The 61,781-nt window shown below is 39.5% G+C and overlaps 1 protein-coding gene across 4 annotated transcripts; it reads left to right on the plus strand.

The window, feature by feature from the left end:
* Positions 1-9,697: 9,697 nt before the first annotated feature.
* Positions 9,698-56,044, plus strand: LOC146657785 (transducin-like enhancer protein 4). Of its 4 annotated transcripts, none has more exons than XM_085426111.1 (21): positions 9,698-10,382; positions 10,713-10,810; positions 12,944-13,007; positions 13,186-13,230; positions 26,289-26,351; positions 31,109-31,183; positions 31,689-31,890; positions 37,316-37,332; positions 42,042-42,164; positions 43,999-44,052; positions 44,142-44,294; positions 45,202-45,334; positions 45,576-45,763; positions 47,102-47,178; positions 47,324-47,573; positions 47,685-47,932; positions 48,139-48,286; positions 50,597-50,747; positions 50,963-51,039; positions 51,841-51,936; positions 52,034-56,044. In XM_085426111.1, the coding sequence occupies exons 1-21, from the start codon at positions 10,338-10,340 to the stop codon at positions 52,178-52,180; spliced, it is 2,454 nt and encodes an 817-aa protein (XP_085282237.1). In that variant the 5' UTR covers positions 9,698-10,337; the 3' UTR covers positions 52,181-56,044. The 4 variants fall into 4 exon arrangements, with proteins under 4 accessions (XP_085282237.1, XP_085282234.1, XP_085282233.1 ...); XM_085426108.1 differs by having other exon boundaries at positions 9,698-9,991; positions 10,189-10,382; positions 51,841-56,044; XM_085426107.1 differs by having other exon boundaries at positions 51,841-56,044.
* The last annotated feature ends 5,737 nt before the right edge of the window (positions 56,045-61,781 follow it).

A 61,781-nucleotide genomic window follows, 5' to 3' on the forward strand; every position in this document is an offset into this window, starting at 1 on the left:
AGGCTAACAAGAATCACATGCCAAAGAGCAGTGCATCATCCATCCCGTGGAAGGAGACCCGCATTGGCCAAAAATGCCCCTCACGATCTACCGTTGCAAAGAACAAACTTCCCAAATTGGCTCAATTTCGACCTTTTCCACTTTTCTGTCTAATTTCCTGTAAACAAGACGGGTTGAATTTTTTATCCTCTCCAAAATAAACATTGACACTACATTCTCATCCTCTGCTCTTCACCACATTTTGTGATTTCCATTTGCCCGCCCTCTTGATTGATTTGCATTCCAATCACTTCTCATTGGGTGAGGCAGAACCCTGACTGAGTGGGACTAATTTGCCATGCTAATGAGATGGCTCCGACAAACAGAGCCAGCTGGAGACCAGAGTAAATGATCCTGTCATCAGTCAAGAACACAAACATGGCTAACAGCTAATTAGCTCACGGCAGTTTGTAGAGGTGACATTCTATCTGATCTGTGCCTCGGTGGAAGAGAGGAAGAAAAAAAGAGGCGGTACAATAATGAAGCGAGGAAAGTGGGGATGGGGAGGTTTGGCTTGCTTGTGAGTTTAGCTTTTTGTGTTCCCAAAAACAACTGTGGGGCATGCAGTGCATAACATACACAAGCACATGCTCAACACCATCTATAACCTCCCTGATTCCTTTGCGATGCACTGTGCAATGAGGATAAGAGCTGGTATATGCCATCAGAATGAAGGGAGAAAATATGCTAAGCAGACAATCAGAGGTGTACCCCCTGGTGCTAAACAGCCAATCATGGCTGTCCCAGTGTGTGTCACCAGCCAGCAGGAGGCAGAATTAGTCCTGGTTAGCAGCCAGAGCCCTGCCGAGTGGCTGATTAGTCTTTTAGACTGAAGAGGAGACAGAATGTTAAACGTTAAACGTCCAACTGCCTATCTGAGACTCCCCTGCACAGCAGACAAAGGCAAGGACTTTTTTTATTGAAAAGAAAAGTTACCAGCTGCCCTGTTGTTTTATGAATGTGATACATCAAACTGGACAATTAGCGCTTTTTAATGTGTATTTAGAGAATTGATTCATTATAATGGAGCAAACATGGATGAAGGAGGTGAACTAATTTCTTACAGATAAAATATCCATAAAAGTATCATCTTTTTCATTGAGTTCACTGTATGTTCAAATATATTAATTCACTGTGGTATAAAGCATTGAGAAGAAGTTCCTGAAAATTAAACAAATGGCCTTTAATATTTTATAGTTTTTGCTAGATTGCTAATGTAATTTCATCTATGGTAATTGGAGGCTGGTGTTTAAAAGTAGATTTTGTATTAGACTAAAACATTGAAATAAAACATCCCCTCAAATGGATTGAAGTTCTTGACAAGCAGGGATCTTTGATACGCCTTTTAAATGTCCTTATAGCTTATATATATATATATATATATATATATATATATATATATATATATATATATATATATATATATATATATATATATATATATATATATATATATATATATATATCGGCTAAGATGAACAGGCACATGGGTCAATACATGAGCGGGACACAGAAAGGAATTGGCAAGAATACCAGAGGTGCAAAACACCAGCTACTGGTAGACAGAACAATCAGCCGAGACTGCAAGACCAGACTGACCAACCTGTGCACTGCCTGGATTGATTACAAGAAGGCCTATGACTCAATGCCCCACAGCTGGATACTGGAATGCCTAGAATTGTACAAGATCAATGGGACCCTAAGAGCCTTCATCAGGAACTCAATGGGGATGTGGCGTACAACACTAGAGGCCAACTCCAAGCCCATAGCACAAGTTACCATCAAGTGCGGGATCTACCAAGGAGATGCTCTGTCCCCACTGCTGTTCTGCATAGGCCTGAACCCCCTCAGTGAGATCATTAACAAGACTGGCTACGGATACAGACTACGGAACGGAGCAGTTGTCAGCCACCTCCTGTACATGGATGACATCAAGCTGTATGCCAAGAGTGAACGAGACATCGATTCACTGATCCACACTACCAGGCTATACAGCAATGACATTGGAATGTCGTTCGGACTGGAGAAGTGTAGTCGGATGGTAACAAAGAGAGGGAAGGTAGTCAGAACTGAGGGGATTGAACTACCAGAAGGCAACATTGCAGACATAGAGGACAGTTACAAGTACCTGGGGATCCCGCAGGCAAATGGGAACCATGAAGAGGCCGCTAGAAAGGCTGCAACCACCAAGTACCTGCAGAGGGTCAGGCAAGTCCTGAGGAGTCAGCTGAATGGTAAGAACAAGATCCGGGCCATCAACACATACGCCCTGCCCGTGATCAGGTACCCTGCTGGGGTAATAGGCTGGCCAAAGGAGGAGATAGAAGCCACTGACATAAAGACAAGAAAGCTCCTGACCATGCATGGAGGGTTTCACCCCAAGTCCAGCACCCTGAGGCTGTACGCTAAGCGGAAGGAAGGGGGCCGGGGACTGGTGAGTGTCAGCACCACAGTCCAGGATGAGACAAGGAACATCCAAGAATACATTGGGAAGATGGCCCCAACTGACCGAGTGCTCAGTGAATACCTCAGGCAGCAGAAACCCAAGAAAGAGGAGGGAGACGAGGAACCATCATGGAAGGACAGGCCCCTGCACGGTATGTACCACCGGCAGATAGAGGAGGTGGCTGATATCCAGAAATCCTACCAGTGGCTGGACAAAGCTGGACTGAAAGACAGCACAGAGGCACTAATCATGGCAGCACAAGAACAAGCTCTGAGTACAAGATCCATAGAGGCTGGGGTCTATCACACCAGGCAAGACCCCAGGTGCAGGCTGTGTAAAGATGCCCCAGAGACAATCCAGCACATAACAGCAGGGTGCAAGATGCTAGCAGGCAAGGCATACATGGAACGCCATAACCAAGTGGCCGGCATAGTGTACAGGAACATCTGTGCCGAGTATAACCTGGAAGTCCCGAGGTCAAAATGGGAGATGCCCCCAAGGGTGGTGGAGAATGACCGAGCTAAGATCCTGTGGGACTTCCAGATACAGACGGACAAAATGGTGGTGGCTAACCAACCGGACATAGTGGTGTTAGACAAACAGAAGAAGACGGCCGTAGTGATCGATGTAGCGGTTCCGAATGACAGCAATATCAGGAAGAAGGAACACGAGAAGCTGGAGAAATACCAAGGGCTCAGAGAAGAGCTCGAGAGGATGTGGAGGGTGAAGGTAACGGTGGTCCCCGTGGTAATCGGAGCACTAGGTGCGGTGACTCCCAAGCTAGGCGAGTGGCTCCAGCAGATCCCGGGAACAACATCGGAGATCTCTGTCCAGAAGAGCGCAGTCCTGGGAACAGCTAAGATACTGCGCAGGACCCTCAAGCTCCCAGGCCTCTGGTAGAGGACCCGAGCTTGAAGGATAAACCGCCCGCAGGGGCGTGCTGGGTGTTGTTATATATATATATATATATATATATATATATGTGTATATATATATATATATATATATATATATATATATATATATATATGTGTATATATATATATATATATATGTATATATATATATATATATATATACACATATACACCCACACACTTGTTTACAGTTACTATGCTGCATGTAAATACTAAATGGTTATCCACTCCTACAATGTCTGCCACAATCTACTGTTATGCACGTTTTGGGATGCTGTAGCTCTGATGAGCCCTGTGCATTGTCTGGACCCTCAGGATTTCTGCTTCAGATGTTCTCGATGTCACCACTTCCCAGTAATTAATTATTCTTCATCTACGTCTGCCTCTTTTTTTTTTCCTGCTTTCACTGTCTTGGTCTGTTTGTCATCTGGTCGCTCCGTGCCATTTCAGTTTTTATCAGCACAAACACTTGCATCCATCCATTTGTAATCTAATAAAGAAATGGCAGCAATCTGTATGATACTTTCGGGGGACTGGATGACTTTGAGCACCAGATGCTGATGTTCCCCCAGAGTCGTTACCGAGATGGAGCCGATCTTTAACTGTCTCCAATAAAGACACGCACACACACATACAGACACACTCACACACACTGCCTCCAGTCACTCACTCAGCGTGGAGGCAGGATTAACCTGCTGGTAGCAGAGTAAATCCAGCTCCGCGTTGCCTCTGCCTTGTTCTCTCTCTGTCTGAGGAGGCCTGGTTATCCCTCCCTGTTCAAAGGGGCGGCCGCCGGGGATTAATGACGTGTTAAAGGGGCAACCATGGGGGATTTAGACACGGCTTGTTGTAAGGACAGGAGATTTGAGAACACGGACCAGTGGTTAGTGCTTATTGAAGTATGATTAGTTAGACTCTGGAACCCCAACGTACACATACACCAATGAGAAGCGAGATACCATATTAACCTTCTATAGACCTAGAGGATGCCATTGTGGTGGCGAGACAATGTGCTTGTCTAATAGTAAATATACCTAGATAGCCCCGATGACCTGTGGGATAAGAGCAGGTTATTGTTAGAGGCATGGCCACAATTAAAAGTCAGCCGTGAATGTATAAGATTAATTTTTTAGTTTTATGATTAGATAAAAATTATTACCATGCTATTTATTACCAGGTGAAGAGCTTTTAATTCCCTTGTCATGAGCTTTATAAACATCTTCCCTTGTTGTCTGTCTGTGAAATCAATTCCTTGGATATTTGAAGTGTTTCAAACTTTAACTGGCACGTCATGATGTAAGCGACATTACCGCCTGCCTGGACTCACTTCTTCACCTCTCTTCTGCACTGTCTGTTGCTTTGGATGGTTGTAATGTTGACCCCTGGTATTTATTTAAATTCATCCACCTCTATCTCTGCTCTTTGGATCTTCACGAGTAAACTTGCCGTCCTCTCATTCACATACATTCACACGCTGTCTTTCTTCTGCTGATTTTCATTCCTCTTCTCTCCATCAGATTCCTCCACCTGCCATTGCTCCCATCTTCCATCTGCTCCCTACTCTCACTACAGATCACAATGTCAGCTGCCAACATCATACTCCACAGACCCCTGCCTGACCTTTATCAGCCAATTTGTCCATCATCACAGCCAACAAGAAGTGGCTCAGAGCAGATCCCTGATGTAATCCCACCCCCATCTTGAATACATCTGTCACTTCTATCACACACATCACCACTGTCTGGCTGTCCTGATACATGTACTGCACCAGCCTCACATACTTTTCTGCTCTCTTGACATCCTCATGCAGTACCACAGTTCTTCTCTTGGCACTCTATCATGTGCGCGCTCTCGATCCACAGAGAGACAGAGCAACTCCTTCTGACCTTCTCTGTACTTCTCCATCAACACTCTCCAAGCAGACATCGTTTCTGTAGTGCTTTTTATCACCTCTCTTCTCAGCCTAACTTCAACAACTCTTTACCATATATTCATGTCATGGCTCATCAGCTTTATCCCTCTGTAGTTACTGATGAGTGATAAAGCTTGTTTTTGAAAATTGGTACCAGTACTCTTCCTCCTCAGACATCCTGTCACTCTCCAAGATTGCATTAAACAATCTGGTCAAAAACTCCTCTCTCCTAGACATCTCCATATCTCCACAGGTATGTCATCTTGACCAACTTCCTTTCTACTCTTTAGCCTCTTCACAACTGCCTTCACTTACTCCTTACAAATATTCTGCTCTTCCTGATTCATTTTCTATTTGCATATCCACAATGTTAACCAAACAAGTTAGGAATAAAAGTATAACTAAAAGCGAACAAATTCAGCTGACCATTGAACACACCCGGAGGCTTTGTGACAGCTATTTCAGTTTAAAAAACAAATAAAATTGCAAAAAAAAAGTAACAAACAGGACATCAGAATCAGAATCAGAATCAGAATACTTTATTGATCCCTGGGGGAAATTATTTTTTGTTACAGTGCTCCATTTTAAACCAACATTAAGACAAGACAGACAATACGCTAACTAAGAATAGTACAATATATACATATATATACATACATACATACATAAGTCACTTATAAATAAATAGTTGGAATGAGAATAAAAAACAAAGTACAAATATAATAGAAAGACATGAAGATAAATCAAAACTGGAACAGCTCCATACATCTTTGTTCTTCTTGGGGGAACATTTAGAGACCAAAATTACAAGTTCTTGCAAATCTAGAACTAATGAACAAACCAGATAAATAGTTAGGAGATAGTCCATTAGGCTTTTGTATATGAGCACTAAAATAAGCCCACATTTCCTTAGCACCAATGACGAGTATACATCGTTTTCTTCTCTGCTGAGCTACAAAATATTTTGTGACTTTTACTTGTTAATTTCATTGATGCAACAAAACACTATTAGTCGTATATAACATTAAATCATTAGCTCGGGTATGAAAATCTGTGTTGTTTGTGTTTTAATTTGCAGTTGCACAAAACTTTGGTGTCCAGAGAAACACACTGAAGCAGCTATCATAATGAGCCCATGCTGGTGCTGCCATGTTATGTGGAGTTTACAGCAATCGATGTAGCCTGACTGATAATTAGTTTTTAATGCGCTTGCTGAGGAGTCTCGCCTAAACGACACCTTCTGCACCATTTAAAGTTGATGTGGCACACATTATTAAACGTAAATAGCAGTAAAGTGAAAACCAATTTCTGTCCCTATGGGAAGATTTTCCTGTTTCTTTAAGTTAAATTAAAAGCATTCAATAAATTCTTACATTTGCCATTCTGTATCTTTCTTGTATCTTGTATTGAGCTTTGTTCTATTTGTGCCTGTTTAGTTTTCTCTGGCTTCCTCACACAGGCAACCACCTTAATTAGCGATTATTTGTCTACAATAACTTCATGGACAACCGTGTCAGGGTTATTGATGGATCAGCCCGAGGACGTATAAAATTAAAGATGCACCCTTTTTAAACGTTCCGTTTTTGTACCCTGATATAAAAGATTGGTTTCCTTAAGGTACAAACTACAAGCTTACAATGGCAGTACTTTAAAGGGTAAAGCTATGGTGATCAGCTGGTATATTCCCAAATGTAGTGGAAGATACTTTATTTTCTGAGTGTACACAAAGATCTCATCTAGTCTTTATATGCTGCATGGAAAGCTAAACAAGGATATGCTATCCTCGGCCAGTGGTCTGTGTTTGTAAGAGCACGATGTTGAAAAGTAATAGTGAGGGAGTATAATATTAAAGATAAGCAGAAGCAGTAGGCAGTGATGTGTGTGCATCTGCGTGTGTGCAACAGTGAGAAGGAGGGAGGGACATATGTACAGGTACTGATAGTTGGGATCAGTGCACTGAGCAAGATGTTAAGGTCGGGTTTCCTCGCCACCCACTCCCCACCACAGACCATGTCAAGCCTCCCCCTTAATCCCCCCTCCCTGTATAAGCCACTCTCCATACACACACAGACATCCAGCATCCAGCTTGCTACCCATCTACGCTCAAAATCCGTTCCTGTGCAATCTCCTGTGAATCAGCTGCCAAATGAAGTTCCTCTTTAGAAAAAAAAAAAGAGAGAGCCTTGGCTGTCGAATCGTCTGAGGCATCGTGCCTGGCGGCATAGGCAGCCCTTGTGTTGAAGCCAATAATCCGGCGTCAGAGCTTCAGGTGCGCAGAGGGTCGTGATTGACAGGACTCGATATGAGGCCCTCGCCTCACTTGACATTTGGGTTTCATAAGGTCTGGAACAAAAGGCAGGGGCAAAATAATCAGAGAGGGGCACAGGCAAATAAATCTGTTTATTCCTCCTCACCCGCTCCCCTCCCTCACCTCTGCATCTCCTCTGCTCATCCACATCATGGCTCAACCCTTGGAGGAGAAAAGAGGGAGGGCATGATATTACCTTTTCACAGCCTTGGTGGATTCACGCACCGTGACAGCAGGTCACTTTAGGCTCTGTGCTTACCTGAGATATTAGTTTGTATGTGTGGTAGATAGAGATGTGTATTTGAATGGCTGAGGCGATGTGTGTGTGTCTCTGTGCGCACAATCCCATGTATGTTTGAGGGAGGGGCAGAGACAACAGACAAGACAGAAGCAGACAGACTGACAAGGAAAGTGGATTGATGTGGTGTCACATTGTGGATAGTAATTCATACACCTGTTAGTATGTTTGAGCAAATATTATTATTATTAATCATAGAAGTAACATTACAACATATACTACTGAAGCACTGAAATGTATTTTATTGTGTCGTGTGAAGCAGACACACAGATTATAACAAACGTGATCCTAAATAGCTTTAATGGGTAATGATAAATTCAGAGAAAGGGACATGAAATATAAAGTGTAATGCAGCACAAAATGATTAAGATTTCTGGACACAGTCAGTTAGTTCTGCTAAATGACCGAAGGCAGCAGTGAAGAGAGCTGCTGACCCAGCAACAGTGTGTTTCATCTACCCACACTGAACATCTTCTCACAGCCACAAATGCAGGCTGACAGACTATATGCACTTGTTCGCTCAAAATGAATGGTGTCAACTCTGTGTGTGTGTGTGTGTGTGTGTGTGTGTGTGTGTGTGTGTGTGTGTGAGAAAGAGAGTCTTAGTCATAATATTTCAATTTACTTAGCAAGAGGTGTTCCATTTGGGTTGTACTACGTAAAGGGCAGAGAAATTAGGCAAATGATTCAAGCTCTTTTAGGCGGCATTTATCTGAGCAGTGCACACGTATGGAATACATAAAATGCATTCACCCTGCTTGTACTTATAAAAAAAGGATAATGTCACATGTGTGCTGTATGTTAGAGTGTATGCTGAAATATGAACAGCAGGATTAGCATTTAGGATTAGGAATTTGTCTGAGACATGAGATCACAAAAAAGAGACTGAGAAAACGAAAGAATGGTGGGAGCCTAAATGTGTATTAGCAGCATTTTCCAGCCATAATCAGAAGCCAAAGACAACTTAAGTACATAAAGTACTGACATCATAATTTCACTTCACCAGATTTCGTTTGCCTGCGGTATATTTTAGCTGGCAGTCACAGATGCTACTCACTTTTCAAGTTGAGATCTGAGGGATTTCTAAAATTTGTTAAATGTTTAAATGCAGAAGAAGTTAAAAACAGCCCGACCATAACCAACCAGATTGTTATTATGTCGTTAAAAACTTAATTTAAAAGAAAAAAACATAAAATTAGAAATTTGTGTAAATGTTTTTCCAACTAGACATGAATAAATAGAACTGGCTGAATCGCTAATTGACATCCAGCCTGATATTGATGCCACCTTTGTGGCTCTAACATAATCAGTTTTTTATTTGTCCACCCTCTGTATGATTTACATAATGTGAAGTGAGAGATGAGGGGGCTGCATGAGAATTTAATTGCAGGGTTATAGGTGCAATCTGCGGACATGATAGCAGACTGTTTAATAGGTGATTCAATTAGGAAACAGGAGAAAAACATGAGACCAAGGGGCCATATGTTCACTTCTGCCCCAAAGTCTCTGGAAAAAAAGAAAGAAAAAAAAGAACACATAAGTCAACAGATAGTTTTCAGATTAATCCCTGTGACATCCTTTTGTACCAGAGCAGCCCCCACGTGGGGGTCTGCATAAATCGCGTCTTGCTGGATGTGATTGGATAGTTTATAGATGATTGGCAGGGGGGTGCAACGGAGCGTGTATACTTTTCTGTCGCTATTGGCTGGCTTTAATGGCCGCTCCTCCCTCGGACCACACACCATTGGCTTTGGGGGTTTCGCGAAGGAGCTGGGAAGTTGTAGTTCTTTACAGCAGACGCACATCTGTAGGGCTTATTATCGACTAATATGAATTAAACTACACGTCCCGACGTCGTGCTACGGGTCCTTGTAATTGTAGTGAATATGTAATTGAGCTCGTACGACTGGTTGCTTCTAAATTTGGCGTCGCGGAGGCAGGCTGCTGTAGTCGGAGAGGTGGTCGGTCGGCGGGTGCTGAATGAGGATGCAAACCTTTAACGGAGACTGTAGGAAATAAACCAATGAACGCGTGACAACGGGACGCTGTGGAGAAGCGTACTCGCAGACAAGTAGGGTCATGGTGTGCGAGATTTTAATGTTTTCTGTGAGAAATCTGAGAAGATAGAGGATTTGTTGTTAGTTCAGAAGGAGAGCGTTAAGCGCTTAGAATAAGGTGCTGAAGATTTTGGAAAAGACTGAGAAAATTTTTGCTTTTATTATTACGCTGAATGGACTTTTGAATTACTGTCTTGCTGTCTCTGGTCAGCCAAAGGTCCGAGGATGTCTCCACTCTTCGCGGAACCTGCATTTAGCCCGCAAACCAGCCACTGACTGACTTTTTACGCACGGAGAAAGCTCGGTTCTCACACACTTTGTTTTCGTGTTTTTCTGGATGAACATTGCAATACATTTTCAATGATTCGAGATCTGAGCAAGATGTACCCCCCGGCGCGGCATCCGGTAAGTACAGAACAGTAGCGGTAAGAGCAGTGTGTCAAAACAGCGCAGATTAACAGTCGCGCCTGATGCGTAATCAGTTTAGATCAAGTTTCCGTGCCACTGCGCGCTCTCACGGACAATTGCGCTCATTGTCAAACTGCCACAGCTGCATGTGTGTCTCTGAGTGTGCGTGAGTTAACGTGTAAGGAGACTGAGTGAAACCAAAAAGGCCATCCTTATCACAGAGGCCTATTGTCAGCTACAGTCCTGCCTGTGTGTGTGTCGTGACGCTGAACTTTGGTGGCTCAGTTCTTCCTTTCTTCCTTCGCACGCTGTTTGCTTTGGATTGAGGTCCCTCATCAGCCGGGACAGCCGTTCAAGTTCACTGTCACCGAGTCCTGCGACCGGATCAAGGAGGAGTTCCAGTTCCTGCAGGCGCAGTATCACAGGTAGGATTTCGGATACGAGCATGACATTTGGGCTGCACTGAAACATCAGCTCGTCAGCCAGAACGGCAGTAAACTTACGAACCGTTCTGCATTCCCCACAATAGAAGCGATTGCGAATTTGATCCCTGTTGTTCTGAGTGCGCATTAGAAGTAATTAGTGGGTTAATTAATCACTTTAATAGCTGGAATTAAAAAAATTAAATGTTAAAAAATGTTTACATGTAAAATGCACAATTAATAATTAATACATACGTTTGGTTTTAGATTATTAAATGTTACCTATAATATTTTTTTTCTTCGTAATTACCTTTTGGTTCTTGCACTTTTGGTCAGTTGAAACCAGTTTTCCTAAGTCACCTTGGATATCAGGAGCTTATACTAGTGACCCCCCCCCCCCCCCCCCCCCATCCACACACAGAAAATGCTAACCAAAGAAATAATAAATCTAAAAGAATTAATTGATTGATTGACTGTGGATTGACTCACTGTAAAACGAAAAACCCGAGATAGTGTTAAAGAAATGGTCGAGTTCTGTGCTGCTGTGTACTAGTCATGTATGAGTCACGAAGTATGACCAAATTATTAGGGAAATGTGTGATGCAAGAACATGAAATACAAGACAGAAATGTATTTTTTTAATTTAAGTTTCTATTAAGAAATACAGTATGTTGAGTTTGACATTTATATTCAGGGATGTTATATTGCTATTCCTCTCAAATGCACCATATGCAGCTAAAACAGTGGTAGCCTCTATTTGTCCAAGGTCCATCTATTACTAGTGACTAACCACGGGTAAACCCCCATCAACCTTTGCATGCATGCACATCTCTCTCTCTCTCTCTCTCTCTCTCTCTCTCTGCAAGTGCAAGTGGTGTGAAATACTTTTTTACCTGACATGATGAAGTGTGAAATACATTGCTCAGGGCTGAACCACAGGCACAATACCAATGCATAATAATCACCCACTTCTGGCCACCTCATAATTATTACCCAATCACCTGGTGAGATGAACCAGTGGTCCAGTTTGTTGGCCAGTCCTGAGGCTGAACTGGCTGAATGGTGCGCTGCATGCTTAATGCTACAGCCGCACAGATCAAACTCTTTCGTTCCACTGAAATCCAAAACGAGGGTGGCGCTGATCAGATTTTATTTATTCATTTTTTAAAATAGCAGTGAGTCAGACATACTCTGGGAATACGCTACAATAAGAATTACTGTGGTCCCACATGTTTCATGTTTTTTAAGGATGAATTTATTAGTATTTATTATTACGGTAGTTCTTATTTAGAAGAAATGTAAACATGTTATGGACCTTACTAAAACAATGAATCTCTTTGAGAATATTCCCCAACCTTAGAGTACAAATAAAGAAGAGGACACCGTCATCATCAAACTTAAATAAAGTTGAGGTATTAAACATTTAAAGTCTGGCAATGCCCCAGATTTTCAGCTGATTTCAGCATTTATATTTAAGCAAATGTTGAAATTTCTCATTTCTTTTCATGTTTTACATTGCTGTGATTGACGTGTACACGCAAAGGTTTTGATGATGATATAAACCCGATGAGTTCCTTCTTAAAAGATGCACAAAAACTTCATGAGGAGCGACACACTGGCAGACACAAAAGAGTTAAGCTTTTCCGCAAAATGGATCCTAATGTTATGGTTGCTTTTTTTGTTGATGTTGCAGTTTAGGCTTTTACTCGCACTATAAGAATATATGATGAGGTTTGTGTGGTTGTCCATCGATCCATTAATTACTGCACTACACCTGCTGAGTAAGTGCCTGTGTCTGCAGAGGAAATTGCTGCATTCCAAACAACTTATTTGTCTTTCTTTTGTAGCTCTCATATTTAGAAATGCAAATTTAAAGTGGCAGGATGCAGTGACTTGCCTGCGCAGTATAGTGCAAGTATCATCACTGCTTTCAGTTTTCTAAAGTCTTGTTTCATTCTCGCTCATCCTCTTTTATCCACTCCCTACAAAATAAGTCAGTTAGAAGTCAGAAGTCAGAAAAGATTTTTGGTCTTTTGGTTTTACTTTTGATCATGTGTTTGCGTGTGGCATGGATGCAGCTTGCTGTGTGTTTGATGGTGACACGTGCTAACAAAACATTTTCTATCTGTCTCGCAGTCTGAAATTGGAATGTGAGAAACTGGCCAGTGAGAAAACTGAGATGCAGAGGCACTATGTCATGGTGAGACAGCTTACTTCATGTGTTGCCATTAGTATTTTATTAGTGTGTGTGTGTGTGTGTGTGTGTGTGTGTCTGTGTGTGTGTGTCTGTGTGTGTGTGTGTGTCTGTGTGTGTGTGTGAGAGAGAAAAAAGAGGAACAGAGAAGACATGTTTGATCGACCTTGCTTTTATCTTTCAGTACTACGAAATGTCATACGGGCTGAACATCGAGATGCACAAGCAGGTAAGAGATGTTTTTACTCAAATGATGAAAAGGAAAAAAAAAACCCAACAAAACAAAACATCTGACGTAAACCACGCTGTACTGTGTGACAAAAGGAATGCAAATGGAAATGGGACTTTTATTCCAATTTGTAAGTGCTTTTAAATTCTAAATATCTCACTGGGCAAAGTCCAGGAAACTTGGAGGCACTTTAATTTATTCACGCCATTACATAGGACGGCTTGCAAGGGACTGACATATCTCAGTTTTCAAAATGTCCCAGCATGCTGGTAATATTCTGGAAGAATATTTTTGAGGTCTTTACCTTTTCTCTTTCACCATTTTCTTTGACAGCGAAGGGTCATGTGCTTCCATAATACAGATAACGCAGCTGATTTTCCGAAGTATAGTTATTGCTTTTTCTGGATGTCAAAGACTGCTATCAGTTTGCAAAGTGCTCTGAAAAAGTGGCATTTCCAACATAAAACAAGTTACATTATCAATATGTTGATATTTACACACAAAATGATGTTATTCTTATTGCTTGGGATTTTCTAAAATAGGATTAGAATTCCCAACTTGAGAAATGAGTTACACATTAAAAAAAACTCCCTTCACGGCACACATTTAGCAACTTTCTGAATCATTGTAAAGAGTCATAGTGAAACGGGAGCAGCCCAGGATGAGGCCAGAACATCAGCCACCAACATTTAAGAATTTGATCCATTTGTCCCCTGTTCTATTTTCGAGCGGTCGGTTGCCTCGTGAGGTTGAATAGTCATTTCACATGCGAATAATAATTTCATCAGTTTAATTGAACAAGAAAATGGGCTGAAAAATGACTCAAGCGAACGAGGATTTGGCCTTTAACGAGCCTTTACATTATTGCTGCCTTTTTTAAACACGGAAGGTCATTAGCATAAATGTCTCTGTTAACCACACATCAGCTGCCAGGATAAATGAACCACAGCTAACCAGCTACACATTCATTTCCAGACAAATGGTGTGTGTAGTGTGTGTGGCTGTGTGTGCGTGCGTATGTGTGTGTGTGAGAGAGAATGGAAGTGATAAATTGTTGGCCTTTGTCTTTCTGTGTGTGTGTGTGTGTGTTTTCTGTATCTATACCATGTGTTTGCTTTGCTGTGTGTGTGCATGCGCGCGTGTGTGTGTATGTTTAACAGCCTGTACATACTGTACATGTTTACTCTGTGTGTGTGTGTGTGTGTGTGTGTGTGTGTGTGTGTGTGTGTGTGTGTGTGTGTGTGTGTGTGTGTGCACACGTGTGTGATTGTGTGTGTTGGTCTGTGTTTGTCTGTAGGCACACTTTCGTTGTTTATTTAGTTTTGTGTGCACTATTTGTGTATTTGTTCACATTGTGCGTGTGCTCCTACAATGTAGACATTTACTTGTGTGTGCTCTAGTGTTTGTTTCTGTCAGTACGCGTGTGTATTTCTGCGTGCAAATGTTGGACACACGTGCAGCTTTTTACTGCCACACTAATCAGACTCGTCTGATAAAATATGGGATCCCTACTATAAATTCCTGCTGGCTGCTGCTGTTTGTGTGTGCGTGTGCTGTGTTTATATGGGCAAGGCAGGCAAAATAAAAATCGGTTAAATGTGGCCTGTAGCTCCGTGTGGTGCCCAATGATTTCTCTCAGAAGAGTGAATCCCTCATCTCTGCCAGCAGTGTGCGGTGCACGTTTTGTCCTTGTGTGAGGGAGAGACTTTTGGAAGCAAATGATTTTGAGTATTACACCAACATGCCCAGGCTTAAATATGTGTTTTCTATCCATGGCATTCAATATGATGATACAAAGTATGTGGCTTGTTGAGTGGATGCTGAGATTGAAGAGAGGGGGGCTGGTGGTGGTGATGCTGAGGGTCGGAAGGGGAGGGCGGAGGACATTAAGGCCTCCACCACCAAGCGAGTCGCTAATTTTGCTTGTTTAGCATTTTCGGAGGGTAATAGGCCCATTGATTTTTGACTCTGCTCTGTGTTTTATTTACACAGAAGGGCCCCGGTGCCCGGGGAGTGAAATGTACCAATGCTCGTTAAAGAGAAATTGACTCGCGGATGGAAGAGAGGATAGGCTGTGAGGCAAGGGGAAGGGGGGCGAGGGATAAGGAGGGAGGAGGGTACGAGGGATGTCGAGCATGGGACTGAGCTGACTGAGAGGACAGCTAATCAATTGCAAATTAACAAAGCTGAAAGAGAAATAAAGAAAGTGAAGGACAAGGAGAAAATGGGTAGGAGAAGGGATGAGAAAGTGGTAAAAGAAGGAAGTAATAAGACGTTTTGATACTGAAGACTGGCAGCGATTTCAATGAGGTCTGACAGCTCATTTTACTGGTGCAGACAGGGAGCCATTTATTTCGATTTGAGGATTTTGGTCACATAGTGTTCCAGTGGTACTTTGAATTTGGGATTTTAGAAATGCATTGAGAACAACATTAAGTTAGTAATATAAAACTACAGTAAAGCTACTCCCTTATTCACAAGGTGTTGCCACAGCAGGTTGTTCCACGTGTTTGATTTTGCAGATTTTCATGCCAGGTTGTGTCAGAAAGGACATCGAGCCCGGCTCAAACCAGGGATCTTTTGCCTTATTAGACAAATGTGTAAACCACTACAGGATGGCAGCACTGTAATACAAAGTGACAGTATTTGCAATTTAAATCAGTAAGTATTTATAAAGTGTAAAACTTTCATATACATAGTTAAAAAGATCATCTGTTCAATCCTAAATTTCACTATGTAACAGTATTTTTACAGTAAAATTCATATTTGATGGTGAAAAAGTGTAGTACCACAGTAACCACAGGAGCTGCACAAGATGCAAAGTTGGGTTTCAACCAGAAAAGCAGGAAGACCTGGTGTTGGTGAGGTTAACAGTTCACTTCAGGTTCATGTCATGACATTATCTGCTGCTAGTGTGAGGAGAGAGGAGAGGCAAATGATTTAGTCTGCCATGCTTAAGTAACATAAACACAAGTTAAATTAAACTCTTTTCTTTACCTTTTTAATCTTTACTAATGCTGTGGGGATGTTTTTTCAATTGTGAAAAATAATTAATGATAATAGTTGATTTATTACATGCATTAGCTAAAAACTTATTAAAAATACAACACTACCTAATGCATGGGTCCCGGGGTGGGAGGGTGTCGAATTTAAGGCCTAGAAACAATAACTGTGGTAATAACAGCAGAGAGTTCACAATCCAAGTCAGCTCCAGAATAAGCCATTTTCACTTCCATTCCCTCTTTTATGTTGAGGAATGAACGATTGTTGTTCCACGTTTTTCAGTATATAGCTTGTTCAGGGCTTCCATTCTGTAAAAGTTGACCTGAATTTTTTTGTGTGAGTATTTTTATTATGTGTAGGTATGTCAATCTTATAACACCTACACAATTCATCTGAAACTAGGCTGCATGTAGACATTATTTTACGGCAACAGAGAAAGCCACGTAATTGGGGGGAACAAAAAGATTTATACATGTGGCAATGGGCCTTGTCAGTATTGGTCTGGTGAAAATTAATCAGGCTTTTGAATGTTTGGTTCTCTTCTCTATTGTAAGGCAGGGTCTTAGTTTGTGTGTATGAAAGAAACCTGTATCCCACCACCACTGCCATAATCTCTGAGAGAGAGAGAGGTTGCTCTACAAAATCATAAATGTCTCAAACGAATTGCACTTAAGAAATTAAGTTTTTTAGTTATGTTATCACACACGTGCTGCTGCTATTCGGGACATTCTGCAAAACAGGCATGCATTTAGTGAGCTGGACAAAATACAGTCAGGCAGAGACATGCACTGCTGTGAGTTTGTGCATATCCTGATTTCACGCAGTTCAGACTTGAAAGTAATATGTAAATGTTAATTGGCCAAACCCAGTAAGTAAAGCAAATATGACCGGGGTGCTCATTCAAACATGAAGCTGAGACATTTTTATGCTGTCAGTTAAAGGGAGGAGTGCACGAAAGGGGCGCACATGTCAGACTGAAAGATGGAAGGAAAACTTTACATTAAGTGCTCCTTTCCTTTGAACTGTTTGTAACCTGTCTGTATAGCACCCTTTGTTTTTCTTCTCTGTTTTTCTCCACTGATCTAGCTGTTTCTTACACACACACACCCACATACACACACATACAGAGTCACAAGAGAGAGTAGCCTTTATATGGTGGGGTCCATTAGGTGTATTAGCTGGTGGTGAAAAGTGGTGCTGATGTGGTGCTTACAAAGCTCCACAGGGGAGATGGACATTTGATCTTCTTTCTGACCCAATCTGACTCCAGGGCTCTTGCCTGATCTAATTTCTTTTTTGTTAGGAGTTAAAGTGGGGCTTATGGGGCTGTTTTTCCTCTCATATTCTTCTTCTTATTATTACTCTTTTGGATAACAATTCAACTAAAAAAACAAAACAGAACACGTTTTCTCTGTCACGAGCTTAGTTACCACCCCATTATCACAAAGAGATTTTTTTTAAAGAAAACCGATAACAAGTGGATTATTTCTGGCAAATAATGAAATAATAAGTAAGAATTTCTGCAGAAGTCAATTTTTGTGGTCATGAAATTCAATAGCTCAGGAAGATCACACCATTAGTTGCATTTTCTCTGTATTGTTGAAGTTTGATGTTGCAAAGCTACTGATGAAAGATATTTTCTCTTTTTTTTTTTAACTGGTAGAACATTTCTGCAGCGACTCACATACAGGTTAAAAGAAAAATCCAGTACCCATGATCTCAGGGGTTGCTGCTGTTTTATGTGACTGCAGACTCTTAACTAGCAAAAGGCTCCATAGATTGACTTAGTTTGAGTCCCAACCTCAGTGCAATCTCTGGCCAGTTGTTTCTTATTTTTGTCAACAAGGTGAATACTGCGTGTTAGAGCTGGGCCCTGATCATTGCAGAAACAAATTCTCCAGGTTTGCACGAACTGCAGGACATTTTTTTGGGGAAAAAAGGGAGCCTTGCTTTTTTTGCTTTGGTCTCTTCAGGGTGAAAAGACGTGTTGGCCGAACGGCCTGACATCCCTGCACTCTGGCCAGCAGACACAATATTTTGCCATTGATGTAAAATGTCACCTGAAATTGGTTGTGTTGCCTCATGGAAAAACACCTCCATTTCCTTTTCGGCTCTGGTGCTTTTGTTTCTGTTCGGATGCCAATATCTTTGGGTCAGTTCTTCCAGATGTTGCTTGGAGTTGTTAGGGAAGATCTGCATCTTTACAAGTGATGTTGTAACTTTGAAATCTTTCAAAATAAATGCTTATACACAGTTACATCTATAAGCTTTTGGACAGTGGCATTTTTTTGTGTCATTTTTGCATCTCTACATCACCACATTGGATTCTAAATCAGACAATGTATTTACAGTGCAGCGCTTCAGCTTTAAGTCGTGGAATTGACTAAATTCCACTTTTTGTAGCTTTGCACGAATTGAGGTCCAAACGGTTGTGATGGAGGTAAAGGTGACCATAATTAGGGTGAAAAAACAAAATAAACCTATTAGAGAGATAATAATGTTATGAGTGTCAAAAGAACAATCTGGTACTTTCTTAAAAAGCAGAAATCCACTGGCCAGCTTAGCAACATCAAAAAGCCCCAGAGTCCTCGTAAGCCAGTTAAAATGGATGATCACAGATTCTTTGCTTGGTTGAGGAAAAACCCCTAATAACATCTCTCCAAGTCAAAAACACTTTTGAGGAGGTGTTGTTTTGGTGTTTTACTGTCACACTCCAAAAGCAAGGGACACCTTAAGTAGTATAACTGTCTACAGTGCAAATCACTTGTTGTGTTTAAGAAGAAGAAGGTCAGATTAGACTTTTCCAGAAAACATTGAAATGACCCTGCACAGCTGTGGACAGTAATCTCTGGACAGATGAAGTCAAGATTAATTCAAGCAAGGCTCCCCTAAACTAAAGACCGAAAGACCCACAAACAAGCAGCAGCTGAAGGCAGTTATATAAAAGGCCTTGCAGAGCATCTCAAAGGTGGAAAAACAGCATTTGATGATTACTTTGGCTTCTAGAATTCAAGGGGTTGTGAGTGACTGTTAAAAACAATTCTCAAGTTTGAAATTATGTTAGTTTGTCCAATTTCTTTTGAGCCTCTCAAAACTGGGGACTGTGGATTAAAATTACTCTAATTTTTAAACCAGTAATAAAGTACTTTTGTTAAACTCCTTGAATTAAAGCTGAAACAGTCACATCTTGATTATTTGATTTGAAATCCGTGTCGGTGATGGACAGAGAAAAAAAAAAACTTGAGAGAAAACATTTTGCTTTCTTACCTACAACAGTTTTTCTCTGCAGTTCTCAAACACTTTACATTTTACACTGCTGTAAAAAGAAGAGATGATGAAACAAAGTGGTAAACATGTCCCTGATCCAACTTTGAAGAAATGTGTCTGAAGCATCAATAAGTATATATTTAAACAAATGTGAGTTTTACACTATGTGATGTCTTTGTTCTTCAACAAAGAACAAAGACATCACATCAAATGTTGTCTTTGTTCTTTGATACACAAATCATTGTATACACAACTTTTTGGGGGTTTGTAGCATGTCGTAGCCTTAGGCATTTTCTCTGTTTACTAAGAAACAAAAATGCCCAACAGTTTCAATAATCAAATTCAATTGTAGCCTTATAGAGAATTGCCAAATAACTTCCTGGCTGTAAAAAAAAAAAAGAATGTCTTCCTTTCCTGCTTTCATTTTCAGCACTAAAATTTAAGGCGCCCTTTAGTAAGGCAGTTGAACATCAACTAGCTTGGGTCTGATACACACTGAGCAGCTCCCCAGTGCGTGAATGTGAAGAAGAGTCTAGCTGAGAAAGGGCATGTGTGCTCAGCAAGTTTTTCCTGTATAAACATTAAATATAAAATTAAAATGTCAGTGTTTTAGGTCCTCTATGCCGTCTTGTTATGCATTAGAAGGTAATTTGAGGTGTACATGACACTAAATGGTTTCCTTTGTGTACTTCCTTTGCCATCCTAAAGATTACTGCAGGCTCTTAATTTACATCGTCTAAAGCAGGGATGTCAAACCCATTTTACATTGTGGGCCTCGTATAACCCACTTTGATGTTAAGTGGGTTGGAGCAGTGAAACTCTGCTTTCTGTCAGTGTAAGGAAGTTTAACTATACATTTAATCCCTGAGATATTTTAATATAAGAAAACAAATGTCAGTTTCAAAACGACATCTTAGTGTTTCTATATGATAAAGAAATGCTCAAATTATAACAAACAAAGGTGTAAAATTACAGAAAAAGGTTTGTTAGCTTCTTGCACAGATTGCCTCTTAATTATAAGAATGGACTGCTTGTCTAGAGCTTGTTTGCTTTGATGTAGTTTGCCATTGATAGGTGGGGGGGGGGGGGCATACAGTAAATACGGTTATAGTATGTCCTCTTCACAAAGCCGTTGGATTAGTCTTTGGAAAGCCAGTTGTGGCCCCTGAGCCTTTTGTTTGACACTTCAGCTCTAAAGTTTAGCACTACTGATGAAAAAATGATAAAAAGTTGAGTGTCAAATATGTTTAAAGGTATTTTCTAACACAGTGTCATAATTTGTGAGATATTTATAAGTGAATCATCAAGAGTAAACACTGAAGAAGTTATTCTGAATCCCCTTGAGTTAATAACCCCTCAGGTCTCCTAGTCTCAAGAGTGAATAGGCTCGCTTTGAAGCAGTCCTTCTGTTTTTTTCATATGGTTTTATATATCCACGCTGCCTGGTTGAGTACTTTAAAAAAAAATATATTTTCTAGATAAATGCCTTTTCTGTGGCTTCTACTCTAAACTTGTAAAATCTTCACTTGAGCTAGTGCTGCTTCTTTGCCATTATATTTCTTCATACTTCAGCCTTGGTTGAAATAATGTGAAAGTCAGCTTCCAGCCAGTGGCAGATTTAGATATGTGATGGGCAAGTCCACCTCCTTTAGACCTTGCACTGGCAATTTTGCGATTTTTACTGAGTCCTAGCTTATTTTTTTAGTCATCACCTGGCATGTAGGGCTTTTATAGACTTTTGTTTGACTAGACGATTGAGACGAGACACAGCTGCTGCCTGCTAAATGGTGACTTTGGGAGAAATGGGGGAAACTATTTCAAGCTCCTGCATTAAGTATTCTTTAAAAAATCCAAATAACATAGCCTCTGCACATGGATACGTTAAAAGGCTTTTACACACTGCCTCCAGATAGTCAAGATCTCTGCTTACTCAGTGCTTACATTTATTCACCTTGATCCACAGGTCTTGTGGCACTTTCGCCTTTGCTTGCACCTTTCCTCTTTACACTTTGCTAGAGCTTGTTGTAATAATTTGTTCAGATTGCAGAATTGCATATATGCACTGAAAAAAGAGCATATAGGATTTACTTAATTCAATAGTGGACATTGGTTGCACACAGATGTTTTGCTTTGGCAGCAACTTAAACAACTGAGTTAAATCAACACAACTTATTCATAAAATGCACAATAAACCTGTGCTGTGCTGTCTTGATAAAATGTGCTTGAAACATGTTTAGATGAAGTAAGTTGAGCTCTTGGAATATTTTAATCTTCACAATTTTCTCACTTTATTCCAACACTTTTTAATAACTTTTACCCCAATACTACTTGGTCACTTAAATACTACATGTTGTCTTCATATTACATAATGTTCAACAAAGTCTAGAGTCTGGCTAACATTATGTTAGGGCATAACCCAGAAATTATGCCCCAGCCTGTATCGTAAAGTAAGAGGCAAGGTACACTTGGACAGGTCGCCAGTCTTTCACAGGGCTACAACACAGAGACAAACAACCATTTGCACTCACATTCATACTTATGGGTAATTTAGAATCAACAATTTACCTATCCCCAATAACTGTATGACATTAAACTATGTGAGCAAACCAGAGTACCTAGAGAGAACCCACTGCATATATTCTTGCTGTGACATAACAGCACTAACCACTGCGCCACCGAGCTGTCAATCCAGGCTTAACAAAAGTAGGAAAGCTATTACAAGGCTTGATGCAGAATTTTCTTCAGGTCCATCTGACCTGTTCTGGTCAGATGGCACAGAGGTGGTTTTTCTAAAAATGACTATTTCTGCTTGTCCTTTAATGCTGAGATGAGATTGTCTCTCTCAGAACATTAAAGTGTTCTCACTAAAGTTCTGGGTCACATCATTAGTCAAATTTGAATTTGAATAGACTTGTTAGTCACTCCGTTTTGACAATCAGTTACTTGTTTTTATTCAAGTTTATGTGTCTCGTCACAAAAATAGGGCACACTTTGAGAAATAGTAATTAGGAGGAGGTTTTATTGTTCTCAGTGTTTTGTCATGGGTTAAAGATTAAAGATAAACTGATTAATCAAGTGTTCATATACTGTAAACGTTAGAGTTATTTGAATGTTTAACAATCAGTCAACTATTAATAATTGGTAGTGATTAATATTGCAACCCTAACAACCTAATGACCCAAACTGTCTCCTTATACAGGCTCTAAAACGTCTTTTATCAAAGTTAGTTGAAACTTTATGATAAAAGTTGAAATAATGCTCAAACCAGCTATTAAATAATTAGCTAACATTATGAATTGCCATTTCTTTGTTCATTACCAGTTAAAAAATAATAAAATAACCCAAGTTTAATCGCATATAAATTCACACTGTTACTCGCCATTACCTTTGATTCAGTGCTTGATTGATTTATGTGCTTTCAAGTTTACTAAACAGAAACAGAGATATTGTTTAGGACTTAGAACTTAAATTGTCACCAGCAGGCACACGTGAATTTGGCTTTGATGGGAACTGACTCTATAATGTTCATGGCATCACGAGAGGAAATAGTCAGTTATGTAGTTTTATGCACTTAGTGTTGCAAACAAAGAAGGTGATGTTCATCTTTGTGTAACCATTAGTATGCGGTTCTGTGTGAGTCTGAGTCTTTTGTCTGTGTTGGCGTTTGTATTTGAGGTGCAATACTAGCACTCCCTTTGGGACAGTGGATCAGGCAATTTCCTGTTAAAAAAATTCTACCTGATCTAGAAAGAGAGAGTGCTGTGTAATCTTTAAAAGCTAGCCCTTGGGCTCAGTATAAAACATCTGATGAATACAGAGAAGCTGGAGTGTGTATGTGCATGTGCATGTATTTGCGCACACGGTTGTGTTTATGTGTCTCGTACTGCCGCAGCGTTGCTTGTGCTGCTGTCTGAAGCCTATATTTGCCTCTGGGGGCTCTGTTACCACTGATGCCAGAGCAAAGTTCACCTCTGCCAAGGTTATGTACATAAAACAAGTGCTTGGCAAGGTTACGGCTGTAACTTATATATTTGTGTTGGCCTTGGAGAAATTATCTCAAACTCTGATTGCTTTTTTTCAGTAGCCAGGGTCTTAATTTAATGTGTTAAGTCAACAAAAATGTTACACTTTCCTTTATCTGTCTGCAAAGGATTACACTTTCTATACTCCACTTTCTCTCTGGGTTTATGTTTACAAATCATCCATTTAGCTTAAACTGAATAAAGCTCAAAGAGTGCAGCAGAGAATTACCTTTCAGGGATGTAGAAGGATAAGGAGTAAATCTGATAATGTAAAGTTGGACTTTTGAGGCCAATAATGAGACATTTAGCTTTAGCATAGCAGAATTTAAATGAATCAAATATAATTGCTGTAATTTATAGAAATAAATACACATCCAGTCTTTACAGATGAAAAATGGATATGTCATAGCTTTCTGATTGGCATATGATGAAATTATGATGCCTTTTAAAGTGGCCTACATCTTGTTGAAAACTCTCTCTCAGATATCTTTAAAAATCTGCAGAGGTTGTCATTACAAGTGACTCTAACACCCATTAAATGTTAAGGCACAGTTTATCAGTTTATTTCAAATTAAGTGCTGTGATCATTCCTCTGGTACTTAAAGGTTTACTCCAATTAGTTACAGACGAGAGTCACTTTAAAGGTCTTGGTGAGTATTATGGAATTGTGAGCGATAGTGCATTGTGTATGTGCTTTTCCCCATTATGTTGCAGAGCTAAGTTGGCTTGCCACTTGACCAGTGTTCTGCAGGGGTACTTTAAACTTCATCTAAGTTACTGTGTCCATCTCTGAAGCAGCACCCACGTTGGAAGCAGTGCAGCGACTAGAAATCATAGAATGTGAATAATATTTGGCTATTTCACGCGACTCCAGGTGAAACCATTGGCAAAGTAACCCGGGCAGAACCCAAGATAAACTTTTGACAACTTCCAGGCAACTGATTGAAGGGACTACCAATGAGAATGCAGTCTAATATATGACCTAGTAGTAAATTCATTAGAGGGTTATAGTTAACAGATGTCAGCTTCAAAGAGACACGCAATGAGCAACTTCCTTGAAGTGTGGCTGAAACTTTATTCATTACCCTTTGGTTTGTTTTTAACTTTCAACATGCACTTCATGAGTAGCTTTACATATTGTTTTACACCACTAATACAGATTATTCTGATTTATACTTAGTTAAACAAATCTATATTAAGTCTTTACTAGTCCATTGTTCTGGTCTGGTCATATCAAATTGGGGCTTGTTCAGGAATTAAACGCGATCTCTGTACAAAGACATGACCTAAGCACAAATCTGTATCGTGATTTGCTTTAGGCTAGCAGCAGAAGACTTCTTTCAGTGCTACTAGGACAATAATCTTAGATTAAAGCAGTGAACTGTCCATTGTTGGCGGTCGTGGCATATTTGACAAAGAAGAATTTGTAAAAAGAGAGACACTCTGCTGCACTGATTCTGATATTTTTTAAATAATGCACATTGTGAGTGTTACAGGAGTTCAGTGCTGAATTGGTGCACTTCCCCTTTTATAGATATATAGAAAAAGTACCAGATACCATTACACCACCAGCAGCCTGAACCACTGATACAAGGCAGGGTTGGATCCATCATATGTAACCCTGTCATCTAAATGTTACGCTGAAAATTGAGACTCATGAAAACCATGAGTGAGAAACACTCTTTCAGGCTTCTATTGTCCGCTTTTGGTGAGCCTGTTCAATCTGTAGCCTCAGTTTCCTGTTCTTAGCCGACGAGTAGTATGCAGTGTGGTCTTTTGCTGCTGTAGCTGATCTGCTTCAAGGTTTGACATGTTGCATATTCAGAGATGCTCTTCTGTATTACTGCAACAAGTGGTTATGGCAACCATGCCACATTCAAAGTAGCTTAAATCACCTTTCTTCCAAATTCTGATGCTCAGTTTGATCTTTAGCAGGACATGTTGACTGTGCTTACATGCTTATATACACTGAGCTGCTTCTGTGGTATTGGCTGATTAGAAATCTGTTTTAATGAGCAGTTGAACTGGTGTACCTAATAAGGTTACTCCTGGTAATTAGGTTTAGCAAAAAGTAGGCTTAGTAAAAAAAGTTGTTGCTGTTTAGAAAATGCTGGTTATGGGTTAGATGCTTAGTGAATTGAATATGTGATAATAGTGATGCTCTATATTTTTGCATGGAAATGTCTTCCTGTAGTTTAATGTGAATGTGAATAATGTTGTAGCTATGAAACAGAAATAAGGCACAAGCAGTGTGTGAGTTTCTTAAAGCTAAGCGGTGTGCATACACACAATGTATGAAACTTTCAGATATTATTTCTTGAATTTTCTGCTTTGGTTAGCAACACTTTTTTTAAGACTTACGGTGCTTTTCCTCATTCACACAACACTTTACCGGGATATCTTTGTCTGTCCAGTATCCTGTCATAGCATAACTTAGAGTTTGTAAGCAATCTGCTCTACCTAACTACCTAACTAACTAAATATTCTTGACATTTAAAATACACAAGTTCCCGTGCACCCAGAGATTTGTTTTGGAGGAAACACAATAGATATTAAACACAAGTTTATGAGAGATGTTCATCAAATTATTAGTTTCATGTGACGAAGTAAACAGGTCTTGAAATGAAAGTTATGTGAGCTATTACTTTGATATAAACTGAATCAGGAATTGAAGGCTGTGTGAACAGGATGACGCCTTCTTGTCTGCTAGAGAATTTAAACAAATTAAAAAAATGATTGTGTGCTTCCCACTTCTCTGTCTTGCAGGCGGAGATCGTTAAACGGCTGAACGCAATCTGCGCCCAAGTCATCCCCTTCCTCTCTCAAGAGGTAAGACTCAAAAATGCCTGTCACTGTGAGTTAAGAAGGAAGTGGGTGAGAGAGAGTCAGAGAGCGGGAGGAAGGGAGACAGGAAAGGGGAGAACTGTGTGGTGGATTTTAAAGCAAGAGAAAGAAAATATGGGGACACGCACACACACGCAGACACACACTCGTACAGATTATCCTGGGCTAATCCCCCCTGCTCAGGATAGACAGATATGCTCTGAACTTATCAAATGTCTCCCACTAACATATGCAGGAGCCAGCGGCTGAGTGTGTGTGAGAAAATACTTTTTGTGTTAAAATACATTATAATTGTGTGCACATACAGCAGTGGGTGTGAGAAGTGTTTTTATGCAGTGTTTATTGTGAAATTTTTAGGCGTGCGTGTGTTGAGCTGATAAATCCTTCCTCTGAGGAGCTGACAGTGTGTGTGTGTGTGTGTGTGTGTGTGTGTGTGTGTGTGTGTGTGTGCTGAGGGGTGGGAACAGCAGGAAGGAGTGAGTGTGGACTCCAAAAGCTCTCCTCCAGATTAGCCATGGATTAGGAGGGTTTAGGGTGGATTAGGAATAATGGCATTAGACTGTGGTGCTGCTACACAGCCCTGAGGCCTGCAGAGAGGGGAGGCAGGGAGAGGAAGCTGCTTTGTTTTGGTGCACAGCCTTGTTTACTGCATGTGCAAGTAAATGTAACACATTCATCTTATTGTTGTGCAGCAAATCACATCGACTGTGTCTGTGTATTTCTGGTGAAAGCGCTTTGTTTTCTATTTTTATTTTTGTCATTTTCTGATAATGTTTCATTGGCCTTTGGGGCCATGTAAGTATGATTGGTCCATTTACAGCAAAGGCAATAAGTTTGTGTTAAGTCAGTTGACAAAAATGTTATTTCTGACAAATTTATAAAGAAAAAATATACTTGAGTAAATAAAATCCCCCAATTAACATAACATATAAATAGAATCATTATCATGAGGCAGATTTTATGTCTCTGCCATAAAAAGGCCCCTTTTTTAAGATCACATATGCATTCCTTGATTGACATTTACATTTGCAAGTAAGGTAAGGCAACAAAAGTGCCATCTGTTTCTGAAAGTTTTGGAATAACTACGTCCTTAAAGTCTACCAGTTATACTTTTTCTTATTATAACTCTTTATCAAACAAGTATCATACATACCAGCTGGACTTATTTTGGAGTTTTGGCTGTAAAATTACAAAATAATTCTCATCTTTCACCAAGCATTTAAATTTTCTCTCTTACCTATAATGGTTGAGGAGTCACAGTAATGTGAAGCGCACATGATAGCATCTAGTTGGAGCTAATTTTTCTGTCGGTGTTCAGACAGAAGTACTTCAGGAATACAGTGGGAAACCACGACACACAGAATATCTCCATAAATGTTGTCTTCTCTTCTTTATGAAACCATTTCAATTTTATCTCTAGCACATCGCTAACAGAGTTATGATCATTTAAAGCAGCGGTCCACAACCTTTTCTGCGCCACGGACCGGTTTATGTCCGACAATATTTTCATGGACCGGCCTTTAAGGTGTCGTGGATAAATACAACAAAATAAAACTAGTACCGGTACCAAAAAAAAGAAGATTTATTCATAAAACACGGGAAAAGACCCAAGAAAACGGAGTTAACGATAAAAACGATAAACAAATAACGATAAAAACCCTGAAAACCATAAATTTCACACACGAGCCTCAACTCTTGCGGCCCGGTACCAAACGACTCACGGACTGGTACCGGTGCGTGGCCTGGGGTGTTGGCTGATTTAAAGAGCACTTGTAAGCACTTGGGCACACCACCTGGCCGCTAGTTAAAACTATGGATCTTTGTGATGTCAAAGAGAGGAAATATTCTTAATATGCTCTTCTCAGAAGTGGTGGTTATGTACTTGGTCATGTCTGGTACACAGCTCTGGCAATGTGCATAGCAGGGACCCAGTCCACCTGCTTCTCCTACCATCTGTTTTCAAGGTGCAGTTGGGTGGGGTGAGGAATTACGCTAAGCTATTGTAGCAGTTTTCAAAAATGAAAATCTGAAACTGGAAATAAGCATAATTTGTAAAATCTGGCATTTAGTTACTCGTTATTTACATGTTCCTCGGTTGTTGCCATATCCCCAGTGAGGAATCATTCCTCTGATTTCAAGGTGTTCATGTGCTTTTGAGTTGGAAGGGACACCAAGATGTGTTTAAGTCAGTTGCTCAGAGTAAAAGAAAAAGACACGTTGTTCTCTGCGAATAACTGCTTTGCCTGACTTCTTACTTGACTTACCTCAAACAAATACCTCCATGCTTATCTAGTTCCCTCCTTGTGGTTAACAGCAACCAGATATTTACTTAAACTCACCATATTTTTATGTATGACATTAACAACTCAGCAGATCATGTATCAAAATTTTCTGAGCTGATTTCTGAGCTCTTCATTTGAACTTTCTCAGTCAGAAAGTCAGTTTTTGCTCTTGTCAAGCTACCAAATGAATGCACAATTAATTTGATATAATAATTTTAGTAAATTTTGTCTGCTTTACTGTGTTGGTTATTAACCCGAATAATTAATCACTGAATAGGTAAAATCTAAAAGTATTTTGTATGATTGTATTTGCTTTTGGCTACTCCTTTATTTCCCAAGGGGGCCACCACAGTGGATGGATCCCCATATTTTCATTTTGGCACAGATTTTATGCCAGATGCCCCTCCCAAAAGAACCATCTCATTTATCCAGTTTTACAACCAGCACTAGGAATACATTACCGTGTAACCTCCACCCCGAGGCTAGATTTTTGTCCCCTCCAAGTCCCAAAACAGGTGTAAAGTGAATATGTTAATCACTAAACAATCGAGCCACAGTTTTGCTGTGATTGCAGGTATTGTTTCATATTTGGAGTCAGATTTTCCCTTACAGTTTTACAAGAAATCATAAGTAACCAATCCTCTTTAGGCAAATACAAAAACAATGGTGAAACATTTATTCTGTAAGAAAATCTACTTCAGTGCACTGAATCCTTCGTGCCATCTGAAGGCAACAGAATATGTACATTGGTAAATATAGAGCCTCTAAATTCAGACGTCCTCTGTCAGAGTGCAGAGGCATTATGCAAACTATCACTGATTATCTACGTTCAGTCCTGTGCAAATTTTAACAGGCTGCTAGGATACGACCCTCTACAACTCCATCTCATTAGTATCGCGCATCATGTTGTCCTTCTCAACTTTTTTCAGTTTTCTCAGCTTTTCGTATTTACTCTTGAAATGCATCACAGTGTCTGAGGTAGACTTATTATTTTGATTTCTTTCTCTTAAATGCCCCCCTCCCTTCAATACCTCTTTGAAAATGGTTTACCTCACCAAGCCTTTAACTTATACTAGCAACATCTGCACATCTAAAACTGCTTCCCCAAGTGTGACATTCCAGTGGAGCCTATGGTGTAACAATATACAAAGAAATGAAAAGCATCTGCACAGATTGAACTCTATTGTTGATTATACGACTGATTTTGGATTGTTCTATTTTTTTTTAGAACTGTTGCATAAAAAGTGTTTGGCACAATTTATATAGTGGATCATTCCATGTGTGTGTGTGCGTGCGTGTGTGTGTGTCACATTCAGGCAGGTTAGTCTGAGCCTGCAGAGGTGTAGCTGAACTCGATGGTCAGGTTCATTTCCACACCTGATAAGCTCTTTCATCTCGGGCGTACTTTGATGTTTTGCGCTCCTGGATGAATCTCGCTGCTCTCTCACTGTCTGGATCTGTCTTCCTCGCTCTGTACCCTTTGTATGACTTTGCCCTGTTAGTTGTCTGCCTCTCTTGGTACCCATCTTTTTTCCCTATGTGTTGAACTTTTTGGAGCTGTTCAGTGTCGAGACGTGTGAGCAGACTGAGCAAAAATCAGAAAACAGTGCTGCATAAAATTTTAATAACAATCTCAAATCAGAAACATTAAACCAATCACAGAATCCACAAAATATTGTACGAGTCTGTAACTGAATTTTTGGCCACTTGTAATACACGTCTTTAACTGCTTCCTTTGGACATCCACTTGTTTGTTTGTTTTTTAATTCTCCTCCACGTAGAGGAAATCAACCAGCCTGTGCAGGTTACACTTGACTAACTAGTATACCCTAATTAGCTGCTAGCTGCTTCTTCTGCCTGATGACTTTTAATGAATGCACTGATGGGTGTCAGATTCTGAAGCGAAGCACTGAAGTGCAGTCATGATTCAATGGCCTCGGGGAATCTTGGCTGTCTGGCGTTTGACCTGATTCTGGTCAGAACCTTGAGTTTTAATAAAAAGGAAAAAATATATATCAAGTTTCAGGTGATTTTATAGCACGCTCGTGTTACTGAACATTGATATCTGTTTTAATGAAATTGACATATTTCACAGTCAGTACATTGTTAATTCTGAAGAAATTGCAGGCTGTGTGAAGTTACAGTGTGCAACTAACTGACAGCTGTGAATAAGGTTTGATAGGCAAAGCACAATGACGGATTCAGATGGAAAGCAGTTTAAAAGATATCACAGAATGCATTAGAATGATTGCTGTACGCATATGCAAGTTCAATGTGATGAAACGAGATAAGTTCCTGCTCATTTTACGTGTCCATTCCAGTCCATTTTAAATGTTGTTTGAATTTTGTAAAGATGTTGTTTGTAATAACTACAAAATTCTTTTCATATCATTCTTTTCTCCGTCTCAGCTGCTGTTTCAGTTTCAGTTTGTTTGTTTTTTGTTTCTGTGTGTCTCTCAGCATCAGCAGCAGGTGGTGCAGGCAGTAGAGAGGGCCAAGCAGGTCACCATGGCTGAACTCAACGCCATCATAGGAGTGGGTGTATTACACACACACACATGCAGACACACACAATTAAATACAAAATGCATAGATTATTTTTTTTACAGCAATGTTGGAAAATAGCTTAAGAGATTAATTGAAAAAGAATAATGTGAGGAGAAGAGTAAGTACAAAGTCAGATGTATTCATAATAATATACAATAAAACCAAAGTATTTTGTATAGTAGTAATAGCTAACTTCTTTCTGCAAGAAATTTGAATGTTTTAGCATCTTTCACAGAAATTGTCAGTTATATAAATATCACCGTTTATGTTGGCTGATAAATCAAAGGTTTTGGTGTTTTTGATCAAATTTTAAAAAAGTGTATCTGATATTTAACTATTGTAGCTGTAGTCTACATGTTTCAGTTGCTATCTTTTCCCCCGCTCTATTTGAATGTGTTTGTCTTTCCTTCTCTTTCCTTTTATCACCTACTCATTTGTATTTTATCATGCATGATCTTTCAAGTCTTAATTGGTGTTTCTGTGTCTGGTTCAGCAGCAGCAACTCCAGGCTCAGCACCTCTCTCATGGCCATGCCATCCCTGTCCCACTAACACCCCACCCAGCGGGCCTTCAGCCCCCTCTGCCTCCTGGGGCCAGTACTGCCAGCCTGCTGGCTCTGTCCTCTGCCCTGAGTCACCAGCTGCCACTCAAAGATGAGAGGAAGCATCACGATAACAACAGCGAACACACACGAGGTGAGGTCTGCTCTGTGTGTGCTGTTTTTATATAGCAGGTGTTGATTTTGGTTTGTGCGTGCTTGTTTCTGTGTGAGTCTTGGTCTCTTCATGACTGAAATTACCCTTGCATTTGTTACATCTGCTTGTATGTTCAAAGTCACAATTTGAGTTTTCAAACTACTGCTTTAAGGTTTACTCTAATTATGGTTTAGTCAAAAAGCGAGTTACCTGATTATCAGGGGCAAATTCTTACACAAGGTAGATACAAAGATACGCTCTCAGTTTGTTTACTGTAAAGGCAAAAAGAAAGCACACCCTCTGTCAGTTCTAAGGTTTCCCCAATTGGGATAAACCTATCTAGTCTTTTCAGCCAAGGTGTATCAGGTCTTAAAATCAGGTAAACACAATCTCAGTTAAATAACAACAGATGATATATTGCATCATGTCATTATTTAACAAAAACTAAGCCAAAACGCAGAAGCAGCCTGTGAAAATGCTTCAATAGCTTGTAGAACCACCTTTGACAGCAATAACTTAAAGTAATGCCTTCCTTTTGACAGTCTCTCACATTATTGTGGAGGCATTTTTGCCCACTCATCTTTGCAACATTGTTTCAGTCACCTGAGATTTGAGAGCAGACCTATATCTCCTGCTCTCTAAAGGTCCTGCCATAGCATTTCAGTTGGTCTGAGATCTAACTGTGCCATTGCTGCATCTTTTTTGCTTTTGTTGCTGTTGTGGATTTGCTGTTGTATTTAGAATCATTGTCCTGTTGGATTACCCAGTTTTAACCAAGCTTAAGCGTTCAGACAGATTGCCTCACTATTATTATAAAGAGGAGTTTGTGGTTAACTCGTTGACTGCAAGGTGCCCAGATTCTGTGATTACAAATCATCAACCCTGCATTGCTGTGTTCTACAGCTGATATGAGGTGTTTGTTTGGATATGCTCTGTTTGGTTAAAGCCAGATATGGCGCTGTGCATCACGGCCAGACATCTCCACTTTGGTCTTGTATGTCCTCGGACATTGTTCCAGGAATGCTGTGGTTTGTTCAGAAGCAACTTTGCTAACTTTAGCTGTGCTGCCATGTTCTCTTTATCCGGTTGTTCAGTCTGACGTCACTAGCCGTGTCTGGGTCTAAACTCCGCTGCAGGTCCATATATCAAACGATCACTGTGGCATTACTGAGAGTTGAAAAACTGTCTAAAGTCTTTCATCTTTAATAAAATGATCAGCATTCTGCTCTACCAGGTGTAACAATTGAGTTTAACATCCAGGCATCCATGAAAACGGAATTTATGACATTTAACGGAGTTAGAAGTTAGCAGGGAGTTAGCTCGCTAGCTTCTATCTAAATACAATATAGCATGTCCTGACTGCGGGGTTTTGGAAACAAATTAAAACGTACAGCTCTGTTATCACTTCCAGCATAAATGAAGACAGAAAACTAAACAGCAGTGACGTTTGTAGGGTTACTGAAGTTGGGCTAGCTGGTATATAATGATGTGCTGCGTGACCGCTAGCGACACAGCTACGTTAGCATAATATAAACAAGCTAACTTTTTTTTTCCACTCGATAAAAGTTACCGTGAGTGTTCTCGGTGGTCAGGAACAAATGTAATCGCATGGCAGGATGCTGTAAAAGGACCAAACTTCAGCCAGGAGAACAACTGAGATAATCCATCCACAATACGAGGTTAGTCATTCATATACTGCTGCATGGGCTGGGCTGTAGTTACATCCTAAGGTTTTAAAAACTGAGCTTAAATAAATGATTAGCGGTAATAAAAGCCGAGGGAGGTCAACAGTGATCACTGACTGTTTTAGGAGCTTTTTGAGATCAAATAGAAGAAAATACATAACATTAAACATGTTAACAACACAAAAGCCATATTAAACGCAGACTACTTTAGACCCGGAAGTAGGATTCGTCGCGTCATCACTGAACAACCGGATAGAGAAAGGGCTTACTCCTGGCAAACCTTCCAAACGAGCCATATTTGTAATTGCACTGTCAGGAACTTTAACAGTTGACATGCTAACTGAGGGCTGCAGAGTCAGGAATGTAGCTCTTTCTCTGTATTGCATTGCATGGTCTGATCTTAGGTAACATTTGCTGGGATAACCACTCCTGGGAAGATTAGCAGCATTCTTTTTTTTTTCTTCTTTTTTTTTTGTGTCCCGTTTGGATCTTTAGCCATCAGAATTGTTGTCTTAAGGCCAAGAAAGATGCCAAGCGGATTTATTTTACCAAGTGGATCATCATGGCCTTGCCATATTGGTCCATTTGATTGACCTTTATTATAATTATGAATTTATTTTATTTTCAGTTGCTACAAACGGGACAGACATGACTGGGGGATAGGACAGGGAGAAAGAATGAAAGAAAGAGAGGGAGAGAAAGAAAACCAAAGGGGAGAAGAGACGGTGAGAAGGGGGGAAGAAAGAAAAAAAACAAACAAACAAAAAAAACAAAACACCTGGGTCACCTGTATGGAGAAAAAAAACAGAAGAGAAAGCAAACAACAAAGAGCAACATAATAAAAAAAAACAGCACCATCACAATAAACTAGCTAGCAGTAGATATCAGTAGATACTAAATAATAAACGATATTGTGCAGCACGCAAGATAGACAGCGCACAATGTGCTTTGAGGCAGCAGCCAAGAAAGCTGTAGTCCGCGTCTGTGAATACCCGTGTGTACACCTGTGTGCATACCTGTGTGGATCAGCATGCTTGAGATTAGCAGCATTCTTGAATGTTTCCTGCTTGTGAATATTTTTTAATGATGATAATAGACTTCAGAATGTTTGGAAATGGCTTTATAAGACTTCCTTAATTAATGGGCAGCATCAATTGCTTCTCCAAGATAATTATTGATGTCTTTCCTCCTTGGCATTGTTTTAACACACCCCTGAATGTTAACGACGAGCAAACTGCCAAAGCCTCTGTTTTTATAGAGGTGCTCACACTTGCTGATGATCAGTTAATTAAATGGGTGTGCACAACCTGACTGCTACTTACTTACACACACTGCTTCTGTGTTTTGGCTTTATTTGTGTTCAACAAATAATTGCACAGTATAATATATCACATGTTGTCATTCAGCTGAGGTTTATTTCCCTCATTTAAAACCCGCTGAGGACAAGAGGTTTTGATTATGCCTTGATGTGTGCAGCCTTATAATTGGAAGAAAGTACACTTTGTTTTTATTGTGACTCTTGGTGCGATAGTTTGAAGCGGACTAAAATACTTCGCAACAACTTGGCTGTTTTATTTCACTCACAGACAGATGCTAAATATATTTGGTAAACATAAACATCAAAGCTTAAATCTTTTGTTCAGTTAATGATCCAAATCCACTTTTACATGTCAAAGTATTCACCCAGCATTACGAATTACCACTTGTAATGGCTGATGCTTAATTGTTAGTGCTCTGAATGAACAGCAGTTAAACAATTAAAAACTGATTTGTCTTTATGCCACTTTAATTGGCCTAATAGGAAGCAATACACAACCACCATGATGCCTCTTTTCTCCTGTTCACACAGAGCGCTTCTAATTCTTCTCTGAGCTGACTTTGAGCTCAAGCATTTAATTACTCTTCATTGAGACTATGTGTGTGCATGTGTGTGTACGTGTGCGTACGTGTGCGTGTAGGTTTGAAACTGTGCGCCAGCACTTAATTACTCTGTTGCAGCATGTCAGTGAGGGTTTTTACAGTGCAGCAGAGCAGTTAACCTTGCACTGTAGCTGCAGTAAAGCTAACGGCTGCTAACTGAGGTAATACTTATCCACCTAAGGACCACAGTCACTAAGAATACAGTTCCAGCTACAGCTTGCTTCCTGAAATGACTAAGTGAACAAAGGGAATAAAAACTTTCTTTTTTCCCCTTTTAGTATTTTAAAAAGCATTTTCTCTGCAGGTTGCACTGTTGAACATTGTGTGACTGTGGTGCTAACCTCAGTGTATTTTTAACCCGTTGGACTTCTTCACCACATTTAGAAACTTCACTGGTCAGTAATAATGGTTAATATTAATGTGTTAAAAGACTGACACTGAAAATGACGGATAATGTACAAACTCTAATAAATAAAAATCTATTCACTATGTCAGCTGAGAGCAGAGTACTGAGGCAAACACAAATTAAACCAACAAATCCTCCAACATTTGTCTGAGTTGTTTTTTCTACTTTCTTGCTTTAGTTGTGTTTATCTTACTGCCCACTTTTATTTTTGTATGGTATGATTTGGTTTAGGCACCAATGCCACTTGGTTAGCATTTAGGCTACGTCCACTTTTTTCAGTTGTTTTCACAGAGTTGTGCATCCACAAATGGCCGAAAATGCTTAGGTTCCACTACCGTGCATGCATGAAACACAAGAAGATTCGACCTGCCTCATTTAGTCTGTCGCTTATTTACTTTCCAGCTCTGTGAAACATCGCGGCAAAATGTTGAGGAAAAGCACCGAGTTGTTGCTGCGAGTGACACAAAAGTACAAAGTTGCAAAATCGAGTAAGAGTTAAAGAATTTGAAGAAAAGCCACCTGGAGCATATACAAACTGATACTAATCTTTAATAGGGCTGTCAAAATTCAGAGCAAACAAAACAACTGCTGTATAATGCCCTCCGCTATCTTAGTTTAACTGGTCGCATGGCTGCGACCAGTTAAACTAAGATGACTAACATGCCTCATCGTTTTAGAAAGTCTGCGTTTTTGCGACGCGAGAGCACCGTTTCCAAATGTATGCATTTTCAAGAGCGTTCTCAAAACGCTGCATTTTCCATCAGCGAAAACAGTCTCAGTGTGGACGGGTGGCAAAAACGGAGAGTGAGTGTGGACGGAGCCTTAGTGTTACCAGTGTGCTGAGTTCTGCCCCAATAAAGTTGCAAACATCAGCACACAAGTCTTAAAGCCGAAAAACGGAGGTTTCCACTTCTTACTTTATCTGAATCCTCAAAAGGTTCTCCAAAACTTTGCAATTAGGATTTAGAGCAAGTTAGGTTGATTGATTAATCTGCAGCTGCTCCTGTTCATTTGTCGAAGTGCCTTGGGCAAAATAATGAACTTAGAGTTTCCAATGTGTAGAGGTCTGCTTTCAAAGACACCCCTGTCACTATCAATGTGTGAAAGCGTGCGTGAATGGTTAATTGAGAGCAAAACTGTAAGAGATTTATCTGTTAATTTGGAAAAGAGGTGTAAGTGCTATTTATTTGCAGTAGTACTCTAATAGTACCCCTCAAGATCCATAAACAGTAATGAAATTCCCCACTATCTTCATCAAAAATATCATAAATTCGCCATTAGCTCTCTTTTTGTATCTGTATGTATCTGTTATATGCAGCAGTGTGTGTGTTTGTGTGTTTGCCAGTGTGTTCTTGTGCTTCAGACATTGAATCTGTCATTCTTTTTTTCTATCTCATGCCCTCCGCCCTCTCAGACAGAGACTCAGTCAAGGTAAGTCCTTCCTTTCTTTATTCCCTTTGTTAAAAAAAGAAAAAAAGACATGTTTAGAGCATAGCTTCACTTCTGCTCGCTCAACTTTTCTGTGTCATTTTGTACTTTGAATTATTATTTTTTTTGTTGATATAAAAGGATAGACAGGTTTTGATTTTTATTCATAACGCACACAAAAAGCCTGTCTGTGATGAAATCTTGATGTTGGCTTTAAGGATGTCTATGTGCACGTCTGTGTTTATGTAAAAGAGACTGTTAGAGACTGCCATCAAACTGAAAACAGTTCTGTGACATTTCCAAGATCCTAAATATTTACACATGTAGTATTTGATTTAAAACATTACTGTAAAATGATATTGTTAATATGCTCCCACAAAGCTCCGAACATGTTGGACTGGCGACATGTTCGGGGTGCATCCTGCCGCTTGCCAAATGACAGCTGGGATAGGTTCCAGCCCCCCTGCCACCCTTAATTGGATAAGTGGTTAAGAAAAAGAATGGATGGATGTTCACACAAATGTCCTATTATGAAATTTTATTTTATGCTTGTCAATGTAATTGGAAATGAAAATGACCACACTAAGGCTTAAAGAAAACATTATAAGCTTCTGATCTTATTGTCATTTTCATATTCTTCACTTGTGCTTTGTGTGTAATAAAAATATCAGATATGGGAAACTGGTAACAGCTCGGGAAGAAAAAAACAAAACAGTGTGAAAGAGAAACCCCAAGGTGAGCAGAGAAGAAAGTAGGGGGAAAAAAGCACAGTATGGTTAGTGAAGGAAGGAGGGAGCAGAAAGAGGCAGCGCAACAGATCACTGTTCTATCCAGCGCTTGTAGTAATTAGTCCCTTAAGCGCAGCGTTTTTCCCAAGGCAAACATTTGGTTTGTTGAATACTCAATGAGCAGATTAGCATTTCTTTATACCAGCAGCCTGAGCGCACACACTTTTACACAAACATGCATGAGTTTAGAAGCCTGTGCATGTGTGTGTGTGTGTGTTCTTTGGTGTTTTGGAGTAGGCGGAAACAGGAGGAATGCTCTAACTGGAGGTATGTTTGTTATCTCTTGCCCCCCATGTAGTTTTCTCCTCCTCCACACACACACACATGTTCAAACACACCTGGATGCACATGCACATACGCTCAGAGGTGTAGGCACCATGATGGGAGAGATTAGCAGTGTGTGTGTGTGAGTGTGAGGTCACAAGAACGCTTTGATAGAGATAGAGAGAGGCCAGAATGATGGATGCCTTTCATTAGTGCCCTGTGAGAACACACACACACACACACACACACACACACACACACATGCAGAGCTGCTCTTTGACATGGCGGCCAACAGTCACTTCATGAAACCAATAAGCCCCTTGTCAGTGGTCTGCAGTTGCCTTGGCAACAGTCCACAGAGTACAGTGTGTGTGAATTGCATGAACATCTGTGCCTTAATGTCCTTGGCGTTAGCACCTCACACACTGATAAAGCTACGTGAATGTAAACGCTACTTGTGTGTGTGCTTATGTGTGTATAGACGCCAGTACAGGCAGTCAGTTATGCAGTTACTTTATGGTGTGTTCAAGGACTACAACTTCACAGACCTGATTATGAGTACACATTAATTGCTGGATCAGTGGTCAATGACAATTTTATTTTAATTCTGTGTTTTTAGTGTTTGTGGCTTTTTTTAAAGTCATTTCTGAAATGCCAATTCTCACAAACAGGTTTTCTTTTTTTTAATCACCTTAAGTCAAATTAGACGCGTAGAATCACATAGTAACAATGTAACCATCTTTGTCTGTCTGCGGGATTGTTTTTGTCTTCTTTTTAAAAGAAACAGGAGGAATACATTTCTAATGAGGTCGCTTTCAAGTTTAGACTGACCTTTACAGTTAATCACCTGTTGAAGTATAAATGCAGTGCAGCTTGTAGTTTGTGCGATCGCTACAGTGGTCTTCTCTTTCTATGCTTTTTGTGTTGAATTTTGTCGCTGGTAAACAAGCTGTACAGATGCAGTCTGCTTGTCTTTGTTTATGCCGGGATGCTCTTTAAAAGCTCTGCATACAATGTGCAGTCTGGCTTGCCATGCTGTGTTGGCTGCAGAATAATAAGTGACAAATTGAGCTGAGCAGAGTGAGAGAACTATTAGACAAAATTACATCAAGCCAGAGTTCTAAAGATTTGGGGTTTTTACAGAAATCATTTGTGCAGAGCCCCCTGTGGTCCAGCATAGAAAAAGACATATTCGTTTATAAATTCGCAATTCTTCGATCTGTGCAAATTTGCTGATGACGTCAGAGAACAAGAACGTTCCTCGTAGTTTAAATAGTTTAAAACTGAAAGGCTGGTTTTGAATTTATAGCATAAATATGGACACTCTGTGAGGTAAATCTACCCTTAGATCTAGATAAATTGGACTTACTTGGGCAATGTGATTATCACTAAAATGTCTCTGAACAAAGAAGCTGTTTCTTTGGAGAACAATATGAGAGGATTTACACATTTACACACATTTTTCATGCTGCACATGGGGAAGTTCTGTGTTTTTGTGCATGTTAATGACACAGGGTTTTCAGATAGCATGCTATTTAGTATTTTCTGTGATAAAGTTTGGCAATAATTTGATTGAACAAGTGGCTCTGTGTGTAATCTCTATAAAAACATATCTTCTTATAAATATGCAGTTTGTAAGTAAAATGTATGATTTTTGGCACCTGGAACCTTTCTGGCTTCCATCTGGTCGTCTGCTTGTAGCTCTAATCCTGAGCAGGATTTGGTTGCATCTAGTTAAACAGTCTCTGTGGAGAGCAAAAGAAAAAATACATTTGCTCAAATGCAATCTTTAAAAAGCTTAGTCTTTTTATTGCCTTTACTGTACCTAAAGTCTTGTGTGTCCACTGGCTACACCAGAAACCCCTCAAAATTGACCTGTTGCTCCCAGTGGAAGACTAGAAGCGGAAGACAGACAAAGTTAGATTTTTTGGAAAAGGTGTCAGACTCGGGTGCAGCAACTTCTCAGTGTCAGACTGCATTTGAACTGGATTTGAACTCTATTTTTATAACCCTGAGATGCACCCCAAACATCCACGCTGAACATAAATTTACAATGCCTAACAACGGCATAGTAACCTCATCCTGGACGTCCGTGCTCCTAATTACCCGAGAGACACTAGGGAGCGAGACTGTTTGTAAAGCTGAAAAATACAAAACACTCGAGGTTGCAGATATCATTATCAGGACCTGCAGAATCAATTTGAAATGGGAGGCAAATATAATTATGATGTGAATGAAAATGAATACTCTCACTCAACCACACCTCAGAGGTCCTCACGTTCATAATGCTCGTGCTGTCGGCAGCGCCTTCATTTGTCTCTGCGGCAGAATTAATTTGCTTTGATGTTTTTGAAAGAGCTAATTTGCAGGCTAATTAATCTAATCAGTCTGGAAATAGAGCGACACAGAGTCAGGGGCTCATTTTGCCTCGTCTCACTCAAGACGAGACACACACCTGTACACACACTGACTCCTTAACACTGTTTGCACATATGGAGTACTAAAATGTAAACAGGTACAAGTGCTGCCTGAGCAGCACACTCACGCACACAGACACACACACACACAGTCAACCCCTCACTCCTCCCCCACAGAATCTTTGTCATCAACACTTGCAGCACGGCAAAGGGCAGCGGAAAGGTTACAAGCGTGAGTTAGTGGAAAGGTCGAGCTAAAGGTCCTGCTTTATTTTTCTTCTCTGTCCATCGTCTGCTGGGTAAGAAGGACCTCCCAATGAGTGAGAGAGAGAGAGAGAGAGAGAGAGAGAGAGAGAGAGAGAGAGAGAGAGAGAGATCAGCAGAGGCAGGCAGAGCTGGAGGGGAAATGTTTAACTGACCTTATTTTGATCCTTGAAGATTAATCCTTCAGTAATGGTATTTAAAGGATGCCATATTTGATTAAGAAAGAGAGACGTCAGCCAAGCCCTCCCCGTAAAGCTGCGATGTTGTAGTCAAACTGTCAAGGCTGCAGTGCTGCTTTTGTATTGTGTGATACAGTAAAAAGGAAATTGTTTTGACAGCCAGGGGATATTTTAAAAGCGATACAGAAATCTAGCCGCGGCGTACGTTGTGTCTGCACCGCTCAGCTTTGTCTTTTTGCTCAGATTGTTGACTGACCGCATGGCTCTCAACACATTCCAAGTTTCTTCTAGCGGTAAAAGCTGCAGCGTACATATTTCCTATCAGTCTGTCCTGGGTAAGATTAGTAATTTATCTCAACTTTTTTTGCCTTTGATAATCACATCTTCTTCAGTGGAGCTTGGATGATTCTTTCTGTGTCCATTTGGTTTGGGTTTCACATCCCAGAAAATGTAACCTAATCTTTAAATGTATGTTTTTGTTGAATACAAACAAATGTAATTTTATATTAATTTTCCTTCTGTCCGGAAGTGTGTTTTGTTGCTATTAGCACAAGTTTGAGTTATATGTGTTTCTGGAATTCAATGTCAATGGAAATGAATGATTTTCTATAGCAAAAACCGTTGCTCTAATAGCTATTTTCCACACATGTTTGAGCTAGAAAACGGGCCTGTTCTTATCTGATTCTGCCTGATTTCTGATTTTATTATGATTTTCCAGTGCAGGGTTTATGTACTTTACAAACAAAAAAGATCAGTTTTAATCAGCTTCAGTTAAGTAAATGGTTGTTTTTTTCTTCCAGAGCTCATCTGTCTCTCCATCAGCCAATTTTCGAACTGGAGAGAAGCATCGAAGTTCAAGCGATTATTCCTCTGACAGCAAAAAACAGAAGACAGATGATAAGGAGCTGACCTCCACACGCTATGTGAGTGAATATGCTAAAATGAATAGTTTTTGAGCTGCGGAGAAGATTTATTATCAAGCTCATTAGAAAGGATTAGGGACAGGGAGAGCTCAATTATTCAGTTCTCTTGTGATTACATGGCCCTGTACTGTCATATCTACAGTAACTACACTTTTTTGTCTAAATGAAGTAAACTGAGATTATTTGTTCTTTATTTCAGAGATGAAATTAGGAGAGATGCTAGAGACTTGTAGAAACATGGCGCACCAAAGGTCTTTGAACCAAGGATGATGCAGTTTATGGCCTGTAACTCAGTCAGATGACCCACTGGGATGCTTCTAGTGAATCCATTTTGACCAGTATATTTAACAAATGGCGTGTAGCCTGTGAGCTAGTTCAGGCAGGCAAGTCACATGCTGTACACATGGAACACCCCTCACTCACATCATGTTATATACCAACCATACCTGTTTCAAACCTTACCACCCCACAAATGCCACCTTTAGCCGCTTTGTTAGGTACAACTGCTCAGCTGCATGTTAATTCAAATATCTGATCTGACCAATTACAAGTCAGTAACATGCAGACATGGTCAAGATGACCCGCTGAAGTCTAAACCGGGCATGTTTGCTTGTCTTATGAGTCGCAACATTTGAATGGCAGGGTCAGAATATGGCACCAATGATGTGAAAGCATTGACCCATTCCACCTTGTATTAATGGTTCAGGCTGCTGTTAGTGTAATGGTATGTGGTTAATATTTTCTTGGCAAACTCTGCCCCTCAGTAGCAAATAGGCATTGTTTAACCCTCTAAAGCCTAACCTGTCACTGGTGTTAGACAGGTAACAGTTGCTTTCTAAAAGCAAGGACTATGCGCTTTTCAGTGATATTAGGGTCATTACGGTAATCCCACGCGTCGCAGCACCATTGAAGTTTGGTTGAAACAAGACAGAGTGAGTGGTTTGATGGTGCTCTACAGAAAACAGACATCTTATCAGGGATTTGGGTTCATTTTATTGCTTTGTTTTTCCTGTTTTCTGTGTTATTTGTGGCGCCCCGCATGGGATTACTGTAAAGCACAGAGTTGCTGCTTTCAGCAACCACTGGAATTTTCTGATTGGTTCAAGAGTTACGGTAGTTTGATCTAAAAGTTTGATGCCCCCATTGGTTTTAATGGGTTAAACAGCTTACCTTGGTATTGTTGTTGACCGTGTCTATCCATTTATGACTAGAGTGTACCCATCCTCTCGCTGCTTCCAGTAGGATAATATACCATGCCACAAAGCTCAGATCAAAGTGTTTTCTTCATGACAGTGAGTTCACTGTAATCAAATGGCCATTTGACGTGGTGGAGATTCACATCATGGACGTACAGCTAACAACTGTTTGTTGCTATCATGTCAACATTGACCCAAATCTCTGAGGAATATTTTTAGCACCTTTTTGAGTCTATTTCATGAACCATTACATCAGTTCTGAAGGCAGAAGAGTCCAACCCAGTATTAGCAATGTGTACCTAATGATGCCCATCAGCAAATATAACACATGTGGGGTGTGGCCTCAGACTTCTTCTGCTAAAATATATTATTACACTATTTTATGGTCTTCTCTCACAATGAGGGAACTACTTGCTTGTACATGAATTTGTTATTAGGTGTTGAGTTCAATAAACTGATTCTGATTTGTGTTCATATAATAAAAAGATTTAAATAAATGTAAAAAAAAAAGTGGACACAGACATGAGCACACACACTTTTCAACAAAGAATAATTTGCTTGTTGCCTATTCTCAAATCTACATTCTGGGAGGTCTATTTTATTTACCTTTGTATGGTCCTTGTTTGTGTTTGACCCAGGAAAGTGATGGAGAAAAGAGTGATGACAACTTGGTTGTCGACGTCTCCAACGAGGTACAAAATATTACCTGCACACTACCAGTCTACCATCCTGTGTGTTACCTGTTGAGAAAATGTGAATTGTTTCGGTTTAATGCTTACAGGATCCAGTGTCTCCCCGAGGAAGTCCTGCACACTCTCCTCGGGAGAATGGGTTGGACAAAAGTCGCCTGTTGAAGAAAGACCCACCACTGAGCCCTTCCTCAATTGCTTCTTCCAGCAGCACACCTTCCTCCAAGTCTAAAGATATTAATATGGTGAGTCATTTGTGTAGCCTCCTTTTCATTTAATTTCTTTCAAGAAACCCTCTAAATAAAGGGTTAAACAATGCTTATTTGCTTCTGTAAAAATGATCAAATAGTAAATCTGGCAAACTGTAAACCACATGAAAGATGTAAGATAAAATCCAAGAGATAAAGGCAAGGCAAGGCAAGTTTATTTGTATAGCACAATTCAACAACAAGGTGATTCAAAGTGCTTTACAGAGACATTAGAAACAAGAACAAATAAAAAGCATGATTTAAAATTGAATAAAACAAGCAAATAAACTAACTAACTAATTAACAAACAAACAAACAAACAAACAACAGTATATAAAATCAAAACAGATAAAATCAGAACAGTAGATAAAATCAGTAGTTAAATGTAAGTTTTGAAATTTAAGCTTAAAGTGTGGATTTGGTGCTTTATTCAAATGCAGCTGAGAACAGGTGAGTCTTCAACCTGGATTTAAATAAACTGAGTGTTTCAGCTGATCTGAGGCTTTCTGGGAGTTTGTTCCAGATATAAGGAGCATAAAAGCTGAATGCAGCTTCTCCGTGTCTGGTTCTGACTCTGGGAACTGATAAAAGACCGGATCCAGATGACCTGAGGGATCTGGATGGTTCATACTGGGTCAGGAGGTCATTGATGTATTTTGGTCCTAAACCATTCAGAGCTTTATAGGCCAGCATCAGAACTTTAAAGTCTATCCTCTGACGGACAGGACACTATTCGACATTTTTATAGAATATCAATTTAATGAGTCTTAGAATAAACTGACGCATGAATGCTCCTGCACTGTTATTATATTTGGAAAAAAAAGCATAAAGATTTATTTCCATGTCTTTCACCTCTGAAACCCTTCTGTATGTAGAAATCTTTCTTTTTTAATTTTTCTGGTAGAATGAGAAGTCAACAACTCCCGTGTCCAAGTCCAGCACTCCCACATCCCGCTCTGAAGCCCCCACACCCAGCAGTGCCTCCACCACAGGCCTGAGGTCTGCACCCAGTAAATCATCAGGAGTTGAGGCACTGAGTAAGTGTTGCAAGCATAACATAAAACATCTCTGCCTGCATCTGTCAGATATGACTCAGTGCAAATACATAAGTATATGTTTTTGAAAACTTAAAAAAAAAGCCTATTACCATAGACTAGCTTAACAAAAAACTCTGTATTTAAGACTAAACCTTTGCTTTAAAGCAAAAAAATAACCTTTGTACACCACAGTTGAAAAAGATAGATGTTTGCGTCACAATCTGGCTGTCTTGTTTTGTAGCTCCTGGTCTTCGCACACCCCTGGCAGTGCCCTGCTCGTACCCTGGCCCATTCGGAATGGTTCCTCACCCTGGTATGAATGGAGAGCTGAGTGGAACAGGAGCAGCCTACACTGGCTTGCATAACATTTCCCCACAGATGAGTGCAGTGGCCGCGGCCGCTGTGGCAGCCTACGGACGCACACAAGTGGTACCTGAACACTCACAGATGCATGCAGACAGCAGACGTAAACATTAGCTACCTATTCTGTCAGTGTTAAAAATGTACTTTAAAGACAAAAATGATTTAGTGGAAAACAACTAATATTGTGATGTTTGGGGATTCTAATAATTAGTCAATTTTTTGCAAGTTATTCTATTTAGGTGCGTTTTTACGACTGTATTTTCAACCGTTTATGTCAGGTGTGAAATGAGAAACTGTCCTAAAATGGTAACCATGTATGAACAAATATTCTCTGTGTGATGACAATCTTTCACCAGGTAGCAGGTAAACAGAGTACCGTTAACTACCATCCCCACTGAAACTATGCAAGCGTTTTTGAGAGATTAAAAACTAAACTGAATTAGAATAAAAGCTAAAAATGGTGGTCTCACCAGGATTTTATTATTATTTTTCAGTTGACTGTTGCTTAAATCTGCTTTGAAATGCTGGCATGTATCTTGTACCAAAAATTTTGATTGGAAATTTACTTCAAGGTAATTTAGGAGTACAACTTCATTAAAAAAAAATGCATTTAGTATTTCAACTTTTAATTAGTTTTAAGATTAATCCCAATGGTATGCTTATGTTCAATTAGTAGGAAAATGCTTAAAAATATTGTGCAAAAAAAGAAATGAAAACTGTTCATGGCGATGGTTGAGGAGGTTGAAGCAGGGCAACATGTGGTATTTACTCAACTAATGAGTTGATGAGCAAAGCAAAACCTGCAGCTAAGGAGTGTGGACAAGGTAGAGCATAAAGACTGAACTGTTTCTGACGTTATTATAACCACATATCATGATTCACAAAAAAAATGTAATCGCAGCCATTGAAAAATCTCCTGCCTCTAGAGCACACTTACCAGGATTTTCCAATAATGCAAGAACAGGCGAGGGCACTTGTTTCTAATTTGACATGCTATTTATAAAAAAAGTCCTTCTCTTAATTAATTTTAATCCTCCTGTTAATTCAAAACACCTTGATGTCTGGCAATTAATTCCTACTGGGTATCTGTAATAACCCAACATAAACAGTGGGAAAATCACTTAGGTTAAGTCTAGACTTTTCTGAGAGAGAAAATAATTTCCACATCAGAGTGTTTTTTAAAAACACCTACTTGCGCTTGGTTTCTGCTTGAGTCATAGCTGGGATTAAAACTGATCGTTTGTTAATTTTATAAATGAGGTCGCTGGATGTAAAAACACACTTCCTTTCCTGTCATGTCACTATAAATGCCTTCCTGCCCTGCACACCTGACTTCATTCGAGTCTTCTATTTGTTTAAGCATTTTTGTATATTTTAAAAACGTCTCACTCTTGTGTTCTTTAGGTAGGATTTGATCCTCACCACCACATACGTGTTCCTGGACTTCCTCCTAACCTGTCGGGCATTCCTGGTGGAAAACCGTAAGTCTTTTTTAGTCTTTCTTAAATGGCATAATCATACTGAGAAAGTTCACAGAAACACACATATATTCCCCTCTGCTTATGTTTTCTTACTTTTCTCTCATCACCCTTTATCACCTCACACGACCCTTTTATTTTGCTTCAGAGCTTATTCCTTTCATGTGAGCGCTGACGGACAAATGCAGCCTGTGCCTTTTCCTCCGGATGCACTGATCGGCCCTGGTATCCCGCGCCATGCTAGACAGATCAATACTCTCACCCACGGGGAGGTGGTGTGTGCCGTTACCATCAGTAACCCTACACGTCACGTTTATACCGGCGGCAAGGGCTGTGTCAAGGTGTGGGATATCAGTCACCCGGGCAACAAGACCCCTGTTTCCCAGCTGGACTGCCTTGTGAGTTCAACACATTGGTCCTCATGTAACATACTTTTAGAATACCACTTTTACAGCCACTAGTTGCTTGCATGTATACATTTCAATGACAGTTCTTTTTTGGCACATCAGAACAGGGATAACTATATTCGATCCTGTCGGCTACTTCCTGATGGACGAACTCTTATCGTTGGGGGAGAAGCGAGTACTTTATCAATCTGGGATTTGGCTACACCGACTCCTCGGATCAAAGCGGAATTAACTTCGTCTGCACCTGCATGTTATGCTCTGGCCATCAGCCCGGATTCCAAAGTCTGCTTTTCCTGCTGCTCTGATGGAAACATTGCCGTCTGGGATCTTAACAACCAGACTCTGGTTAGGTAAAGAACTGGGGAATGTAATTTAAGGTTATTGAATTATGCTGAAAGAAAAAAAAAAGAGAAAAAAAAAGAACCTGCTATTAAACCAAAACAGCATCACATGTTGGCTACCCATTAGTTTAGTCAAGATGCTGATCTGGTTGATGTCAAGCCAACTTGAAAGAAAAACAGTATTGTTAGTTATGGGTTTGTCTGTTTCTCTGCAGGCAGTTCCAGGGCCACACAGATGGAGCCAGCTGCATAGACATTTCTAATGATGGGACCAAGCTTTGGACCGGAGGTCTGGATAACACTGTCCGGTCCTGGGACCTGAGAGAGGGACGCCAGCTGCAACAGCACGACTTCACCTCTCAGGTACACATTTATACACGTACTGCATCACGTGACTATTGGGAGCGATCATAATGAAGCAGTGTGGAATTTGTTCCACTCCTCCGGCAGCTTTCAGGTGTGTGTTCAGGGTTCAGAAATTTGGGTTTTGCACGGACGTCTATTATTATTTGGTGGTAAAATGTCACAGATGAAAATTGTGCACCCCAGGACAAGTCACTGCCATTTGCAGTTTGTGTGATTACTGTCTCGGGTTTTGATTTATTGCAGTCATTTACAAGCTCAGTTCAGAACATTTAACCCACACTAAAAGCCCGGCTGAGCCCTGTCCTCAAATACTTTTAACACTAATAATATGTGCAGGTAGAATTTAGTTTTTTCCCCCTTGTGAGTAGAAAAGCAGCAATAATAGACCATTACTGCAATTTTCCTGAATAGAGCCATTTCAGTGTGCACATGAGGAGGTGAGTGTGCAGTAAAGAGAGCTCAGAGAGGACAGTCATGGCTGATAGAGTTCATAGGCTTTCCAGTAATGTCAGGTCTAGCCCCACTCCCCCCTGCTACAGCTTGAGCAAATCTGGAACAATTTGACACAGAAAAGAAGTAATGGTTTACCAGTTTTTACAGCTATCAGTTGTATCCTGTGCATGCATTTTGCTCTTCCATGGTGTAAAAAAGGGATTTTTAAAAAACAATAAGGACTTAACTATTCATCTACCTCTTTGTAATGTAAAAGGTTGAGGTATAGGACTATGACATATTTTTGGAACATCTATCTGTGCCCACCTCCAATAGACAGATGCATACCTTACCCTAATATAAGAGATATACTGAGTATTATTTACACAGAATATAGGGAGACATAGCTGTCATTAAAATTAGGGCTGAACGATATATCGCATTTGCGATAATATCGCGACATGATCAAGTGCAATTTTCTAACCGCAAAGGCTGCGATTATACTGCGATTATAAGGCTGTCCAAATTACTACCATATCCCAGAATTCATAGCGCGGCCCAGCCAAACTCCAGTTTCCAGCAATGGCGGCCGCTACTAAGTTTTAAAATTACTCATACTAATCTTTCTGGGTCACAAAATAAACTTTTAACATATTTTCAGGCGAGAAAGTAGTTGTGTAAACATCAAATATCTGCTCGGTTTATCAAGATATCCCATATTTGCAAAAGTGCTTCGACGTTTTCAGAGGCGTCTGCTACCCACCAGCTCGACAGCTAGCCGGGAGCTCGAGGATTACTGATGCGGCCGAGAACGGCACAACTCCCGGCACATCATTTTCAGATCACCGCGGAGTTTCACTGCTCGGGTTAAACGTAATATATAAGTCACTTAGACAACCTAAAAATGTTATTGTTGGGCTTTTTTCAGTGTTTTGTTTGTTCGTGAGTAAATCGGTTTGGCTGAGATTAAAGTTATTAGATTAGATAAAATAAAACTTTATTAATCCCCCGGGTGGGTTCCTCCTTGGTTTTCACACAGCTGACTAAACGTCAAACAGAAAACTTATTAAACAGAAGTATGAGACAGTCGAGAATTTACACCAGTGTCTGGTTATATTTTAGATAGCAAGAAGCAGACGGCCGAGTTTATTAAACTCCACCGAGACAGCGGTGACGCTAATCAGAACTAGCCTTCTGATTAGCTAATCAGAAGGCTAGACCGTCCAATTTCACGCCTTTAAACTTTAAAGGCGTGTTTGTGTGTGTGTTTATACAATTGCTATTATGTTTGCACTTTATGTGTAATGTTACTGACTGCAGAGATCAGTAAGATGTGTGTATTTTTTATTTATTAGTTTTATTTATTTAATATTATTTTTTAATTGAATGACTGTCTAGTAGTTCACAGATGTCGAAAAACTGAGTGTGGTAAAGCCACTGATTTTTTTTTATGTATATTTCTGCAATCTGCACATTGTACTGACTTTCATTTTAATGTTTACACCAGGGTTCCTTGTCAGCACTTTATGCTCAGATGTTTGTAAGCTAAAAATAAACTATTGTGTATGTTCAAATATACTGTTGTGATTGAAGAAGTTAAATAAAAATGTCAGTCATCAATTCATGCATCACCTCATGTCATCATAACAGAGGTCTGTCTTCCAGGAAAGAACAGTTTAAAATTAATGTAATATAGTATTGGCCATACTATATGATGTATTGCTTGTCTTTGTTTAATAATACAGAAGACAAAGACCTTAAAAAATAATCGCATATCGCATCGCAATCGCAATATTGGGGCAAAAAATCGCAATTAGATTATTTTCCATAATCGTTCAGCCCTAATTAAAATGGGTATGTTGGTGTTGGCTGCAGATATTCTCACTGGGATACTGTCCAACGGGAGAGTGGCTGGCAGTTGGGATGGAGAACAGTAATGTGGAGGTGTTGCATGTCACCAAACCTGACAAATACCAGCTCCACCTGCATGAAAGCTGTGTGCTGTCACTCAGATTTGCGCACTGTGGTAAGCATAAACAACTTTATTAAAATGATTGTTGTCACCAGTATTTTGCAACATGAAATGAATATATGTGCCAGGTCTTGAGATGTTAACGATGAGATAATGGTTTAGCACCTGAGCGAGCAAATTAACCTTCACTTAAATAATTTACTTTGGCTTTTAAAGATTTAAAGCGTTTTTCGTTGCCGTAGACTAATGCAGTTGTCGATCCTCTGCAGGGAAGTGGTTTGTAAGTACAGGAAAAGACAATCTGCTAAATGCATGGAGAACCCCATATGGAGCCAGCATATTCCAGGTAAGTGGGCAAGAACACAACCATGGATGAAAGGCAACTGAGAGGCCAAGTGCAGCACAGCGTAATAGCCAAGAGTTATGGATTTTAGAGAAATAACCCAGGTAGAGATATCAAACACCGCTTTTGCTCACTGATTGTAAAGTTTAGCTATCAGGGTTCTATATAGAGGACCCAAGAGTATGACACAAAAGACAGATGGTAAAAAGCAAAAGATGAGCTTTAGTCACACAAGGAGATTCAAGGTTATAAAAAAACAAGCACAAGGAGCAGCTGATGCAGAATCCTGGGCACTTACCGTTATTTCTAAAAAAAAGACATACATTGGGACTAATCTGGTGCAAAACGGAATTGAGCAGCAGAACACCAAAGAGCTAAAGCGCTAGGTAATGTGAGACTGGGAGTAGCCTGCTGATGGGGCTGATTAGATGAATGAAAACATATGAGAGGAACAGGTGATGCAGCAGGTGGGAAAGTGAAGCAGGTGAGAATCAATTATGGGAATGAATAAACTGGACTGAATGAATTACTAGATTAAAAACAAAAAACACGCAAGTGGGGGTGTTATTTCTTATTTTTAATAAAGAAAAATAAGAACTCTTAACAAGTAATTCTTGGGTATTCCTTGGATGAAATTACTTTCCTAATGAAAATACAACAGTCTATATGACTGAACTTTTGCAGCTATTGTGAATTCAACAACCTTCTGTGTCTTTACAATAACAAGAAAGTCGTGTGTCTGCGTAGCCTTCATCTTTCTCACCCTTTTTATACATTTTCTTGCATCTTTTATTCCCCCGACAGTCAAAAGAATCATCCTCTGTGCTGAGCTGTGACATCTCCATTGATGATAAGTACATTGTGACGGGATCAGGAGATAAGAAGGCAACTGTCTATGAGGTCATCTACTAATAGCTGTGCTTGTTAAACAAGAAGGCCATCCTTCCATCCAACCGTGAGGTCTCCTTCATCTGTGTAAATTTTTTTATGTGTATAGGATAAACCTAAAAGGAACAAACCAAACATTTTCTTGGACCATGACTTCCTGACCTTCTGGCTAGTCGAGGATCAAAACCAACAAGCGGACCCAAGCACAGATCTTTTTTTTTTCCTTTTGACTTTGTGTTATTGTGAGGATGAGTGAATGCTGTTGGGCTGTTAACATTCCTTTATGTTACTTTTCACTTAAGCCTCTTATATCATTTTTCTTTTTTCAGTGTGTAGACTGTAAAACAAGCATGACTGTTCACATACATACTAATCTGCCTGTGTACTTTATACATACATGGAGGCTAAAATGTATGCAAACTAGGTGGCAGATCAGAGCCGTAGTGCTTCTGGGCTACTCTGGAATATCAACAGCCAACCTGCACACAACTAATGCTGATGGTGTAAATAAAGGGGCAACAATTTGGTTACTTTTTTGCCATTTATATTGCCATGTGTTTTGAGTCTGCAGCTGAGCTTTCTTCCCATTTTGACATCCCCTCATTATTTCTGTGCTTAACTGCATCCTGCAGATGTGTCGCCTTAATTGTGACGATGGCACATTCATCCAAAGGGTGCAGGACACACAAAAATATAGCACTTGCGCACATGTGAATGGGTTTTTCAAGCAAATATATCAGAGGCTCCGTTTTTTAAATGGTATCGAAATGTGAGACAGTATATTCATCTTTAATTGGTTAGTTATGGCTTGAATTCATGTACAGTGTGTTATTTCAACACACTGATTTTTCCTTCTTTGGGCTATGAATATATACACCTTTTTATTTTTATTTTAAATAACAGTAAGAAAAAGCTTCCACCTGTGAAAAACATCAACAAATTTCATAACAATCTATCTAAAAAGGTTGTGTCAGACCCGCTTAAAATAGTATTGTCCATCAAGAATTAGTTTAGAATAGTTTCTTATTAAACATGTTCATATATTCAGTTTTTTTTAGAGATAAGATCAATAAGACTTTCTGAATGCTAGATGCAGCCAGGAGGACTTAAGCCTGGCTCAGATTAGTATGGATACTCAACTATGCCTACTACAAGATATCTGGTCATTGCTGTGAGATTTTCAGGCAACAAGGATTTACACCTAAAAATATCTGATAAAGGAACACTGCATATGAATATGCAAAATTTGGAGACAAGGGATGATATTTCAGGTACCACAAGCTTTCCGGTTACCATGTGTAGTTAGAATTGATCTATTACTCTGAGGAGACACTGGTTGCATATACATAAAAGTATCCTATTAAATACAATCTAGAAACTACTAGCTGTAGTCTAATGAGATAATGATCATGGTTTTTGTTTTCATTGTATTTATTAGCTTCATTTGTAATTAATGGCTATACTGGATGGTCCAAACTGTTGGCTATTGTTCCATCAGGTGATAAATGAAAGGGTTCCTAGACTAACAGAGTGTAGTGCTGATCTTCTAATCCATTCATTCCCAAACTTAAAAATGTTGCCAAACGATTTGAAATCTTAAAATTTTGTGCGACCAGCCAAAAACAATAATCACAGCTCTCATCAACACATTTTCCCAACAACGATGAGTTAGAAAATACACAAAACATAGGTAGAATAAGCCAGTAACTTAATTCATCAGCTTGACTTTATGAGTATATATATGAGTTCTGGTTATGTTTTAAAATGTAAATATATAAACATAAAATATGATCATAAATACTGTTTGGGGGCGTTTGATTTAGGGCAGGCAAGCCCTTTCAAGACCCAATTGAAATACCTTTGAAGGCCACAAGGAGGCAGCCACAAACGCTTTGGGAAATCACAGCTCTGATCAAAATCTTTGCCAAAAAAAAAGAAAAAGAAGAACTGTTCCTTTAAATACCGTTGTTTGTTTACCTACAGCATCATTTTCTACCTGTGTTCCTGAATTTGTTCTTGTAGTTCAGCTTCTGAGTGAAGTAAGAGCTGTTTGTGTGTGCGCGGGTGTGTGTGTGTTGTATTTATTTCTGTATTTTCGACTCTGTGGGCACTGAACAAACTAACAGAATTGCCCTCAATGCCCTCTCTACTGACTGACTTTTGCACTGTCTCTGTCCCTTAGCTCGGACTTCTCTGGATGCTCGCTGGCTTCCTACTGATAGATTTCAGTAAAACAGATTTATTGGTGTTTGGAGGTCAGTCACTCCAGCCTGGATTTTCTGTTAAAACCTTTGGGAAAAACAAGTGGTCAGCGATGTGGTCTTGATTTGTCTTGGATTTACGTCTGTTGGCTTGTAAAAATAACACAGTGCCTTTACGCTATACTTCTGCCCTCCTTTTGTCCTGCTGCGTTCAGTTACATACGCAGAACTGAAATGTGTCTCCTCTGTGGGAAGTGTTTTTGAGTGTCTTGGAACATTTAAGGATCCTTTTTAATTACAAGGATCATTTATCAACAGTACTGCTGAAATGATCACAAATTTCCAGAACCAAACTTTATTTCAAACACTTGGAACACACTATTGACCAGTGGAGTTAACCAGAAAAAATAACTATTGGAGTTAAAAAGTGTTTATTCTTTGATATTTGTTGCTGTTTTTAAGCTTTAAAAACTTGTTTGTTGCTTGTAATTCATTTGTGTTATTACATAGTTATAACATCAGTCCCACATCACATTAATCTACAGGAATGTAAACACAACACAATAAGTTACTAGCACAGATTTATGTCACCAAGATTCTAACCTATAATCATCCAATCAGGATGGATGCCAGCTTATCCTAAACAGGCATTTTAAACTTTCTTACTAAACCGAACTATCAGGAGGCATATGTTAAACAGTAATAATTTTAAATTGAGTGCCTAAACCCAATCTCTTGGTTTAGCTACTGCCAGTAACTTTTGTTAGGTTAGGTTAGTTTGATATGAGATTTTTACTATTTTGGAGTAATTTGGCAACAAGAAAGACTGATATAGACTTGCTTTGTGGATGTACTAGTAGTGCCTGTCAGAATGAATTTGAAGACTATGAATGAAACTGTTCTTATATTACTCAGATCCATCCTGTACTATTGCTGAATTCATCTATTTCCTTTTGAGGTAAATGACATGTTGCCAGCAACGTATTTCTGTAACTCATTGTTTACGCTTTTTGCTCTCATTTCATGAAATGGGAGGGGGGGAAAAAAGAAATGTGACCACATTTTTTTAACTACTGTAAATGACTGCTTTACTTTGAAAATTGATAAAGCACTCATGCTTAGTGTTAACCTGCCTGAGATCTACCTACCTATCTTATTTTAATAAGGTCTTGATTAGGGATGTACTGATATATCGGCAGATTGTTTTAGGAAAAGAAAAGTTTAAATTAAATACATTATATAGAAGCATGTTGGCTATGTGGCAGATTGAAAGAAAGCCTTGTAATAAATGCACTGATCTGAATACAAAAAGACATTTTACAGTATGGTATGTTGAGCTGACTGGATTTCATACAGGAGAGACTGTATTGAAAATAATTTACTGTTATGGCTGTTTTTTGTTTGTTTTTTTACACAGACACTGTACATTTCGAAGGTGGTTATAAATATGTTTTTTCACATTCCTGTTTGCTAAATTCAGCTATGCTTTCTGATCAAAATGACGATTCATTCACTTTGCTGTCTTGAGTGCTCTTTTGCGCTTTCTGCTCTTGAATGAATAAAATCTGGTGTCACCTCCTTGTACTATCTTCAGTCTTCATCTAGATAAAACATTAAAAAGGAAAAAAAAGGAAATGCTCTTTGGTTGTAGTCGCTGTCATGTCAAGAGTCAAATCTGAATGTTACCATCTTATCTGACTGCTACATGTTAGAAGGCTAACAAGATCTGGCACAGAAATGTTGTTAAACAGTAATGATGTGTAGAGCATTTAGCTTGACTGGCTATAACTTTACTGTAAACATGTAATTATTCGAGCTTACAGCAGAAACTTCCTGTTACTAGTTGAGCTTTTTTCATTCGATACAAAATGCCTTTGCTCTCTTTTTTCTAGTCTGTGCTTGAATTTATTAAATTACTGTGTGGACTGTTTTGTCTGAGCGTCTTTTACTGTTTAAGCTAGAAGTCTGTAGGACTTGTGTATCGTTTAGGTTCTATTTTATTACCAGATAACATAGTTAATTGCAATTAAATTCCCCCCCAAAAAACACATTGTAGTTGCACTGGAAAAGCATCAGAGAAAGTGTAAGATTTATTGCTACATATTGCAGCAAACGTATTAGTGACAAGGATCTGAGAGATTTGGGTTTCTTCTGCCAATCAAGCAAGGGATCTTTCACTTGTTAGGTGAATGTCTATGGAGCTGCTATATTTAACGTATTAGGGACTATGTGAAATATAACAATAAGTAGATTTTCCCTACAATACCTGTGTTGGTGGCACCTTGCACTTTTGTATTGCACTCAGTCTAAAAATATTTTTTTAGATAAAGCAACCTACAATAAGAAAATGTTGTAATTAGTTATACTTGTTAATACTAATGGGCATTAGTATTCCTCACCCCTAACTGTAACTATTCAGTGCAAATGTGAAACCCAGCCACCGCTTGTCTATACATATGCAATGCTGGGATAACTATTTGAGTTAAATTACTAACCCTAACCTGGAATGTCAATCAAGAAATACTGGTCTGCACTATTGTACTGTTTTTTTCTGGTGAAAAATAAACAGTCAGGGAATTCCAGATGAGTGAACATCCTGTGTATTACTTTTGGTTCTCTAAATTGTTCTGATGGATGGACTGAGACTGGAGGACAGTCATTAAAATAGTTTTGGGGTTTCTTCATTTAAAATTGCAAATGTCCAATGTAGACATAATTTTTGTCCATAAATCTATTTCCTTCCATTTATCCAATTCAGGGTTGTGGTTTGAGCCTGTCCCAGCTGTTACTGGGCAACAGGCAAGGTACACCATAGATATATCTTTTAAAAGAATTAGTTGTGTAATGCACTGAGAAAGGTTAACTGACGCGATGTGGGATATACCCAAAGAAAGTGCACTCAAATTGTCAGTTTTGTTGAGTAGATTACATGGGATTGTTTTTATGACATGCAGGTCAATCACTTGTGTCTCATTTTAAACTGAAAATCTAAGCTGCAGTTTGCAGATTGTCTTTTGTTTAACTGATTTAACATTAAATCTACTAAAACAACCTTCCATATATTCCCATCTTTACATTTTGAAACCTGCTTCAGAATCCTCTTTGCACCGAACTGATAGAATTTAATTGAATAAACTGGTCAAATAAAGTATCCAGTGTGTCCACTGTTGCTTAGAAATCCCACATATTCACTGATTTCAAAGTATTCCTAGGACACAACCATCTATGTTCATTTTAAAGTATACTGTGTGCCCAAAAAATATATTTTACCAGAAAAGATCCCGATTTTGACTGGAGTGTGTAGCAGGCCTTCTCTACATCCATATTAAATGAGCTGCGAGAAACAAGGGTTTCGAGTGTTTTAGTGTGGCATTTTAGTGCAAACTGACAGGTCAGCGTCTCACTCTAACCTCCCATTGTGAACGTGCTGTGTTCACACAGTGCACAGCACTGGACTGCTACAGTGGATTAAGTGATCTAAGTGAGGGCTGTGGAGGAGGACGCTCCACCATTACAGTGAATGATACTCCTGTTACAGCTCTCCAACCAGTACTTCACACAGCCAAAAGTGGGAGAGAAGGAGGAAAGGTGGGGATGCAATGTGGGAATGAGCCACCCTACTTCAACATTTTATATTAAGAGCACTTGCAGCATGCAAATTGCCCACTTTCCTGACAGACACAGAAGCTGGATTAAACAAACAGGCCACACAATAGCAACATGGTGTTAGTGTCCACGTGGTGAATCACACTGTTGCTAGATATGGCTCATAAAGCAAGATATACTTTGTAACAAAACTGCATATTTCGATATCTAAAATAGGTATGTTTGTGACCACAGATTTACATTTATTCTCCTTCCAAAAACCGTTAGGATTCCAATAATCCGGGGTAGGCTAAAGGACGGGGCTGACTTTGATCAAGCGAAGGGCCACACACGGGATAACAAAACTGTGGTTACAGGTTTTAGTCTAAATTTTACTAACATAAAAGTAAAATCTGTCTAAATTATATGTTAACATTTAATTTATCACACGTCTTTAAAGTGATATCAGTGATATCACTGCAACCGAGTTAACAAGCTGTGCAGACTCACTGTAGTCATTCACCTCGATTCTGTTTCCAGCCCTTGCACCATATTTGCCCATGTGTGTCATAGTCTGTAGGCATAATGTTCGCAGAGTACCACTTAACAGAATCATTGCAATACTCTGCTGACTTCGCACTGTCAGAATTGCTTTAATCAACTCACTGTTTTACAGCTCTGGCAGTACACTCTCGAAAATCTAGAGGATTATAGTAGCCGAGTGAATATTTACTGCAGTTCCAAACAAAGACTGTGAGGGTGTCCTTCAGGACACAGTTCACTAGAAACACTGTGCAAAAGCTCTGCGATCTACTTAGGAAAAGGGATTCTTTAAGCTAGCATCAGATAATGATGTTTAGCAGGATTAGCATTTTAGCTTTGCATGCTAAAGTTGGAGTTTTTAAACTGAAAGTATGTTGATGCTAATAAATTTTGCATATACTTTGTCAGAAACAAAGTTACTGAACATTTATTTTGTAAATTAATCCCACAGTGATAAATAAAATGAAACTTAAAATTTGAGAAAATTTAAAATTTCTTCTGAGTGTAACAGGCAAGTTCTTAGTTTAGTGACAGTACAGCCAACTGTAGCAACAGTTTCCTGAAAATGAAAAGTTATGGGAGAAATTATATCTCAGTCGGGATCAATCTATTACCAGACAAATTCAGAGTTCTTCTCTGTAAAAACAAAGGACATCAAATGACTTTGCCAAAACCCCACCGAAATGAAACTGTAGATAGATATCAAATAGATAACTGACATTAGCTCAAGATATAAACAAGGTATAAACATATATGCAGACAGATATGACAATAAATGACCCATAAAATAAACTTAAACCATACTAAATCAACTACAATGTCAGCTTTAAGAATTACTCTATGGTTTATTCATTCATATTCAACAATTTATTCAGGCACAAAAGCTCTTATGGTTAACTTTAGCTTTTATTTTCATTTCTTAACAAGCCTCATCATCTGGATCATGTTAAATCTGAAAACAGGGGCAAACTTTAGCAGAAGTCCTTCAAAGTCCAGTGTGTCAGAGGTAGGTTTGGTGGGTGTGTTACGCAGTCAGCAGCAATGTGCGTGCAAACTCTACTGTTTCCATAAGACACTGCATGTGTGTCTTTAGTCTTTTATTTCTCAGAGGACACCAAGTGCACAAAGGATATAGAAATGCCAAAGTTTAGGCTTACTGGGATTATATCAGTGTTATAGTACTGTCTTTTATGGCCATGCATTTGGCCAAATCTTTGACTGTCATATCTGACTTACTAATTTTCATCTTATTCCATTTTCTGCCTTGCCTGTACCGTCACATCTATGAAAAAGATTGGATGAGACTACATAGGAGTCAGCATGTCCATTAACTTATCTGGGGAAGTAAATTTGAGAGTGATTCTGTAATGAGATGACAGATTTGTAAGAAGCTTTATACTTTTGAGCAATTCAAAAGCAGCATTTCTCACAACAGCTGATGCTGCTAACAATTTCCTGCCCTGTTACAGGGTGGACTGATGATTAATTCATATCTCTGCCATCTTAACAAGGTTGTGCTCGTTAGTGGGCGAGAGGGGTGGGCACACTCCGCAGGGCTTTGATATCCTACATTCAAGGCTGTGTCACACATTAATGACTTCTTTGAGCTATGAAACGAGCGTCATTATCTCTTTCCAAAAAGGGAAGGATGAGAGATTTCAGCTCAACTTGTATAAAGACAGGGGAGGAATCAGTCATCATGTACTGACTATGTGTGTGTATGCGTGTATGTGAGACACTTCGGCACAGGAATTGGACCTGGGTCAGAGGATGGAAAAGGTAGATTTTGGTGTGTATAGATCTACATAAACCAATCAAGTTTTGGAGGAAAAACATTTAGCTACATGAGCCGAGGGCAGCACAGTGTAGAGGTTAGCACTGTTGCCACTGTTCCCTGGGAAAGCACAGGTCCTTCTCTGTGTGTTTTCATGTTCTCCTGGTGCCTGTGTGTGTTCTTTCTAGGTAGTCTGGCTTCCTTCCGCAGTCCAAAGACATCCATGTTTGAGTCATTACTGACTTTACATCAACTGAATGTGTGAATGTACGCTATGAAATGAGTTGTCTGTTTTCAAGTGTTAGGCCTGTGACAGACTGACGGTCCATCAAGGGTGTAGCCCACCTCCTCCCTGATAACAGTTGGGATAGGACCCAACCCCCCTGTGACCCTGAATTGGATGAGCATAAGAAAATGGATGGATGGAAGATAACCTTGATATCTCTGAGGATCATATTGCATCTGCATCTTTTAGGGCTGTAATCAAAATCACACCAAAAAAAAAAAAAAAAATCAAAGTTCAACTTATTCAAATATCTGATTTATAACTACCTCAGAAATGATGCCGGAGCATGCTTGAGTGACCTTCCTGTTAGTTGATAAGGTGGGAGAATTTACATCTGTATCATGAGTTGGTTCATGACTTGAAGTATAATTCCAGAATAATTCATTTCAGCTGCTGCTTGAACTGCCATAGAAGTCTAATCACTCGGAAAAAATGAACTGGTCAGGACAAAGTTCAGGCAAAACAAGGATAATGGTGGCTTTTATTCAAATATACCAGTAAGCAATTTCAGTGAGTCAGCATGAGCAGAACCCTGACCCCAGCTCACCTAAATGGAACCAGCTCACCTAATGTTATTATCTGCGCTTTTCTGATTAGACTGTGAAAAAGTAAAAATACCTGTAGCTTTTATGTAAAACCAATTTGCTTGTGTATTGAAATCTTTCAGTGCCCAATCTTTGGATTTGTGCAATATGCTGCCGGCAGGAGGTTAATCATTGTGATTTTGAAATAAATAGCTCAAAAACTGGAGTATCCCTGGATCCATGAAGGGATAAGCTGCAGTACATCTGCATCTGTTTCCTTTAGATCAAAATTTCAATCTGATAGCAGATTTACCACCCAAAACTTTGTGGTTTTAGAGTATAAAACAAATATAATAAAAATATCAGTATTAAAAAATTAATCAGTTTCATGCCTTCTATTTTTTTCCTTTTCATTTGCAATTCAGTCATTTTTCTAAACCTCTCAGCTATCAAAATGTTTTAGCTTTTTCTTTTTTGCTTTACTTTAAAAGAGGCTTTTCATGCCTCTACATCTATTCTGTCACTTCACGGCTGCTGCTGTGAAGAGTTCAAGGGTCACGGAAAAGTAGAGAGAGCTGGATGAGTGAGAGGGTTTAAGTTCACACGGAGAGTGGAGGATTGTATATTCCCTAAGAAAACAGGAGCAGTCATTTGAGTGGAGGTCATGGACATTTCCATGCATACTGATAGAATAGGTGGGAGCGTTGGAGGAGAAAGGCCTCTTAAAACCAAATGAACTAAAAGCTCTTGGTTTGAATGCTCTTCAGCCCGTACTTTACTCTACCTCGAATAAAGCACTCAGGTCAGAAGGGATGCTTTTTGAAGCTTTTAGGCTAACTCCCATTCCCACTTAAAACCAACTTTAGTTCCCATTTCTAAACAAGGCAAGGCCTTTTTCCTGCATTGGTTTCAGTGTTACTTTAGCATGTTGTAAAAGACCAATT

Source organism: Rhamphochromis longiceps, linkage group LG12 (genome assembly GCF_057381845.1).
Source record: "Rhamphochromis longiceps isolate RC_006_pf linkage group LG12, R_longiceps_female_GT1.1, whole genome shotgun sequence".
Taxonomy (NCBI): domain Eukaryota; kingdom Metazoa; phylum Chordata; class Actinopteri; order Cichliformes; family Cichlidae; genus Rhamphochromis; species Rhamphochromis longiceps.

Excerpts from the sequence above, each read along its gene's own strand:
- LOC146657785 (XM_085426111.1), top strand. The coding sequence starts at position 10,338 with ATGATTCGAGATCTGAGCAAGATGTACCCCCCGGCGCGGCATCCG. Across the intron at positions 13,008-13,185 it reads TGCAGAGGCACTATGTCATG|TACTACGAAATGTCATACGG; the intron begins GTGAGACAGCTT and ends TTTATCTTTCAG. Across the intron at positions 45,335-45,575 it reads ATCAGGAGTTGAGGCACTGA|CTCCTGGTCTTCGCACACCC; the intron begins GTAAGTGTTGCA and ends CTTGTTTTGTAG.